The sequence below is a fragment of the Pelophylax lessonae genome, assembly GCF_965119305.1.
Source record: "Pelophylax lessonae genome assembly, chromosome: 9".
Lineage (NCBI taxonomy): Eukaryota > Metazoa > Chordata > Amphibia > Anura > Ranidae > Pelophylax > Pelophylax lessonae.
In genome coordinates, this window is record NC_138776.1 from 206,597,350 (window position 1) to 206,669,438 (window position 72,089).

General features: G+C 45.0%; 2 protein-coding genes across 2 annotated transcripts; both read right to left on the minus strand.

Annotated features, from left to right (window-relative positions):
• Positions 1–13,739: 13,739 nt before the first annotated feature.
• LOC309564309 (uncharacterized protein) lies at positions 13,740–14,504 on the minus strand (the record flags this gene model as incomplete). Its single annotated transcript, XM_082268935.1, has 1 exon — positions 13,740–14,504. One exon carries the CDS (start codon positions 14,502–14,504, stop codon positions 13,740–13,742), a length of 765 nt encoding a protein of 254 aa, XP_082125061.1.
• A 6,102-nt stretch (positions 14,505–20,606) lies between these two features.
• LOC309564310 (uncharacterized protein) lies at positions 20,607–21,371 on the minus strand (the record flags this gene model as incomplete). The annotated part of the gene is made up of 1 exon (XM_082268936.1): positions 20,607–21,371. One exon carries the CDS (start codon positions 21,369–21,371, stop codon positions 20,607–20,609), a length of 765 nt encoding a protein of 254 aa, XP_082125062.1.
• Between the last annotated feature and the right edge of the window lie 50,718 nt (positions 21,372–72,089).

The window sequence follows — 72,089 nt, forward strand, 5'->3', positions numbered from 1 at the left end:
AGACTGCATTCAGAACTAGATACGGATTGTTCGAATATCTTGTGATGCCATTTGGCCTATGCAATGCCCCTGCAGTTTTCCAACGATTTATAAACGATATTTTTAAAGACTTACTAGATGTCTGTGTTGTGGTATATCTGGACGATATACTTATATATTCACGGACCCTGTCTGAACACATAAGACATGTAAGACTTGTATTATCGAGATTGCTTGCACATAATCTTTATGTGAAGCTGAAGAAATGCTTGTTCCATAAAGATGAGGTACTCTTTCTAGGCTACATCATATCCAAAACAGGAATCGAGATGGACATGAGTAAAATATCCTGCATTCAGGATTGGCCTACACCAACTACACGCAAGGCGCTACAGCGATTCCTGGGATTTTCAAATTTCTACAGGAAGTTCATAAAAAACTTTTCTGCTATTGTGAGACCCCTCACACAGCTCACTAGCATAAAAATACCATTTAAATGGTCAGAAGAAGCAAATAAGGCTTTCCACTTGTTAAAGACAAGGTTTACTTCCGCTCCCATATTACGCCATCCAGACCCATCCCTCCAATACATTCTGGAGGTAGATGCGTCAAACATGGCAGTAGGAGCAATACTCTCCCAACGACCTACCCACACTTCACCACTTCATCCAGTCGCTTTTTTTTCTAAATCCCTGAGCAGTCCCGAGATAAATTACCCCGTGGGTGAAAGGGAACTGCTTGCTATAAAATTGGCTCTGGAGAATTGGCGACATTTACTCGAAGGCACCCAACTACCAATAATTATATACACGGACCATAAAAACCTCCAATATCTTCAGACTAGCAAAACTCTCTCGCATCGACAGGTACGATGGTCACTATTCTTTCTAAGGTTTAACTTCCTAGTGACCTACACACCTGCAGATAAGAACAAAAAGGCGGATGCACTATCACGACTAACTGAAGAAAACTACTTTGAAATCCCTTCCGTTCCTATAATACCTCACAAACGCATTATTGGAGTTGTCCGTTCCTTAAAGGAAGAGGTTCTGCATAAGTTTGGATTCACCCCCACCACAACTAAATACTGATGCAGAAGGCTTCCTCTACTACAACGACAAAGTTTACATACCACCTACCCTACGCACCAAGATCTTGGAATTATCGCATGATGTGCCTATGGCAGGACATATGGGTATGACAAAGACTTTCAATTTGATTTCTCGACAATTCTGGTGGCCTGACATGAAAACATCTATACAAAAATTCGTCTCTTCATGCAATGTCTGTGCCAGGTCCAAAATTGACACTACGAGACCATCCGGTCTACTATGCAGTCTACCAATACCCCAAACTCCATGGGAGGTTTTGTCATTGGACTTCATCGTAGAATTGCCTCCTTCCAAAGGATTTAATACCATCTTGGTGTCAGTGGACCATCTGACAAAGATGGCACATTTCATTGCTATTCGCAGACTACCTTCGTCCAAACGGCAGAACTCCTGATGAAACATGTCTTCAGATTACATGGTATCCCAAAAACTCTTCTGTCTGACCGTGGATCCCAATTTATTTCTAAATTCTGGCAAGAACTATGTCACATACTACGGATTGAGCGGAAGCTCACTTCTCCTTACCATCCGCAGACCAACGGACAGACTGAAAGAGTCAACCAATGCATCGAGCAGTATTTACGTTGTTACACTTCTTACCAACAGGATGATTGGTTGGATCTTCTCCCCCTGGCAGAATTTGCCTACAACAACGCAACTCACAGTACAACCAAGCAGAGTCCGTTCTACTTGAACTATGGGTTCCATCCCTCTATTCTCCCTCCACGCATCCTTCCTTCAAATAACCCAGTAGCCTCAGACTATCTTACCCAAATAAAGGATTCTCTGGGTTTACTAAATACTACCATTGCACACGCTCACAGTCAACAAAAGAAGTACTATGATCTTCGTAGAAGACCTTCTCCACAGTATACTATCGGGGACCTCGTTTGGCTCTCAACAAAAAACTTGAGACTGAAGATCCCTAGCAAAAAGCTTGGACCTCTGTTCTTGGGACCTTTCCCAATCAAGAAACTTATTGGAAAAGCTGCAGTGCAGCTTACATTGCCAATGGACCTAAAAATCCATCCCATTTTCCATGTGTCGCTACTAAAACCCCATGTTCCGGACCAAGGAATAAGGCCTAATATTCCACCTCCCCCTCCTGTACAAGTTGAAGGTGGAGAAGAATACGAGATAAAAGAGATTCTGGATTCTCGTATCTACAGAAGAAGACTTCAGTACTTGGTTAGATGGAAGAACTATGGGCCCCAAGACGACACCTGGCTAAACACCTCTGACATACATGCCCCTAGATTAATCCGCAATTTTCATGCGAGATACCCAGACAAACCAGCTCCAGAGGCCTTCAGGAGCAGGCCTTAAGGGGGGGGGGTATTGTAATGTTCCGGTACCTTTGGTACCCTAAATTACACTTTCCACAAGTGTATGCGCCCCACCATTTACTTTTGGAAAGGTGCGCATACACCTTTAAGACTGGAGCTGTCATCACCCAGCGCCAGACTAGATGGCTATTTAAAGCGCCGGTTCTCACTCACATGTGTTCGTTCAAACACCCTTACCTGGATGCTAACCTTGCTTGAAGCTTCCATGCTTGCAAGCTTACCTCGCTGACGGAACCTCACCGCGCTGATCCCTGTATCCCGCTACTGGATCATCCGCCTCTCCTGAACCACCCTTCGGCTGTATCGCTAATAGTGTTAAGTACCCCGCAGGGGAATTCTCTATAAACTTATACTAAGCTTACACTATCTAGCTCTGCATAGTAAAGACTGTTTATTACATCTGCATAACTAGATTGCTAGCTCTTGAGACTACTGCTACTTTTCTGCACTGGGTTGATCTCTTTTGTATGTCCACCTGCTATTCTGTCATCTGCTACCATACAACATTGCTAAACCTTCCTGCATCCATCTGCTACTGTCTCACCTTCAAGTGTCTATCACCTACCACCTCCACTCAACCTATCCCTCAACCTTCATCATTGTGTTACCACATACATAAAGTAATTCTAGGAACTAGCTTGCTAATTGTGTGTATTTACTGGCTGAAATAAGACCTTCCACACATGATGAGTCATTGAGGTTGGGAATGGTATCTCAGCATATCTCTTACATGACTACTGACGTGGAACTATTTCTGCAGCTGAAAATCCACACCATATAAGAAACGCAGGAGCGTTACAGATTGTTGATAACAGTAATGGTAACTGTTATAAGCAATATTTTTTGAATATCATCCATTCATAGCCCTTATGTACTATTGGAATGGCTGTGATTGACCACAGCTATAACATGGTACAGTGAACTGTTATTGGCCCTGTCTGTACCATGCAATCACTGTGACTAATCACATAGTTCACAATACTACACAATGAGTGGCTATGAATGAAAGCTATTCATTGTGTACAACTGTTATGTGATTGCTGTGATTGGTCATAGTGATCACATACTGTAGATCTGGGGGCTGGCATGGAACACTGAACTGTCATCTGCTGTGTCTGGTGGACACAGTGGGTGACAGATAGAGCTGCAGTGTGGCTGCCAGAGTGAGCAGAAGGCGCACAACTAGGAGGACATTTTATGATACCCTCCCGAAACCAAGAAGCTCCCGCCCAGCCATCATATTACTATAGGCTGGATAGTAAGTGGTAATACACAAAAAAAAAAAATGAATTTATAAGCATTGTTTTACCTGCTAAAGGATTTTTATTTCTGCTTATCCAGTGAAAGGATCTCACTGATGAGCCCATCTCTTGGTCATTTGGCTCTCTCCATTACTATGTAACTGATTGGCTCCTCGAACTATATCTGCAGGGAGTTCAACTTTAAACTCAATCATTGTAAAGCAGAAACATATTTTGACATATTATTACTCATATTTAATATTGTATATTCATTGTTCCATTGTCTTTGCTGCTTCTGCTTGTTTTGCATCACTGCCCAGGAAATACATGTATGTTCCTTTCATTTTTGAACAGGTATATTGTTAGTCTATTGAGGCGAGTTGACTTCTGTTGCATAATTAAATGAGAATATGGAATGTTTTTCCATTTTCTAATAATTATTCTGCTTCATTATTACCAGAAATTGTGTCAGAGGTGGCAGCAGCATCTTACTGCATATAGATTTTCACAGTCGGGCTGGATATGTGCTTGAAATACTGTATAAATCAACTTAGGGATGCCATTTTAAAAGGAGAAAAAAGATTACTTTCCAGTTTTGTCTCCCAACTACAGTCCCTGCCATTTAACTCAATCATATGAAAAGGAACCAGAGATTACTGCTTTAAAATGGTAACTAGATGGATTAACTTCTTCAAGGGAATCCTGTTTCGATAAAGAATTAATTCCCGTAATGCCCTTGTGTATTCTTGTTATAATCTTCATTACAAGAATGAGGCGGAAGTGAAGTCTATTATTCCTCTCTCTGTTTTCATTATCATTTGGCATTAAAATAAAGATAGAATGCATAATTCAGCAAAGAAGCTGATGCATTGCACCAGTCAGTAATCTTATCAGGTTTATTAACCAGTTGTAATCTTGAAATGTTATTCTTACACCCATGATGGATTTTATTAGAGCTTTAACCAGAACATACAATGGTTTACATTGTAATTAAAAAGATTTTGAATGAACATAGAACAAAAACTGCATTAATCAATTAGCCAACTGCAGTAAGAAATACACGCATGTATTTAAATTCAGCTCACCTTTAAATTAAAACACAGTTTAGTTCTTGCTCTTTACATCAAACCATAAACCACAATTATGATATATTGCAGCTTTCCAGTCTGTAGATGTGGTGGCTGCATTTTTTTTAGGCTTTTTCCTTTTATTTTCACCTGGCAATCCTGTGTATACCATCATTTTTTAACCACTTCCCACCCAGGCCAATTTTGGCATTTCTCTCCAACATGTGAAGATCATAATTGTTTTGCTATAAAATTACTCAGAACCTCTAAACATATATATTTTTTAGCAGAGACCCCGGAGAAAAAAATGGCAATTTGTTATGTCACGCAGTATTTTCGTAAATATTTTTCAAATGCAATTTGTTGGAAAAACATACATTTTAAAGAATTTGAATGCAAAAAAACACAATACATAACCAAATTTTTAGGTAAAATATAAAAGAAGATGTTACACCGAGTAAATAAATTCCTAACATGTCATGCTTTAAAATTGCGCACACTTGTGGAATGGCGCCAAACTTCGGTACGTAAAAAGGCAAAGCTTTAAGGCGTGACGGGTTACCAGCTTAGAGTTACAGAGGAGGTCTAGTGCTAGAATTGTGGGGGACATCCCCGGGGGAGTGGGAACATCCCCTCCTGCTGCCTTTATAAGCAATCCAGCAGCTAAACAGCTGCTGGGATGGCTTTTAGAAGTGAGGGAATCTCTGGCTGAAAACAAAGATATCTGGATTATGCCTTTAGCTGCAGGCATCATCCAGATATCACCACTTCAACCTAAAGATGTCATGTGACATCCTATGGGTGAGAAGTGGTCAAAGCACCAACATTTATTGAGGAAAATGGTTTTAAACTGCCAGAAAATTCAATTTCTGCTTTTATTAAAAATCAAGGACAATAATGAAATAAACGGGCAATACCTGTAGATATCACATTTATGAAGAATCCACTTTACATTAAGGCACCTCTGCTGACACCACTTTCCTATCTTTTGGGGCTTAAAGATTTCTTGCTTCGGGTACTCCTGTGTCTTTGGCCTCCTAAATGTATTGTATGATCATCTAAGACAGACGTTCTCTTCCTGATCAAAGAGCCAGTTCACTGTGCTTCAGATTTTAAGGAGCCAGACTAAGGCCAGCAAGGGAGAAAAAAGACTTTTTGTGGTTAATGGGAGGAGAAATAATGTTTCACCATTGGTGTCATGGAAAGATCTATGCCCCATTGTTGGGTTCAATCAGAGCAATAATGCTCCATAATTTGTATCAGTGGAAATATGGTGCCCCAAAGTTAGTGTTTGTGGGAGCAATTATGTCCCATCTTTTATTTCAGTGGAAAAAATGTGCTCCATTGTTTGTATCAGTGGAATCATTGGTGTCAGTGGGTAGAATAGAACAATAATGGCAAGCAAAACACCAAATCTAACCCATTAGTAGCAGCTTGGGGACCTCTGTACTAAGGCCCTACTGCCTCTGTCTACTAGTTTTATGATATTTGGAATGAGATCTTGTGATGTCACTGTCCCCCTTACTGGAGAAGAAGTTGTACCTGAGGACCTGCAGTGGAATACTTTCTCTGAACCTGCTTCATTAATTCTGTGGGTCTGTGATTTCTGTGCCTGTCCTCCTGCTTCTATATTTCCCAACCAAACAGCATATCAACATTGATCAGGGGGGGAAACTCAGACATGTGGAGGCAAAGCCCTGACTCTACCAAGATCACCACCCCTACAAGAGACATGGAGCAGAACAAAACATTGTAAGACGGTACAAATTAACTGCAGGAAACCAACAAGCAATGCTGGTGATTAGCCCTTTGCCCTCTGCTAACTTTTTTTGGACACATGTTCCACAATTCAGGTCCTCTTTAAGCTTCTGTTAGAACACAAATAGTTATCTGCACTATACTAAATGGAATGTATTTACAATTAGTGTATTGAACTCTGGTTGTCCCTGAAGAAGGGTGTTACACCCGAAACGCGAAGGGTCCGGTCCAGTTCTCTCCACCAAGGGTCCTTAGGAGTCTTCTGTACAGCAACTGGTCTGTTATTGCATGCATATTTTAATCATCTGTATATCCAGTGTCTTGCTGGGCATATACAAAGTGTCAATGTTAATGTCTTTTGATTTTTCTTATGTAATAAAATTGATATTTTTATACTTTTTTGTCTAATTGTTTCAGTGCATTAGTGGCATATAAAGTCCCAAACCATTGGGGGTATCTTTTTTTGTATCCAATTATCGGGATGATGGCCACTTGCACTGGGTACTGAGCGATAGGATGCAATCACTTTTATCAAGTCATAAATGACAGCTGAGTCTCGTGACCTGTTACTGTGAGCTATACAGAGTTAAAAAAATGAAATAACTATTCCCAATATCTGTATGATAAAAATAGAGCGTGATGTCTATTATTAATGAACACAGATGCATATTGTAATAAGGGCAGATTGGGGCCATCGCAGACTCCAGGGGGACTTTAGAGATTCTATAAATAAGATCTGCACTACAATGTTTTTTTTATAGTAACGTAAGCCTAGTACACACTATTCATTTTTTTTGTTTTTAAACTGGCAGCTCCGGTTGAAGACGCTGTACTAACGATCCAAGTTTAGTATAGTGATCTCCCCCGCTGAGCTGTTGTGTTCTGACAGGGGCAATGCACCCCTACTATTTGATATTATTTGATAAGAAATTATTGGATGATTGGTATCGTTTTTCAATGGCTGTGAATTAGAATTGATGAAAGTCCTTATAAAGAGGAGACAACATAATCTAAAGAAAATAGAGAATTAAAGAAACATTTATTGCCATTTGTGAAGACTGCAGAGTATAAAGATAGAGTAGCAGCTCTACAAGAATCCATCAGTAAGTATAATTCAGATCTAATATAGAAAAAACAAAAAAATTCTAGAGAGATGTGGGTGACTACAAGAACCAACAGATTTACAAATGGCAAGATGCAATGGAGAATAACAATAATGGCATGGATGAAATATTATAATTAGTAGACTTAAGAGAAACCTCGGTAGATGTAGAGGAGGAAGATAGGAGAAGAGGGGAGTGGACCTCAGTTACAAAATACAGAATCATAGTGGGAAAAGGAATAACACACAGCACAGAAATTATGGAAAAGGGGGGCATACTGCACCCAACAGATCTTATACATCTACAGTAGGAACAACAATAGGGAATATCATAGACCTTATCAGGCACAGTACACACCTAGGAGACCTCAATATCCCCCTAAGCAGGAAAGAGAATATTACAATAGATATGCCCCGCTAAGAGACTACTGATCTCTAGATAGGACCCCAAGAAACAATGGATGGGGAATTTTTTCCCCCAGAAATTATGGAGAAAGACCACCACTGCCACAATGGGGAGAACCAGCCCCTTATAGACCTCAGGGACCACCCAGGCCACAGGGAAGGTTTGGTCAACACAGACCCAGGGCATAAGAAATGCAGTACCGGTAAGAAGAACAGAGGGCTATGCATCAAGAAATCCCACATAGGACAGGGTGTACAGGGAAATGACACTTTGCTACAATGTAAAGTAGTGAGTGTACAGCTTGTATAACGGTGTAAATTTGTTGCCCCCTCAAAATAACTCAACACACAGCCATTAATGTCTAAACCACTGGCAACAAAAGTGAGTACACCCCTATTTGGAAATGTCCAATTTGGGCCCAAAGAATCAATATTTTGTATGGACACCATTATTTTCCAGCACTGCCTTATCTGTCCTTGGCATGGAGTTCACGGAAGCTTCACAGGTTGCCACTGGAGTCCTCTTCCACTCCTCCATGATGACATCACGGAGCTGGTGGATGTTAGAGACCTTGTGTTCCTCCACCTTTTGTTTGAGGATGCTCCGCAGATGCTTAATAAGGTTTAGGTCTAGAGACATGCTTGGCCAGTCCATCACCTTTACCAACAGCTTCTTTAGCAAGGCAGTGGCCATCTTGGAGGTGTGTTTGGGGTTGTTATCATGTTGGAATACTGCCCTGTGGCCAAGTCTCTAAAGGGAGGGGATCATGCTCTACTTCAGTATGTCACAGTACATGTTGGCATTCATGGTTCCCTCAATGAACTGTAGCTCCCCAGTGGTGGCAGCACTCATGCAGTCCCAGACTATGACACTCCCACCACCATGTTTGACTGTAAGCAAGACACACTTGTCTTTGTACTCCTTACCTGGTTGTTGCCACACACACTTGACATTATCTGAACCAAATACGTTTATCTTGGACTCATCAGACCACAGGATATGGTTCCAGTAATTCATGTCCTTAGTCTTCTTGTTTTCTGCAAACTATTTGCGGGCTTTCTTGTGCATCATCTTTAGAAGAGGCTTTATTCTGGGACAATAGCAATGCAGACCAATTTGATGTAGTGTGCTGCACATGGTTGGAGCACTGACAGGCTGACCCCACACCCCTTCAACCTCTGCAGCAATGCTGGCAGTACTCATATGTCTATTTCTCAAAGACAACCCCTGGATATGATGCTGAGCATGTGCACTCATCTTCTTTGGTCGACCATGGTGAGGCCTGTTCTGAGTGGAACCTGTCCTGTTAAACCACGGTATGGTCTTGGCCACTGTGCTGCAGCTCAGTTTCAGGGTCTTGGCAATCTTCTTATAGCCTAGGCCAGTGATGGCGAACCTTGGCACCCCAGATGTTTTGGAACTACATTTCCCATGATGCTCAACTACATTGCAGAGTGCATAAGCATCCTGGGAAATGTAGTTCCAAAACATCTGGGGTGCCAAGGTTCGCCATCACTGGCCTAAGCCATCTGTATGTAGAGCAACAATTCTTTTTTCAGAGAGTTTTTTGCCATGAGGTGCCATGTTGAACTTCCAGTGACCAGTATGAGAGAGTGAGAGTGATAACACCAAATTTAACACACCTGCTCTCCATTCACACCTGAGACCTTGTAACACTAATGCGTCACATGACACCGGGGAGGGAAAATGGCTAATTGGGCCCAATTTGAACATTTTCACTTTTGTACTCACTTTTGTTGCCAGCAGTTTAGACATTAATGGAGTTATTTTGAGGGGAAAGCAAATTTACACTGTTATACAAGCTGTACACTCACTACTTACATTGTAGCAAAGTGTCATTTCTTCAGTGTTTTCACATGAAAATATATAATAAAATATTTACCAAAATGTGGGGGGTGTACTAACTTTTGTGAGATACACTATATATATATATATATATATATACACACACCAGGTAGACCGCGCTCATAAACAATCAGTGAGAAAAGAAAATGGATAAACCACTATGTGGCAATGATAAAGTGCTCATAAAGTCCCATATATTGTGCTATCTTCTCCAATACACTTCATTCCAAAAAACATCGTGATTTTTGGGAAAGTCCACTTCTCCACCGGCATTCACATGCACAATCCACTCTCCAGATAGATATGACCTCCACTACAGGTAGTCAACACCAGCTTAGAGATAGTTGTCGGATTCTTCAGATGATGTATATGTTCTCAGGATAGGGATGTATAAAAAGAGAAAGACCTCTCATTGCGCAGTATTCAAAAACACGATTGTTTAAAGTAAAGGTTCACTTACAGTATAAAAACTTGCTCTCAATCTTGTTATGAGCAGGGGACGCCATTCCGCATTGCACCTGCGTTCCACACAGTGGAAATGATGTGTTGCATATTCATATCCCAACGCATTTTATCAGCAAACGTCTGACGTCAGACATTTGGGTCATGTCAGCCCCGATGACGTCAGACGTTTGCTGACAAAATGCATTGAGATATGATCGCTCCCTGTGGAGAGAGAATGGTAGTCTGCTGATCTAAACATAGCAGACTGTTGTTCTCTCAGTATTCAACACAGGGCTCCTGTGTTTCTCCTATTTAGAAACACAGTTCCCTGTGTTTATTCCACAAGCCCATCCCCCTCACAGTTAGAAAACATCCCCTAGGCTCACATTTAACCCTTTGATCACCCCTTGTGTTAACCCCTTCCCTGCTGGTGTCATTATTACAGTAACAGTGCATATCAAAAATGTGTAGCAGAATACAAATTGGCCTAAAATGATGAAAAAAAATAGATTTTTATTATTGGGAATGTTATATAGCAGAAAGTGAAAAAAAAAAAAAAAATATATATATATATATATATATATATTTTTTTTTTTTTTTTCAAAATTGTCACTCTTTTTTTATCGCGCAAAAAATAAAAATCGCAGAGGTAATCAAATCCCACCAAAAGAAAGCTCTATTTGTGAGAAAAAAAGGACATCAATTTTATTAGGGTACATCATCGCACGACCACGCAATTGTCAGTTAAAGTAACGCAGTGCCGAATTGCAAAAAATGGCCTGGTCATTAGGGGGAAAATATTCCAGTCCAGAAGTGGTTAAAAAAGGAAAGCAATCAAGTATACTGGATAAAAAGGAGGCAATGTATTTGGTACCAGAAGCCTCAAAAACTCTGTGATATACTACGTATCGAAAATTCACAAAAACGCATAGAAGCCTCCTGGGAGGCCAATCATTAGTGAGGTGGAATCTTTGTTCACTGGGCTAGGAGAATACATTGATGGTTACTTACAACTCTTGGTAACACAAAGCAAATCATACCTTACAGATAGTAAACATTTGATTCCCATGCTGAGGGAGCCTGTAAAATGTAGACAATTGTATTCTGACCATCATCAAAGTGAACTCTCTCTATACAAAGATTGCTCAAGAAGACGGTTTAAAAGCAGAGGAGTAGGCATTACATCAGCAATCACATTTGAAACACAAACAGATAAACCTGCCTAAGCATGGCTATAAAGGCAACTATTTCTGGTACAATAAAAAGTACTATGCTCAAACACGAGTGGTATCCATAAGAGCAAAGTATGCTCCCAGTGTTGCAAACGTGTTCATGAGGAAATGGGAGGAGGAAATAATCTATGGTAAGAAATGGCCACAATTAAATCTGTACAAATAGTTCATAGACAATATAATTATAGTATGGGAGGGCACTGAGGAATCCCTAAAATATTTTTTTGATGTTATCAATAATAATCGATACATTATAACATTCACAAGGGAGTGAAATAGAGTGTGCACTTCCTTGATCTGGAGATATACAAAAAGAGTGGAACATTATGTACCAGAACCTACTTTAAATCAACAGACAGAAATTTTTATATACCCATTTCAAGCTGTCACCATCTGAAATGGATAAAGAATATCCCAAAAGGTCAGCTGTTGAGAATTCAACGCAACTGCAATAAACACGGGAAGATTACCAAACACAAGCAGATATTTTGGTGAGCAGGTTTAAAGAAAAAGGTTATGACAAATGGGCAGGTGGAGCCTACAGTTGTGGGAGGGGAGGGGACGGCCTATTTAACGTCAGGCCGTCCTCCTTACTGGGCTATATTATAGTTCATATTCCTATTGCACACCTTCCTGGTTTGTAGGCTCGTGTGTACTGGGTGCTGGACGAACATGCCCGACGAAGGGGTCCTGTGCGGCTCTGAAACGTTGGACTATATTTTTCTGATGTGATCTGTTATGTCCCTTGGACATGAGTGTGTTGCTCGAGAAGACAGAATGAGTTCTTTGGAAAGCCGAAAGGCTTCTTCACATTTTTCTGTCCAAATCCATTTAGCTTTTGCATCCAGTAAGCAATGTAACGGGTAGAGCTAGTGTGCTAGGTTTGGCAAGAAACGGTGGTAGTAATTTAGGAGGCCAAGGTAAGATCTGAGCTGTGTGACATTCTGTGGAGTAGGGGCATGGGTAAGGGCTTTAACCTTTTCTTCAGTAGTGTGTAACCCATGTCGGTCCACCGTGTGGGCACAAAATTCCAGCCGAGACTTTAGAAATTCGCATTTTGAAAGATTGACACGTAAACCATACCTTTGGAGTCTCTCTAGCACAGCTTCCACATTCTTTCTATGTTCTTCATCAGTGGGACCGGTGATGAGCATGTCATCTAGTAGACATTGAGTGAAGGGTGTGCCTGCCAGGACCTCATCCATGATCCGCTGCCAGATGGCTGGCGCTGGGGCAATGCCGAAAACCATGCGGTTATATTGGAATAAACCTTTATGTGTGTTAATGGTCAACAGATGGCGTGAATCTGGGTGTACTTGCAGTTCAGGTAAGCTTGCGTTAAGTCTATTTTTGTAAACTTTTGCCCCCAGCCAGTGAGCTAAATAGATCTTCAAGTCGAGGCAATGGGTATTGATCCACAAGAAGTTGGTTGTTCAGAGCAACCCTGAAATCCCCACAAATCCTAATGTCTCCGTTCTTTTTCTTGACAGGCACAATTGGTGATGCCCATTCACTTCTATCAACTTTTGTTATGATGTTTTCAGCCAATAGGTGGTCCAGCTCTGCTTCCACTTTCTTCCGCAAGGCAAAAGGTACTGATCTTGCCTTACAAAAACGAGGTGTAGCACCAGGCTTCAAGAGGAGGTGGGCCATCTTCCCTTTTACAGTACCCAAAGAGTCCTCAAAAACCTCCTTAAAGCGAGACTTCAGGGATTCCACCCAATGGTCTGTGTCAGAAAGCAATGTACATTGGGCAATGGTAAAAGGAGGCATTCCCAGGGCCTTGATCCAGTCTCTACCATACAACGGAGGACCTCCTTCACGTACAACATAAAGGCGCAGAGTTTGACTGCGGTTGCCCAATGTAACAAGGGGTTTCACATAACCCAAGGGTTGTAGTAGTTCCTTGCTGTAAGTTTGTAGTTTGAGATTTGTAGGTTGGAGCGGTAGGGACAGACCCAATGCCTTTAAATCAGACCATGAAATGACAGACACAGCCACCCCTGTATCAACATCCATGGAGACAGGACAGCCATTGAGTGTGACATCCACTTTTATCGCAGGAGTACTCCCAGCTACTCAAAACAGTCCAACATGCTGGACACAGGTCTCCTCATCAGAGCTGAAGCCGTTATTATCCGCATCCACACGAAACGTCTGTGTACTTCTACCTCTTTTGGTACCGTTCAGGGAGTGGGAGCTGCGGCAAATACGCCCAATATCTTTCCACAGAGAAAACAAACGACATCCTTGAACTTGCAAGCAGGTGCACTGTGAGTAGTGTTGCCACAACGGTAGCAAGTTGGCGTCCTAGAGACAGAAGAAGTAGGGTGGCGAGACTTAGGTTGATTTGGGGACGATTGTCTTGGGTGTCGGGTGATAGCAGTGTGGAATATTTCCTCACCCTGGTTCGCAGGAGTGTCAGGTGGTGCCTTCAGTAGGATGGCATCTCGTGTAGCCAACTCCATGACCGTAGCAAGGTCAGTGGCTTTCATCAGAGTCAAGTCGGGTTCTGTGAGTAAACTTTTCTGTATGGCTGGGTCGCAGAGTCCCATGACAAACATGTCGCGGAGAGCTGTCTGCAGGTAGTCTCCAAACTGACAAGTGGCAGCTAGTTTACGTAAAGCAATGATAAATGTCTTTATGTCCTCCCCTGCCTGCTGCCTCCTACTGTAGAATTTAAACCGCTCTATGATATCTAACGGCTTTGGGTTGTAGTGTGCATGTAGCTTCTGAATTAACTCCGGCAGGGGCTGAGAGGCCAGCTTGTCTGGAGAAATGAGGTCTCTGAGAGTACCATATGCAGCTTGAGCCATTGCTGTGAGGAAAACTGCAACTTTCTTTTCTGCAGCCACACTATTTGCTTCCATATACTGCTCCAGCCTCTCCACCCAGAAGCTCCATAACTCAGCAGCAGGATCAAATGGTTGAATAAACCCTATGAAGGCCATGTGTGCTAAAATCCACAATCCTCGTCGCCACTGTTATGTCCCTTGGACACGAGGGTGTTGCTAGCAATGCTGCCAGTATCTGCTCAGCAAGTTACACACAGGCTGGATGTACTTCTTAACCAGGGAGAGCTTTATTACTCACTCAGAGACATGCTGACATGAAGGAGACATAATATAACAGCTTCTGTTCCTAACAGATGTAATCTCTTCTCTGTACCATACTGCTGCTTCCAGGCTCCACACACTGTGTCTGACTTTCTGGTACAGCCCCTTCCCCATCATGCATCAGGAGAAAAGGGGAAAGGTCAAAGTTATCCTGCACAAACATCACATGATCTTATCTGGAATAAAGTTTTTTGGACTGCTTTTGCAAGATCCTTGGTGTGCTGGCGAATATGTATCTAGTCCTTACTGGGCTGACGTTTTTGGGTACTGACGTCGTTCGGTCACGCCCACTCCCACGATCAGCTGTTGCCTTGGACGCCCGGGAAACTTCAGGATGCAGGTCCCGGACTCCTGGGTATCGTTGAGTAGGGAAGGAGGGGGGAGCATGCCACCGCCGTGCGGGGGGGAGATCATCAGGGTTCATGCCGCACTACTTCGTTACACAGGCATGTGAAATAACTGACCCTCGATCCGTAGATTCGCTCCGGTGTGACTGCTTAGCGAGGAGCTGTGCAGCTAAGCGTCCATCTCTCTCGCCGGCCGGCTCCGCCCTCACGTCATCCGTCTTAAAGGTGTATGCGTACCACCTAATTAGAAAGGTGGGACGCATATTTGAAAATAAAATGGAAAATAAGGGTACCAGAGGTACCAGAATCTTACAATAAGCATCATGGGAAATGTGGTTCCAAAGCATCTGGGGGTGGCAAGGTTCCCCATCACTGGTTAAGATCTACACTTTATTACCAAAAGTATTGGGACGCCTGACTTTACACACACATAAAATTTTAATGGCATCCCAGTCTTAGTCCGTGGGGTTTAATATTGAGTTGACCCACACTTTGCAGCTATAACAGTTTCAACTCTTCTGGGAAGGCTGTCCACAAGGTTTAGGAGTGTGTCTATGGGAATGTTTGACCATTGTTTCAGAAGCGCATTTGTGAGGTCAGGCACTAATGTTGGACGAGATGGCCTGGCTCTTAGTCTCCATTCTAATTCATCCCAAAGGTGTTCTATCGGGTTTAGGACTTTATACAGGACAGTCAAGTTTCTCCACCACAAACTCTCTCCACACTATATTGCCAAAAGAATTGGGCCACCCCTCCAAATAATTTGGTGGAGGGATGATTATGGTGTGGAGTGATTTTTCAGGAGTTGGGCTTGGCCCCTTAGTTCCAATGAAGGGAATGCTTAAGGCATCAACATACCAAGACATTTTGGGCAATTTCATGCTCCAATCTTAGTGGGAACAGTTTGGGGATGGCCTCTTCCTGTTACAACATGACTGCGCACCATTTCTCAAAGCAAGGTCCATAAAGACATTGATGAGTGAGTTTTTTGTAGAGGAACTTGACCTGCACCGGGTCCTGACCTCTCCTTTGGAATGAATTAGCAGAGATTACGAACCAGGCCTTCTCTTCCAACATCAGTGCCTGACCTCACAAATGCGCTTCTGGAAGAATGGTCAAACATTCCTACAGACACTCCTAGACCTTGTGGACACCCTTCCAAGAAGAGGTGAAGCTGTTATAACTGCAAAGGGTGGTCCAACTCAATATTGAACCCTATATACTAAAACTAAGAATGTACATGTAAAGGCAGGCGTCCAGATACTTTTGCTAATATAGTGTATATCTACATAGTCAAGTTATCCTTCAGGGACCAATGTTTCTAATATATTGATCCAGTGGGTTTCATTCTTGGGCACATTATATACCATCCCTTTGGGGTTTCTGCCACAATGTTTTCTGAAGTGTTTGGATAGATTATGTCCTCTGAATCCTTTTTTGACACCCGCAATCGTTCCCCGGTGAAAGAGAAGAACGGTCACATGTTGTAAACACACCTTACCGTTCTTCTCTCTGGAATGCTCATAGAGCCCATGTGATCCTTCTATATAGGATCACATGTCTCACATGTCTCTATGGTCATTTCAGAAGCCACAACCCCCACAGTTAGAATAACTCCCCTAGGCTCACATTTAACCCCTTGATCACCCACAGGGTTAACTCCTTCCCTGACAGTGGCATTATTACAGTAACAGTGCATATTTTTAGCACTGATTACTGTAGTAATGTCACTGGTACCCCCAAAAGTGTCAAAAATGTCAGTTAGGGGTCTGATCTGTCTGCCGCAATGTCGCAGTCCTGCAAAAAAAAGCAGATTGCCGCCATTACTAGAAAAAATAGAAATTACATAAATCTTTCCTGTGGTTAGTAGACGCAATAACGTTTGCGCAAACCAATCAAAATACGGTTATTGTGATTTTTTTTTTTACCAGAAATATGTAGCAGAAAAGAAAATGGCCTAAGATGTTAAAACATTTTGATTTTTAATTTTTGTTGGGAGTGTTATATAGCAGAATGTGAAAAATATTGTTTTTTTTTTTTTTTTCAAAATTGTCGCTCTTTTTTTGTTTATAGAGCAAAAAAAAAAATTGCACAGGTGATCAAATACAACCAAAAGAAAGCTCTATTTGTGGGAAAAGAAGGACATCATTTTTTTTTAGTTACAGCAGCGCATGACTGCGCAATTTTCCATTAAGTAACGCAGTGCCAAATCGCAAAATATTTCTTGGTCATTAAGGGGGCAAATCCTTCAGGTCTTAAAGTGGTTAATATTGTTTATTTGTTAATTTTTGCCTGGCACCTTTAATCCCTCTAATTTCCCTACCTTCCTGTTTCTCCTGAGAGGGAGAAGGGAGTGGTGGGCCTCCCTTTTTATCCTTATCTGTTTAATTGAGGGATAGTGCCTGGGCATACAATTTACATTTCTTTCTTGTGACAAAGCAGAATCTCTCCCCATCTCCCCCCATCACTACTAATTGTACTTCTCTATGTTTGTTACTCAAATACTCAATAAAAAGGTTATGGTTAAAAAAAAAAAAAAAATCCTCCCAATCCTTTTTACCTACCTGCTGTTTTAATCAATCTAACTTAATGTTGTGGTCAGGGAATCAAGAGTTAATTATACCATTTAATGAAGTACGGTTGAAGCGTGCCGAAACCGTGGTTCGGGCAGGCCTGTAAATAAAGAGGGCCCACCAAGATGGAATTATTGAAAAAAGGGGAGTGGAGGGAGGGGTACCCTAAAACGTCAGCCCAGGAAGGAGACAATTTTTTTCAAAATTGTCACTCTTTTTTTATCGCGCAAAAAATAAAAATCGCAGAGGTAATCAAATCCCACCAAAAGAAAGCTCTATTTGTGAGAAAAAAAGGACATCAATTTTATTAGGGTACATCATCGCACGACCACGCAATTGTCAGTTAAAGTAACGCAGTGCCGAATTGCAAAAAATGGCCTGGTCATTAGGGTGAAAATATTCCAGTCCAGAAGTGGTTAAAAAAGGAAAGCAATCAAGTATACTGGATAAAAAGGAGGCAATGTATTTGGTACCAGAAGCCTCAAAAACTCTGTGATATACTACGTATCGAAAATTCACAAAAACGCATAGAAGCCTCCTGGGAGGCCAATCATTAGTGAGGTGGAATCTTTGTTCACTGGGCTAGGAGAATACATTGATGGTTACTTACAACTCTTGGTAACACAAAGCAAATCATACCTTACAGATAGTAAACATTTGATTCCCATGCTGAGGGAGCCTGTAAAATGTAGACAATTGTATTCTGACCATCATCAAAGTGAACTCTCTCTATACAAAGATTGCTCAAGAAGACGGTTTAAAAGCAGAGGAGTAGGCATTACATCAGCAATCACATTTGAAACACAAACAGATAAACCTGCCTAAGCATGGCTATAAAGGCAACTATTTCTGGTACAATAAAAAGTACTATGCTCAAACACGAGTGGTATCCATAAGAGCAAAGTATGCTCCCAGTGTTGCAAACGTGTTCATGAGGAAATGGGAGGAGGAAATAATCTATGGTAAGAAATGGCCACAATTAAATCTGTACAAATAGTTCATAGACAATATAATTATAGTATGGGAGGGCACTGAGGAATCCCTAAAATATTTTTTTGATGTTATCAATAATAATCGATACATTATAACATTCACAAGGGAGTGAAATAGAGTGTGCACTTCCTTGATCTGGAGATATACAAAAAGAGTGGAACATTATGTACCAGAACCTACTTTAAATCAACAGACAGAAATTTTTATATACCCATTTCAAGCTGTCACCATCTGAAATGGATAAAGAATATCCCAAAAGGCCAGCTGTTGAGAATTCAACGCAACTGCAATAAACACGGGAAGATTACCAAACACAAGCAGATATTTTGGTGAGCAGGTTTAAAGAAAAAGGTTATGACAAATGGGCAGGTGGAGCCTACAGTTGTGGGAGGGGAGGGGACGGCCTATTTAACGTCAGGCCGTCCTCCTTACTGGGCTATATTATAGTTCATATTCCTATTGCACACCTTCCTGGTTTGTAGGCTCGTGTGTACTGGGTGCTGGACGAACATGCCTGACGAAGGGGTCCTGTGCGGCTCTGAAACGTTGGACTATATTTTTCTGATGTGATCTGTTATGTCCCTTGGACATGAGTGTGTTGCTCGAGAAGACAGAATGAGTTCTTTGGAAAGCCGAAAGGCTTCTTCACATTTTTCTGTCCAAATCCATTTAGCTTTTGCATCCAGTAAGCAATGTAACGGGTAGAGCTAGTGTGCTAGGTTTGGCAAGAAACGGTGGTAGTAATTTAGGAGGCCAAGGTAAGATCTGAGCTGTGTGACATTCTGTGGAGTAGGGGCATGGGTAAGGGCTTTAACCTTTTCTTCAGTAGTGTGTAACCCATGTCGGTCCACCGTGTGGGCACAAAATTCCAGCCGAGACTTTAGAAATTCGCATTTTGAAAGATTGACACGTAAACCATACCTTTGGAGTCTCTCTAGCACAGCTTCCACATTCTTTCTATGTTCTTCATCAGTGGGACCGGTGATGAGCATGTCATCTAGTAGACATTGAGTGAAGGGTGTGCCTGCCAGGACCTCATCCATGATCCGCTGCCAGATGGCTGGCGCTGGGGCAATGCCGAAAACCATGCGGTTATATTGGAATAAACCTTTATGTGTGTTAATGGTCAACAGATGGCGTGAATCTGGGTGTACTTGCAGTTCAGGTAAGCTTGCGTTAAGTCTATTTTTGTAAACTTTTGCCCCCAGCCAGTGAGCTAAATAGATCTTCAAGTCGAGGCAATGGGTATTGATCCACAAGAAGTTGGTTGTTCAGAGCAACCCTGAAATCCCCACAAATCCTAATGTCTCCGTTCTTTTTCTTGACAGGCACAATTGGTGATGCCCATTCACTTCTATCAACTTTTGTTATGATGTTTTCAGCCAATAGGTGGTCCAGCTCTGCTTCCACTTTCTTCCGCAAGGCAAAAGGTACTGATCTTGCCTTACAAAAACGAGGTGTAGCACCAGGCTTCAAGAGGAGGTGGGCCATCTTCCCTTTTACAGTACCCAAAGAGTCCTCAAAAACCTCCTTAAAGCGAGACTTCAGGGATTCCACCCAATGGTCTGTGTCAGAAAGCAATGTACATTGGGCAATGGTAAAAGGAGGCATTCCCAGGGCCTTGATCCAGTCTCTACCATACAACGGAGGACCTCCTTCACGTACAACATAAAGGCGCAGAGTTTGACTGCGGTTGCCCAATGTAACAAGGGGTTTCACATAACCCAAGGGTTGTAGTAGTTCCTTGCTGTAAGTTTGTAGTTTGAGATTTGTAGGTTGGAGCGGTAGGGACAGACCCAATGCCTTTAAATCAGACCATGAAATGACAGACACAGCCACCCCTGTATCAACATCCATGGAGACAGGACAGCCATTGAGTGTGACATCCACTTTTATCCCAGGAGTACTCCCAGCTACTCAAAACAGTCCAACATGCTGGACACAGGTCTCCTCATCAGAGCTGAAGCCGTTATTATCCGCATCCACACGAAACGTCTGTGTACTTCTACCTCTTTTGGTACCGTTCAGGGAGTGGGAGCTGCGGCAAATACGCCCAATATCTTTCCACAGAGAAAACAAACGACATCCTTGAACTTGCAAGCAGGTGCACTGTGAGTAGTGTTGCCACAACGGTAGCAAGTTGGCGTCCTAGAGACAGAAGAAGTAGGGTGGCGAGACTTAGGTTGATTTGGGGACGATTGTCTTGGGTGTCGGGTGATAGCAGTGTGGAATATTTCCTCACCCTGGTTCGCAGGAGTGTCAGGTGGTGCCTTCAGTAGGATGGCATCTCGTGTAGCCAACTCCATGACCGTAGCAAGGTCAGTGGCTTTCATCAGAGTCAAGTCGGGTTCTGTGAGTAAACTTTTCTGTATGGCTGGGTCGTAGAGTCCCATGACAAACATGTCGCGGAGAGCTGTCTGCAGGTAGTCTCCAAACTGACAAGTGGCAGCTAGTTTACGTAAAGCAATGATAAATGTCTTTATGTCCTCCCCTGCCTGCTGCCTCCTACTGTAGAATTTAAACCGCTCTATGATATCTAACGGCTTTGGGTTGTAGTGTGCATGTAGCTTCTGAATTAACTCCGGCAGGGGCTGAGAGGCCAGCTTGTCTGGAGAAATGAGGTCTCTGAGAGTACCATATGCAGCTTGAGCCATTGCTGTGAGGAAAACTGCAACTTTCTTTTCTGCAGCCACACTATTTGCTTCCATATACTGCTCCAGCCTCTCCACCCAGAAGCTCCATAACTCAGCAGCAGGATCAAATGGTTGAATAAACCCTATGAAGGCCATGTGTGCTAAAATCCACAATCCTCGTCGCCACTGTTATGTCCCTTGGACACGAGGGTGTTGCTAGCAATGCTGCCAGTATCTGCTCAGCAAGTTACACACAGGCTGGATGTACTTCTTAACCAGGGAGAGCTTTATTACTCACTCAGAGACATGCTGACATGAAGGAGACATAATATAACAGCTTCTGTTCCTAACAGATGTAATCTCTTCTCTGTACCATACTGCTGCTTCCAGGCTCCACACACTGTGTCTGACTTCCTGGTACAGCCCCTTCCCCATCATGCATCAGGAGAAAAGGGGAAAGGTCAAAGTTATCCTGCACAAACATCACATGATCTTATCTGGAATAAAGTTTTTTGGACTGCTTTTGCAAGATCCTTGGTGTGCTGGCGAATATGTATCTAGTCCTTACTGGGCTGACGTTTTTGGGTACTGACGTCGTTCGGTCACGCCCACTCCCACGATCAGCTGTTGCCTTGGACGCCCGGGAAACTTCAGGATGCAGGTCCCGGACTCCTGGGTATCGTTGAGTAGGGAAGGAGGGGGGAGCATGCCACCGCCGTGCGGGGGGGTGATCATCAGGGTTCATGCCGCACTACTTCGTTACACAGGCATCACATCGCCACCCTGCCATCCCACCTCCACCCCGGTGATCTCCACGTAGCCCTGCCTGCTTCCACCTCCAGCCCTTTCCCTGCTCACTGTCCCAAGTTCCAGGCAGCTCGAGCAGTGCTGTGCACAGCCTGCAGAGTTCTCTCACTCTCCCCTTGCTGCTGCCCCCCCCCCCCGCCAGTCCTCTCCGTGGGACTCCCCCCCCTTCTCCTCCTTCGGCCGGAGGCTGCTTTCAGATGGAGAGAGGGGAAAGAGGAAAAAAAAAAAACACACACACACACACACCAAGCCGTCTCCACAGGAAGGGACACAGGTTCAGGGTCACACTGCCACCCAGGCCAGTTGTGGTACTGCGCCCTGACAGCCTCTGCAGCCAGATGAGCTGACATACCAAGCTCGAGTTTCCCTCGCCTGGTTCCATGGGAGGGGTGTTTTTTGGTATCATTCATACACACATCAAACCGGGGGGGGGGGGGGATTGGTATCGTTCATACATCAAACTGGAGGGGTGAGGGGGGGTCTCGCAGGTTATACGCTCCACACCTTCCCCTGGGCTGCCTCTCCACCTTTCACCCGTGCTGTTACTCACACGATCCGCAGCGCACCCCCCCTGCCGTTCGCTTCCTTTCTCCGGTCTCCACGCCACGGGTCTTTGACCATTTGAGACCCACCTTCCATACGTATCGACAGTTCTTGTCCATCAAACCGCACGTACACGCAACTGGCACACGTTGCTGCCAGGTCACACCATCTCCTGGTTCATTCAGTCTGTTTTTCAGCCCCCCCCCTTAGTTATAGATCCAGGGGGGCACCTACGCAGGCCGGCCCCCCTCGCACATTAGAGTTGGCGGTCGTAGGTCTTATTACTTCGTTTGAGTCAGTTTCTCATATCATCTCACATCCATAGTGTCAACCACAGTTTTGCTCACCCACAGGTAGTTCGCTTGAACATTACCAGACGTTCATCCAAGCTTAAGACCCCTCAAGAGTCATCAAGGTATGCTGTTCCATTACCAAGAGTACCCCCTCTTCGTTAACTGGCGCGGTGGGCAGGGGCGGGGGGTCAGGAGCTTAGGCATGTCACTTCTTAGTTATCGCGAGACCAACACCCATCCTCACACGGGGTTATTTTCGTCCATCGGCCAAAATCATAGCTAGTGTTTCGCTGTTTTGGTCAGGGTAGTCAGGGCTTCACCTTCCCAGAGGCCTACACCCCGCCATCATTCATGGCACAGCTTAGGTCCAAATCATAGATAGCGCCTCTACCAGCCGCCGGGATTTAGCAGGGCCTCACGTCCCGTTTCTCCAAATTGTCTCTCAGGTAAAAAAAAAAGCGCAAGTTAACGCCCTGTCGTATGAGTTTTTCATCCCCCATTTCCTTCTATGTCATCTCAGCATGTCTCACGCATCAGACCAAGGAGACAACTTCTCCCTGCCTAGCACGCCAGCCAGGCCACCCACTCCAGTTTCCATTCCTGCCGCAGAAGGTAGCCGGATTCCGTCAAGTCCCGGTTCTTTGAGGACATGGACCATTCCCAAGATTGCCGCCGAGTTGAGACGGAGGGTGATACCATTTCCGGCCACAGCCATGAAGGCGAAGTTGTACAGGATCTTGGTATCCAACGCTGTCTACATGCAAACAGGGACTGACTCACAGGTGTCAAGGACGCTTTAGCCAAAATTCAGGCCACTATGGCGTCTGTTCTGGCATCCGTTAGTAGCCTAAATCAGAGGTTGAAAAAATTAGAATCCCCAGTACCGGCCTCCGCAGCTTCCCCAGGTTCCCTGCCCTCTCAGGTCTTTGGCTTGCCAGCCCCTCAGGGCACCTTCACAGGTATGCCAACTCCTTCAGGCTCCATCTCTCACATTATTACACCAACGCACATGGTTCCGCACAACATCAGGAAAGACATTCTGGAGGGGAAGGACGTGAATCTTATGTCTCTGTTTATTGCATCCCAAGACATAGTCGAGAGCAAGACCTAAAACTATGGGGACCTGTCGGTGGTTCTGAAGGCCAGGGACCCCAGACTGAACAGGAAGCTGTCCATTCCCGAGTTCGTCTTGGCCTTCGGTCTGTTCAGGGATGTGGTCTGCTTTAACTCCCCTCATCGCAGAGAAGAACTGGACTTGTATCTGCACAAGTATGGCGGAACCACCTTTTACGATTATCACCGCTCGTTCTCGGCCAAGGAGGCGGCCACCTTTGCCCAGTTCAACATCAGGGTAGATTGGGGTCAGCTGGACACTGAGTTGTTTTGTTACCACTTTGCCGGGCTTGTGCCACCGGCATGCGCTATTTGCGTGTCAAACTCCCACTCCACCAACTTGTGTGCCGTCGAGCTCAGTTCTCCTGCCGCCGGCGAGGTCACCCCGGGCCCCAGCAGATCTGATCAGAGGTCCGCCAAAGACAAATTAGGGAGACCAATAGTGTTCCTGGGCAAGGCGCAGGTATGCAACAATGTCAACGTGGGGGGCTGCAGTTTCAGTGCCTGCAGGTTGTTGCATATCTGCTCCACCTGCTTCCAGGCACATGCCAAGTCCATGTGCCTCAGTCGTCTTTTCCCCAAAAGCTGACTGACCGAGGTACAGGTCGATTCCCTGGCCTTCTTCCTGAAATCCCATCCCTCTCTGGACTTATTTGAGTTTTTAATCTCTGTCTTCACGAGAGGGTTCCACACGGGTCTGGTGGCACTGCTGTCAGGTACAATCGAGTGTAAAATCCTACAATCAGCCTCGGCTGACCCAGCTGTAGTCGACACTCTGTTGCAAGCAGAAGTAGACAAGGGTTTCATGTTAGGACTTTTCTGTACCCCTCCTTTTTCCTGCTGGTGAACCAACCCATTGGGGGTAGCCACCGGAAAATATAACAATAAAAAACGATTGATCATAGACCTCTCGGCTCCTCATTCCATCTCCAAGCCCAGCCTCAATTCACTAATTCCCTCCGTAGAGTTTTCGCTGCAGTACACCACAGGGGATCACGCCATTCAGGCTATCCTGAAAGCTGGGAAAGCGGCTTGGCTCGGGAAAACTGACATTTCCAATGCTTTCAAGTTGCTGCCCATACATCCATCACTATGGCATCTGCATGGTGCGAAATGGAAGGGGTTTTACTATTTCGCCATTCGCCTGACCTTCGGGGCCAAAAGCAGCCCCAAGATTTTTGATTTATTCGCAGAGGCTCTGTGCTGGCTCCTAATTAATATCAGTTGCTGTCCAGTCATCATCCATTACCTAGATGATTTCCTGACAGTGGAAAGTCCCACATCCGCTCAGCTTGGTAAAAACGGTGGCACTCTTTTCGGCTCTAGGGGTTCCGGTAGCCAAGGACAAAAAAATAGGTCCCTCCACCAAACTGACCTTCCTAGGCATTTGCCTAGACTCGGTCGCCATGTAGGCAAGCCTGCCCCCGGACAAAGTTCAGAGGATCAAGGCAGAGATTGAGGGGTTCCTCGTTAGAGGTTCCGCATCTCGGAAAGACCTCCTGTCTCTTCTGGGTTCCCTGAACTACGCCATGAGAATCATTCCTCAAGACCGTGCTTTTGTCTCCAGGCTCCACTGTCTGCTCCCTGGCCTCCCGCATGACGGGAGCACTATCTCGTTGGACGGGCAGGCCAAGGCAGACTTGTCCATGTGGAGGCAGTTCCTGGCACATTGGAACGGGGTGAACATGTTCATCCCGCCTTTTTCTGACAGCTCTCCAGTCTTATGGACCGATGCGGCAGCTCATTGAGGGTTTGCAGCCATTTGCGGGGTCAACTGGTTCTGAGATTTTTGACCACCCGAGACTGCCAATCTACCATCTTTTAACCGCACTTCCACCCTTTTAGAAATTCATCCCATAGTGGCAGCAGGCCCGGGTGTGGGGACACCGGTGGGGAGGTCAGACAGTAAAATGTTTGACGGATAACATGGCGGCCTGCGACATAATCAACAAGGGCCATTCCTCATCTCTCACCATCATGAGCCTAGTTAGGAGACTCACTTGGCTCGCAGCCACTCTAAATTTTCACCTTATTTGCGAGCACGTGCCAGGTTCCCACAACTCAGCAGCTGATGCCCTTTCTCGTTGCAAATTGCATGTCTTCTTCCAGTTGCACCCCACAGCCGTGAGTATTCCTGACACGCCACCTCGGTTTCAAGATCTCATCCTGGACTAGCCGAACTCATGGCCCATGGGAGCATGCTAGCTCAATCAGCACTCTCGGTAAACACTAGGCGCTCATACGATCGGGCTCTGACCATCTTCTCCAGATTCATTACGGAGTTCAGCATCTGAGATCCTTTTTCCTTAGACACCATGGTGGCGTTCACCTCTTTTTGCCACTTAAATCTGAAGCTCGCCCACAGCACGGTCAAGCTTTATCTCTCAGGGGTGCAATTTCATGTGATCAACACACACCCCAGTCACAGTGCTTTCATGTCTTCCAGGCCAATAAAAAAACATCTTAAAAGGCATCCTTCGCTTGGAGGGCTGCAAGCCCGCGAGACATCAACCGATCAACAGCTTCAGGTTTAGGGCCTTGTCTGACATGTTGGACACACGGCAGTTTGAAGCAGGAACAAATAGTGTCATCAAGTTCGCCATATACCTGGCCTTCTACGGATTCTTGCGTCCCAGCGAGTTCACCGCGGGGAGGTTAAATGGGGCCTCCAACTTGCTGGGTGGGGTGGCAGATTTGATCAAAGTGGGGGATCACTTCCTCCTGACACTACGACACTCCAAAACCAACAAGGAGGGGCCGCCGGTTGACGTTCCCCTGTACCCTACAGGCAATCAGTGGTGCCCAGTCCGGTTACTGGACCATCTTCTCCCATCCTTGACAGGTCGTGGCCCATATGCCCCCTTCTGAGTCTACATGGCTTGCCACTCACCACCTCAAAATTTAAGCAGTACGTGAGAGCCTTGCTGTCTAAAATAGGTTGCGACCCCGCAGCATTCTCAGGTCATTCCTTTCGCATAGGGGCAGCTTCGGCCGCGTCTAGTCACAACATACCAGTGCATATAATTAAAAGGATGGGCCAATGGAAGTCCTCTGCTTACAGCTGGTACATTCCCCAGCCGGAGAATGAACTCAGACTGGCTTTCAGAGAACTGGCCACATAGCACTACAGTTTTCGCTTCTTTCCGTTTTAGGGATGTGTGTATTAAAGGTTGTTTTGGTTAAGCTTATACTTTTGCCCTCTTTATTTACAGGCCTGCCCGAACCACGGTTTCGGCACGCTTCAACCGTACTTCAATAAATGGTATAATTCACTCTTTTGATTCTCTGACCACAAATGGGCAGGTGGAGCCTGCAGTTGTGGGAGGGGAGGGGAGGGGCCGGCCTTTTTAACGTCAGGCCGCCCTCCTTCCTGGGCTGACGTTTTAGGGTACCCCTCCCTCCACTCCCCTTTTTTCAATAATTCCATCTTGGTGGGCCCTCTTTATTTACAGGCCTGCCCGAACCACGGTTTCGGCACGCTTCAACCGTACTTCATTAAATGGTATAATTAACTCTTGATTCCCTGACCACAACATTAAGTTAGATTGATTAAAACAGCAGGTAGGTAAAAAGGATTGGGAGGATTTTTTTTTTTTTTTAACCATAACCTTTTTATTGAGTATTTGAGTAACAAACATAGAGAAGTACAATTAGTAGTGATGGGGGGAGATGGGGAGAGATTCTGCTTTGTCACAAGAAAGAAATGTAAATTGTATGCCCAGGCACTATCCCTCAATTAAACAGATAAGGATAAAAAGGGAGGCCCACCACTCCCTTCTCCCTCTCAGGAGAAACAGGAAGGTAGGGAAATTAGAGGGATTAAAGGTGCCAGGCAAAAATTAACAAATAAACAATATTAACCACTTTAAGACCTGAAGGATTTGCCCCCTTAATGACCAAGAAATATTTTGCGATTTGGCACTGCGTTACTTAATGGAAAATTGCGCAGTCATGCGCTGCTGTAACTAAAAAAAAATGATGTCCTTCTTTTCCCACAAATAGAGCTTTCTTTTGGTTGTATTTGATCACCTGTGCAATTTTTTTTTTTGCTCTATAAACAAAAAAAGAGCGACAATTTTGAAAAAAAAAAAAAAAACAATATTTTTCACATTCTGCTATATAACACTCCCAACAAAAATTAAAAATCAAAATGTTTTAACATCTTAGGCCATTTTCTTTTCTGCTACATATTTCTGGTAAAAAAAAAAAATCACAATAACCGTATTTTGATTGGTTTGCGCAAACGTTATTGCGTCTACTAACCACAGGAAAGATTTATGTAATTTCTATTTTTTCTAGTAATGGCGGCAATCTGCTTTTTTTTGCAGGACTGCGACATTGCGGCAGACAGATCAGACCCCTAACTGACATTTTTGACACTTTTGGGGGTACCAGTGACATTACTACAGTAATCAGTGCTAAAAATATGCACTGTTACTGTAATAATGCCACTGTCAGGGAAGGAGTTAACCCTGTGGGTGATCAAGGGGTTAAATGTGAGCCTAGGGGAGTTATTCTAACTGTGGGGGTTGTGGCTTCTGAAATGACCATAGAGACATGTGAGACATGTGATCCTATATAGAAGGATCACATGGGCTCTATGATCATTCCAGAGAGAAGAACGGTAAGGTGTGTTTACAACATGTGACCGTTCTTCTCTTTCACCGGGGAACGATTGCGGGTGTCAAAAAAGGATTCAGAGGACATAATCTATCCAAACACTTCAGAAAACATTGTGGCAGAAACCCCAAAGGGATGGTATATAATGTGCCCAAGAATGAAACCCACTGGATCAATATATTAGAAACATTGGTCCCTGAAGGATAACTTGACTATGTAGATATACACTATATTAGCAAAAGTATCTGGACGCCTGCCTTTACATGTACATTCTTAGTTTTAGTATATAGGGTTCAATATTGAGTTGGACCACCCTTTGCAGTTATAACAGCTTCACCTCTTCTTGGAAGGGTGTCCACAAGGTCTAGGAGTGTCTGTAGGAATGTTTGACCATTCTTCCAGAAGCGCATTTGTGAGGTCAGGCACTGATGTTGGAAGAGAAGGCCTGGTTCGTAATCTCTGCTAATTCATTCCAAAGGAGAGGTCAGGACCCGGTGCAGGTCAAGTTCCTCTACAAAAAACTCGCTCATCAATGTCTTTATGGACCTTGCTTTGAGAAATGGTGCGCAGTCATGTTGTAACAGGAAGAGGCCATCCCCAAACTGTTCCCACTAAGATTGGAGCATGAAATTGCCCAAAATGTCTTGGTATGTTGATGCCTTAAGCATTCCCTTCATTGGAACTAAGGGGCCAAGCCCAACTCCTGAAAAATCACTCCACACCATAATCATCCCTCCACCAAATTATTTGGAAGGGTGGCCCAATTCTTTTGGCAATATAGTGTGGAGAGAGTTTGTGGTGGAGAAACTTGACTGTCCTGTATAAAGTCCTAAACCCGATAGAACACCTTTGGGATGAATTAGAATGGAGACTAAGAGCCAGGCCATCTCGTCCAACATTAGTGCCTGACCTCACAAATGCGCTTCTGAAACAATGGTCAAACATTCCCATAGACACACTCCTAAACCTTGTGGACAGCCTTCCCAGAAGAGTTGAAACTGTTATAGCTGCAAAGTGTGGGTCAACTCAATATTAAACCCCACGGACTAAGACTGGGATGCCATTAAAATTTTATGTGTGTGTAAAGTCAGGCGTCCCAATACTTTTGGTAATAAAGTGTAGATCTTAACCAGTGATGGGGAACCTTGCCACCCCCAGATGCTTTGGAACCACATTTCCCATGATGCTTATTGTAAGATTCTGGTACCTCTGGTACCCTTATTTTCCATTTTATTTTCAAATATGCGTCCCACCTTTCTAATTAGGTGGTACGCATACACCTTTAAGACGGATGACGTGGGGGCGGAGCCGGCCGGCGAGAGAGATGGACGCTTAGCTGCACAGCTCCTCGCTAAGCAGTCACACCGGAGCGAATCTACGGATCGAGGGTCAGTTATTTCACATCCCACTTACACTCCACGATGGCCGGACGTCAGCAGCACATACCGGGGAAGAGGAGGGGGAAGAATAAACCCGGTAAGCTACTAAACTTCTTCCATCCCACGGGCGGGCCGCGCAGCCAAGATGGCGCCGGCTCTTCTAGTAGCGGTGCCTCGCTGCCTGCTCTGGCGGCCCCTGCTCGCTCTGTACAGTCTGAGGGAGGTGCTGCAGCGGCTGCGGACTCACAGGGGGAGACACATATCACCTCTACCCCTCGCTCTCCCTGTGCCAGCCCCGCTAAATCTAAGATGAAACTGCAGCTTACAGATGAAGACAGGGCCTCAGGTGAAGCAGTGGACGATACTTTAGAGTTTCATGACACCATCTCATCTTTCCCCACTAAAGGCCTACCTGTTATGGACTCCCTGCTGAAAGACATGATGATGTCCCTCAGGAGCTCCATCCATGCAGACATGCTACAGCTTATGTCCCAGTGCAACAGGGATGTTAAGGCAGTAGATACAAGGGTGGAAAAAATCGAAAATAAGATGGGAGAATTTGCGGACACCTTTAATACTATGGTAGATGCCCACAACGAACACGACGATGATATCACATGGCTTAAATAGAAAGTCGCAGATCTTGAAGATCGATCACGACGCAACAACATAAAGATCAGGGGGATCCCTGAGTCGGTTAAGCCTCAAGAACTAACAGACTATCTTACTTCACTGATGCAGGAAGTCCTCCCAGACGTCCCACTCTGTGACATGGCTATTGACCGCATACATAGGTTGCCCAAACCGAAACACATTGCCGCATCACTGCCCCGGGACACCATTGCCCGGATTCATTTTTTTACAGTGAAAGTAAAATTTATGTCCTTGGTTCGGAGGGGTACAAATCTTCCACCTGCTTTAAACAACTTATCCTTTTATGCAGACCTCTCGGCTCATACAATGAATAGACGCCGCAACCTCTCAACTATCACTAAGCCTCTTAGAAATCATCAGGTCACATACCGTTGGAATGATCCCGCTACCTTAGTGGTTACTAGGGGGGACAGAGACTACCGGATTAATTCGCTGGATGATGGCATAGCACTACTACAACGGTGGGGCATCTTGAACCCAGAGGACCACCAGGCCCCAGCTGTGGAATGACTTTTCTTTTTATGTGTGCGGCCTTATCAAGTTGATTCCTCTAATGTGACCCTCCTAGTTATACGTGTTTACAACTACGAAGCTCCGAGTGACATGCTCGGCTAATGTTTGTTCTATTTACACCCCCACCTAACGGTAAAGTGTACCGTGCAGACTCTCCAGTAGAGTCGTCCTTTTTTATTTTTCCTGATCTCTGCTGTTGCAGAGTGCCTATTCCCACGCACTTTTGCCTTGTCTTTTATTTTTTCTGTTTTATTTTTAATTTTTCTATCCAGCTCTACAATAACCTCCTGAACTGCCAAGCACTAACGACTCAAGACCTCCGCCTTGATCTGTCTCGCACCTACTTCCATAACTCCCGGGATCCTTCGGAGAGGGACTGCGACTTGGCAACTGGCGTGAACTCAGTGAGTGTACTTCAATACACCTTCACATAACACTGCTCCTGATCTTCCCCACAAGATGTCTTTCCAATTGCTCTCTCTTAATGTAAATGGTCTTAATAGCCCCCACAAGAGACATATGCTTTGGAGGGAACTTAAAGCCCAGAATTGTGATGTGGTTGCCCTGCAAGAAACGCACTTCATGGCCCAAGCTCACCCACAACTCACATCAAAGCAATACCCACACGCCTTTTACGCCAACAACCCCAAAAAGAGATGTGGAGTGGCATTGCTCTTCAGGGATACTTAGGTATTTTCGCTGCTCTCGCAGTTTGCGGACCCAGAGGGCAGGTTCCTGGTAATATCCTGCTCCATTAACAATTCTACATACACGATAGTGACAATCTATGCCCCCAATTCCAGACAAATTACGTTTCTCAAACGCCTGTGGCAGCAACTACAACCTATGCTCAAGGGCCATGTGCTGCTATGTGGTGATTTTAACGCTGTTCCCAACTACCAATTGGATGTGTCCATGAACTATCCGAGGCGCCATCATCGTGCGGACTTGTCGGCATTTCTGACATCTGCGGACTTGCACGATGTGTGGAGATGTTACAACTCCTCGGAAAGAGACTATTCTTACTATTCCAGGATCCATCATTCATACTCCAGAATTGACCTCTGCCTCACGGATAAATTTCTGTTACAAAGGGTCACACGCGCATCGGTGGGCTCCATAACGTGGTCGGACCACGCCCCTGTTATTTTAACATTCGGGGACGTGCCCTACACCACCAGAGCAAACAGGTGGCGGTTTGATGCTACCCTCCTGACCAACCAGGAGGCTTATACGGAGACCCTCTCTAAATTGACTGAATTTTTTGTTATTAACGATACCCCTGAGATTTGTCCATACACCGTATGGAATGCACATAAAGCTTTTGTACGTGGTGTGTTGATGGCTAGAGGGGCGAGGGTTCGGAGACAGAGGAGACAGAAATTGGATGACATTCTCACCTCTATCAAACATCTAGAAGCTGAAAACAAATTGCTTCCATCCGCGGCTTGCGCGGAGAAGCTTTTCAAATGTCAATCTGAACTCCGGGTCCTTTTGATTGGTCAGCACACTAGAGCCATTGGGCGGCTCAAGGCCTCGCAGTACTCTCATGGCAATAAGGCCGGAAAGTTACTAGCTAACCAACTGAAAGCTAAGCTGAACAAACAGAAAATACCGTACATGCTTCACCATGCTACGGGAGAACGTCTGACCAACCCAAAGGATATAGCGGACGCCTTTAGCCAATACTATAGCTCCCTATACAACCTACGCGAGGACGCATCAACTCCTCAACCCACTATATCAGACATCCAACAATTTCTGTCTTCCATCTCTCTTCCGAGTCTGTTGCCTGGGGATCTGGAAACCCTGAATGCCCCTTTTACTGATGCAGAGATTTTGAAAGCGGTTAAATCTCTCCCCAAGGGGAAATCCCCGGGTCTTGACGGATTCACTCCCGAGTACTACAGCCTGTTCGCAGATACTTTAGTTCCCTATGCTACACGGGTGTTCCAGAAGGCACTCGGTGGGGTCCCTTTTCCAGCTGAGATGCTAGAGGCCACAGTGATTACGCTACCGAAGCCGGGCAAGGAACCTAATAGACCACAAAATTTTAGGCCCATATCACTGTTAAACGTGGACTTAAAGGTCTACGCTAGAATTTTGGCTGACCGTATCTCTAGGTTCCTTCCTGACCTAATTAAACCTGACCAGGTGGGCTTTGTTCTGGGGCGTCAAGCCACAGATGCGACTAGGAGATTAATTGGCCTAATCCATCGAGTCTCCACTCACAAGGTTCCCACGGTACTTCTGTCTTTGGATGCCGAAAAAGCCTTTGACAGGATTCACTGGGGCTACCTGAGGCAGGTTCTGGACAAATTTGGCTTTCGGGGAGCGATATCCCAGGCTATCATGGCCTTATACTCCTCCCCCTCGGCGAGGGTTTTCACTGAGGGCCTTTTTTCTGACAGTTTTGACATAACCAATGGCACACGTCAAGGGTGCCCACTGCCACCAATTATTTTTGCAATGCTCATGGAACCCCTCGCTGAGAGGGTTAGGTCCCACCCTGGGGTTACGGGTATATGTGTTGGAGGAACTCCTCATGTTATTTCATTGTTTGCAGACGACGTCATATTGACCTGCACAGACCCAGAGACATCATTGACACATGTTAGACGCATACTAGAGGAATTTCAGTCGGTTTCCTACTACAAGGTGAATGAGCTTAAATCTAATCTCCTTGGAGTAGCAATGGACCCCAGGCTCCGAGCACGGCTCCGGAGCTTGGTACATTATCAATGGCAGGAAGAATCCATGGACTATTTGGGCATCAAACTGACTAACTCCACGACATCCCTGTTCAAGGCTAATTTTCTTCCCCTTCTGACCTCCACAACTCAGGACACTCTCAGACTCCAGAAGTTTTATCTTTCATGGTCGGGTAAAAATGCGGCCTTCAAGATGTTGATACTACCAAAAATATTGTACATTTTCCGGGCGCTACCTATTCAGATCCCAAACCATTTTTACAAAGCGCTGCAGACACTGATCAGTAAATTTCTCTGGTCCGGTAAACCGCCTAGAACACCTCACAAGACTCTCACCAGGCACGTTCTGGTGGGGGGCATGGGAGTTCCAGATGTGAAAGACTATCACATGGCGGCTATATTGGCACAGTCCAAGCACTGGTTCTCTACAGGGAAGGCGCCTCTGTGGTGCTCTTTGGAGCATTCATATGCGCCACAACCCTCACTGAGGGACCTAATTTTGGCACTCCCCTTTACAGAGAAACCAAAGACGATTGACCACCCCACCATCTCGGCCACGATTCAAGCATGGAAATTCTTTTATGCACACAGGTCTAGGGCTGGGGATCAGATTCAGACACCTATTGCATTATCCACGTTGAGAGCACTGTCCCTAGACTTATGCACTGCACATTGGGGAAAATACGGACTACATCAGGTCCCAGATCTGTACACTCACTCCACCTTGACACCGTTCGCTGACCTATGCCTGAGATTCCCAGACTTTAAGACAGAATTTCTGACATACCACAGAGTTTCACATATTTTACACACTCTACCGGAGCTGCATATCACTTTCCCTCGCCTAGTTCACAAGTTTTGCTTTACTGACATCGTAGGCAAGAGGGGGATCAGCATTTTCTACAACTCTCTGCATGACAGATCCTCATTTTTAAAACTTCCCCATTTACTGAAATGGGAAAAAGACCTACAACAGACGTTTACTGATGCCCAATGGCTGAAAGCCTTTAAGCTGAACTACTCACTTACTAAATGCTCCACCTTCAGGGAAGGGGCACAAAAGATCCACCTGTGGTGGTATAGGACTCCCTATGTTTTAGCTAAATACGGTGGCTCCTGCTCTAACCTGTGCTGGAGGGGATGCGGGCAAGTCGGTACATTAGTGCACATGTTGTGGTCATGCTTATCCTTACAAAGTTTCTGGACTTCAATACACAGACTGATAGCTGATATCACGGGTATTCTCAACAAACTAAGAGTGGAACAAGCCTTACTGGGTATTGGGCTAGACTGGTACCCGCCTTCCTGCAGAGTAATAGTCCAACATGTCCTCTATGCAGCTAGATTGGCGATAGCTCGCAACTGGAAAAGCCAGGTATTGCCCTCCAAAAGAGAAGTTTTGCAGATCGTAGGAGAGTCATATGAATACGAAAAAATTATTTCCCGCTCTGCTCAAAACTTCAAACAATTCAACAGCAGGTGGCAATTATGGGAGGTTTTCCGAGCATCTAGAATGTAACCCTGTTCTTTTTCCTTTTCCTTAAAAATATAATTCTTGGGCGGGTGCGACCCTGGGGGGCGGAAATGTTCCCATTTGGGTGCTTCCTGGGGTCTGCGCGTGTCCCGTGATAACTACAACAGATGGCGGGCAACGTGGAGTGGTGTGGTTACTACCTCGTCTTGCTAGTCACCATTTTTTAATTGTTTTTCCCCTCCCCTTCTTTTTCTGTTTTTTTTGTGTATGGTCTACTATGCAAATTTCTGAAATGCATGGCAATCAAAGCCAAATCACTGACAGTTGTGGTTAAAAATGTTTTCTACACTCGTTCTATCAATATGTTCACAAGTCAAATATGTATGTTGTTTTGTATACCATGGTACTACATGTTTTGTACTTTCTTGAAAATCCAATAAAAATCATTTAAAAAAAAAAAAACGGATGACGTCATCGCCGAGCACCGCAGAGTGGCTATTTCAACCGCCGGCGTTCTCTCTCACATTGTTCGTTCAACCTGCCGTGTGTCCACATGCTTACAAGCTTGCCTTGCTACCGGAACCTCCAGATATTCTCTTTTACTTGGAAACAGACCGGAACCTCGCTACTGATCCCTGTATCTCGCTACTGGATCACTCCCTCACTACTGGACCCTTCTACTACTAACCTTACTAGTGATAAGTACCCCACAGGGGAATCCTCCATAACCTTACTTACACTATCTACCTCTGCACATTAAGGACTGTTACTATCTATGCATACTAATTCTATCATCTGCACTGTTACATAGATTGCTAGCTCTTGAGTCTACTACCATCTATCCTTGCACTGGGTTAGTCTATCCTGTATTTGTCATCTGCTGTCCTTACCACCTGTTACCATACTCGATTACTAACCTATCTGCATTCCACCTAATACCATCTAATACTCTCCTGAACATTTCTATCAAGTGCTTGCCATCTCTGTCACTGTTCACACCTGTCCCTTCAGCACATCATCTTCATACTATTATATACATCCTATCACTCCAGGAACATCTTATTGAGTGTGTATATCTGTATGCTGAAGCTGACAGGCCCACAGTGATGAGTCTGGAGAGTTGGATCTGGTTATTCAACACATCTCTACATGACTACTGAGTGGAGATTCTGCAGCTGCAAATCCAGCCTACTACAAAAAACGCAGGAGCGTTACACTTATGCACTCTGCAGTGTAGTTAATCATCATGAAAAATGTAGTTACAAACATCTGGGGTGCCAAGGTTCGCTATCACTGATCTAAACTGTTTTATATCAGATTTTTAGATAGTCCAGGAGTCCTCATTTTATTACTAAGGCACAGGAGGCTATAGGGTAGGGTTCCCTTTTAGGTTAATTGCAAAGAGTAAGTAACTTTCCAACTGGAGTTTCCCTTTAATAATGCAGTCCCCCCACCTATCATACCTTGATACCGAGATCCAATACTCTCCAAGCTAAAAAAAAATCCCAGTTTCCCGTTGACTGGAAATAAAATAACAAAATATTTCTCTTTGGAAATACAACAACAGCTACAAGAATAATACAGGATAAAATCCCCTCTAATTCATTTACCCATCCTCCAGATCAATGGAGCTCTCCTATCTTCATCTGTAGTATTGGCGTAAATTATTTTTCCTATTTTAGTAAGTTTTCCATTGTATATATATTTTTTATTTTTTTATTGAAACAAGAAGAATGTTGAAGTTCCTCTTTAACCACTTGCCGACCGCCGCACGACTATTTACGTCGGCGGTCAGCCCCTCACAGGCAGAGCGACGTAGGGCTACGTCGCTAGCCTGTGAGAGTCTAGGGAGTGAGCACGCGCCGCCGGAGGCTCGCACCTGCTCCCGCATGGTCACGGACCCCCCCACGCATGTGACCGGCGGACCCGATGTCCGCCGGTCACTCGGCAATCGCCAGTGCAGAGGGAGAAAGGCAGGCGGCTGATGTAAACACGACTGTCATTCTCCCCTGTGTAGGAATGGTGATCATACGGTTCTACTATGTGGGACCGTTGATCACTGTTCCTACACCTCAAGCCACAGCCAATCACAGTTAGAATCACACCCCTAGGGACACACATAACCCCTCCCTCTCAAAAAAGTTAACCCCTTCACTGCCAGCGTAATTTTACAGTAACAGTGCATATGTATAGCACTGATTACTGTAGAAATGTCACTGGTAACCCCAAAAGTGTCAAAAATGTCAGTCAAGGGTCCGATCTGTCCGCCGCAATGTCGCAGTCCCGCAAAAAAATCGCAGATCGCCGCCATTACTCGTTAAAAAAAAAACAACAAAAATGACAAAAATCTTTCCCTTAGTTAGTAAACGCAATAACTTTTGTGCAAAAATTAAAAATCGCACAGGTGATCAAATACCACCAAAAGAAAGCTCTGTTTGTGGGAAAAAAAGGACGTCAAATTTGTTTAGGTACAGCGTCGCACGACCGCACAATTGTCCATTAAAGTCACGCAGTGCCGAATCGCAAAATAGGCCCTGGTCAGGAAGGGGGTAAAATCTTCAAGGGGGGCTTAAGTGGTTAAATGATAAATAGGAACCCTCCCATCTAAATATAGTTGAATTGGTATGATATGGTAATAAAATGTCTTTTTATTTTTTATATTTTATTTTTTACACTTCATTTGAATCTATTGAGACAAGAAAGAGTTTGGCATACCTCTTTAAATGAAAATGTGAATCTCTCTTGACATAGAAATACTTTGCATAGAGGATCCAGCCTAAAATATTAATGTTGAATGTGGACGTTCTTTCTGGTCACAGCACGGAGCACTTTGTTGTATTGTTGCACAGTATGAATTTGAATATTATGTGAACAGCATTATTTTTTTTTTTTCAAATGTACCACGGAGCACTTTGTATTTCATTTACAGTATTTGGAATGTTGATATAGTAATTCAGGCAGCGCCACAAACCTTTTTCATTTTGGATTTCAATAACTAGGTATGAATGTTTGTTTTTTTTCGATTCATGCACTTCTCTTTTAATCCATGGTCTCAAAGATTTCAATGGATAATTGTGATTTGCTTCACTTGTGCTAATTGAAATTTCTGCTTTCTAATGTACTTCTCTAACTCCCAAGGCAGTTATAGATAACAAAAACCTCAGTCTCCTATGAGCACTATTGTTACTTGGGTAGTGTGCATTCAAATTTACTAAAATCAGCAAAGAACCTGCAAATGGACACAGCAAGAGAGAAAAGGAACACATCTCTAATATAAACAACTCTCCTCCAACTTTGTTTTAGATTTTATATCCAGATAAATATGTCATTTTTGTATTTATGCATTGCAGAAGTGACCACACACATTGTAATTTTTTTTGGAAATTCATGAGACTGTGCTCACCATCATAGCAAGCTTATTTATCTGAAAGCCTATGTTTTTTTTTTTTTTCTACTGACAAATGGACATGCCTGTTATACTATGCTGGGCTTATGACATAGCAGAAACATATACAGCACCAGGCTCCCCTTTATCATGCTTACCAAAGCTTACCAAAGCTGAGTGCAAACTCCAGGGCACATTCAATCCCTTGCAACATTACACTTGCATATATAGAAGTGTATCTTAACCCAAAAAATGAAAATATAACTCATGTGGGTGCTACATTAATTTCCGTTTTTAAGCTATTTTTACCAGGTAGTCATACCAATAGCATGCTTCCTTTCTGTCAATAAACTGTATCTATGAAGGAAAAGTGTTGTCACCGTAGGCTGCTCTCCTGACTACATTATTATTATTATATTATTATTATACAGGATTTATATAGAACCAACAGTTTGCACAGTGCTATATAAAGGGAGACAATAAAGCAACAACACAATTTACTACAAGAGGGTTAGCATGGCCCTGCTCTTGTGAGCTCACAGTCTAATAGGGAAGGGCTGGTGAAACAAAAGGGTAGTAGAAGATTTGGATGTTAGCTAAAGGCAGGATAGGCCTCCCTGAAGAAATGAGTTTTCAGGGATCGCCTAAAATTCGACAGAGTAGAAAATAACCAGACAAATTGGGGTAGTGAGTTCCAGAAGATGGGAGAGGCTCTGGAGAAGTCCTGGAGATGAGCATGGGAGGAGGAGACAAGGGAAAAGCTAAAGAGCAGGAGGTTTTGAGAGAAACGGAGAGGACAGTTTGGGTGATATTTGGAGGTAAGTTTGTAGCTCGGGTCAGAGTGGTAAATGTTATTGTTAGTGTTTTGAATTTTATCTGTTGGACAATGGGAAGCCAGTGAAGGGATTGGCAGAGGGGGTGAGAGGGGTGGCAAATACTGAACAGTTGGTAAGGTGGATAAGTCTGGCAGCGGCATTCATGATAGACTGAAGTGAGGATAGCTTGCAGAGAAGTAGGCCAATGAGGAGGGAGTTACAATAGTCAAGGCGAGAGATAACAAGGAAGTGAATAAGTTGCTTAGTGGTTTCAACGGTTAAAAAGGGGCATATTTTGGAGATGTTACAGAGGTGAAGTCTGAAAGATTTGGACAGCGATTTAATTTGGGGCTTATAGGACAGGTCAGAGTCCAGGATTACACCTAGCACCCTGGCACGAGAAGAGGGACTGATGGTTGTATTATTGATTGTGATGGAGAAGTCAGGGGAGGAGGGGGCACAGGCCGGAGGAAAAACTATGAGCTCAGTTTTAGAAAGATTGAGTTTGAGGAACTGGTGTGACATCCATGCTGATATGTTGGTTACTCAGGTAATAATGTGAGAGGAGACGGAGGGAGTGAGGTAAGGAGTAGAGAGATAGATTTGTGTGTCGTCAGCATAGAGATGGTACTGAAAGCCATGGGAGTTTATTAATTGACCAAGGGAGGAGTTGTAAATGGAGAAGAGGAGGGATCCCAAGACAGAACCTTGGGGTACACCTACAGAAAAAGGAAGTGGAGAGGAGGAACCAGAGTTAAAGTTAACACTGAAGGAGCTCTGTGATAGGCAGTGTTAATTTTGGCAGCAAATTTCAATTTAGTTTTAGTCTTAGTATTAGGACTAAAATTGCATTTTAGTTTTACTCCCATTTTAGTCCTCTGCAAGTGTTTTAGTTTTAGTCGTATTTAGTCGACTAAAACTCCAGTATATTTTAGTCGACTAAAACGTCCAACATTTTAGTCAAATAAAACGTCCTACATTTTAGTCGATTAAAACGTCCTACATTTTAGTCGACTAAAACTCATTTTAGTCATCTATAATCGAATGGGTGTAGTTCAATTGTAATTTGTAATGCATTATTTAGGCATTTCTCTACAATTTCCAAACTCATTATATTCTACTGCTGGAGTGAAAAATCAAATATGTTATCATTTATGGTATTAAGCCTTGAGCATGCACTAGCACAGCACTACACAGACACAGATTTAGTCATTAAGTGTTTATTAAGGCAAAACTGTTTTGCCAAGAATATTGCTTTTTTGACCAAAGGTGGTAACATAAAAATGTAAAAATTTAATAAAAATACAAAAAAATAAAAAATTTTGCAGGCTCGTCGACTCGTGATGATGCCAGTCATGCAGTGCACATTTACATGAACTTTAACAGTTCAAGAAACTGAACAGAACACAATAAAACCTCCTTCCTACCTCAACTATCCAAGAACAGTAAAGCATCTTGAGACCTGAGACCACTGTGGAGGGGGGGTTGCTAAGTTCTTAGCCAACAAGGGAGTGTGCTCACTCACAATTTTGCCTAAGAACACAGCCATGAATAAAGAATGGTACAAAAATATCCTCAGAGAAGAGAACAACTTCCTTCCCACCTCAACCATCCAAGAACAGCTGCAGAGACTCCAAGGAAGAAAAAATAAACATCAGCTCACTTCATCAGCCCTGTGTCATGCTCATGGCAACAGTACAGCATCTTGAGACCTGAGACCACTGTGGAGGGGGGGGGGGGGGGTTGCTAAGTTCTCAGCCAACAAGGGAGCGTGCTCACTACTCACTCACAATTTTGCCTAAGAACACAGCCATGAATAAAGAATGGTACAAAAACACCCTCAGGGAGAACAACTTCCCGCCTCAACCACCCAAGAACAGCTGCACACTTGCACAGGCACTGTCACTGCCAGTCTGGCACTGGCACTGCATAATAAACCAATACGGTAACTTGAGGAGGGCAATGCTTATTTCTACAATAAGAACCCATTTACAGTGTCAGCTTATTATTTTAATAGTTCTAATTCTCAGGTGTATTCAATAAAAATGTGCACAGTCCACAATAATGCCATTAGGGTCTGAATTATAACAGACTTACCACTTTTTATCAACTCATCTCTCCTCTTTCTCAGTCTCAGCATTTGCAATGACAATAGAGGTAAATATTACACTAAAAAGAACTGCAGCAGGACCCCGATGTAAGGCTGCCCTTTTTGACCGTTACTGACCTATTTTTCTTTTTCATTAGTGTGATATTTGTCTCTATTGTAACATTTGTCAATGCTAAGAGAGAGAGGAGTTATAAGTGGTGGTTATTGTTATTGTTCCACATACAAATGGCATTTGTAGCCTGTGTGCAGTTTTCCAATAAATTAAATTGGCAATTACAACTGTTTTTGAAGCACAAGTATTAGTTATGCTTCTTATAGAAATAACAATAATAAAACACTTCTATTTGTTTCGATTCATTTTAAAGAAAGCACTTTGTGCCAAAATGACCCTTGCTCTATTCTGCCGGCCTTTAGAGAGGTCACCTGTGACACTGAATACCCTCTCTGCAAAGGCTTGAGAAGCTGGCATAGCCAGCAGGTCTAAAGCAAAAGGTTTTAGCTGGTGATAAATAGTGTCAATCTTTGACAGCCAAAAATATGTTGCAGTGTTGTCCTCAACTTGATGCAAAAGCTCTTCCTTATGTTTTCTAATCTGCTGTTTTATGCTGTTTGGGGAGATCCTCTGCCTGGGTCTTCTGCTGCATTTAAAAAGAAACTGAAAGATTGGCAGCTTAGATGTGGATGCCGGTGCTTCTTCAACTTCCTCCGATTTTTCAATATTCTCCTGTTCCACTAGTTCCACATCATCTTCAGACAATTCATGATGTTGCATGTGGGGCGAAGTGGATTTTCTTATCGCATACTCCTCTGCCTTTTTAGGCAATTCCTGAATATTCTCATGATCTGCCACATCAACAAGGGTTTCACAGACAGTAGGGTTGACAAAACAAGCAGCTGCTGCAAGTGGCGAAAACATTTCATCCGTTGGATCTAAAAATGAAGCAAGACGCTGGTTCACACTCCCTTTCATTTTCTGTGCAATTGTGGCAAGGTCTTGGTAGCTAGTGTTCTGTTTAAAGTCCTCAAGGTGGCTGAGTAGATCAAAGAGAGCAGGGCAGCCAGGGAGATGGACATGGTGTCACTCTGGAGGGTGTTAGTATGTTCTGAAAAAGGCAGCAGTAGGTCATGATGTGAGCTTTTGCCATTCACTAGGGAGCAAGCTGTCCCATCCCATGTTGTTCGCGATTTGGCAGGCTGACTTTTAGTTTGAGGAGTCTTGCGATCATGTTGAATGTGCTTGACCAGCGTGTGGGGCAGTCATTAAAAAGGGTCAGGCCACAATGCCCCAATATCTTCTGTGTTGCGATGGAAGACTTGCGGAAGAGGTTCACTATTGATCTTGCTTTATCCAGAGTTGTATAAAGTACTCGAAATTTCTACTTGAGTAAAAGTACAAGTGCTCGATCAAAAAGTGACTTGAGTAGAAGTGGAAGTGCTCACAGAAAAAGTTACTTAAGTAGAAGTACTAAAGTATTCAACATTTTTTTTACTTAAGTATTGCAAGTAGTTTTTTTCAAAAAATTTGCTACTTAAGTACTAAAAGTAAAAAGTACCAGTAGTTTTGAAAAAAAATTTCTACTCAAGTACTGAAAGTAGAAGTACAAGTACTGTGTTATGTAGTTATTAAAGAAATAAGTCAAAAGTTTGAACATCATATTGTTTTTTATTATTTCAAATGATTTATTCAAATGATTAACCTGTGTTTGTTAGTAGTTTCTTGATGCACTTTAAGCGCTGTAGCACCATTTATTTGTTTGTTTCATATTTTCTTTTTATTGGAAAGATTTGGTATAGCAGCTTTTATTATACACAGCCTTTATTTTCGTATGCGCTGATTTACAAATGACATTATACACATTTTTTTGAGCTTTATGCAACCTGCCATCTACTGTTCTGGCAGTGGTAATTTTTTTAAAAGTAACGAGTAACTATGCAGCACAAAAAAAAATACTTGAGTAGAAGTATTGAAATCATCGAAAAAATGTAGTGAAGTAAAAGTAGAAGTAGGAGAAAAAAATTCTACTCTAGGAAAGTACAGATACCGCATTTCGGTACTTAAGTACAGTACTTAAGTAGTTCTACTTCGTTACTATACATCTCTGGCTTTATCCAGTATTCTCTTCACACTTGCCTCCTTCTGCAACATGTGGACCACTAGTTGTAAGGTATGCACAACACATGGTGTCCGGTCCATGTCGATCTGTTGGTACTTAACAGTGGAACACAGCCAAATAAGCATAAAGTATAGAAAAGCTTTCTGTTCCATTCTATTCCATTCTATTATTTTAACATTTAACATCTTATGGGAATACTTTTCCATAAGACCACTGGAAAAATAACAAAGATGCACCCATAGAGTAGACTAGAGCAGATACTAGTGCCCCCATATCAATCATCTCATATGCATGTGATAATTAACTGGTGTCAACCGAACCGTGTCATGTAAAATAATATTAAAATTGGCTCACCGCAGATCATCAATTTCAGACTCCGCCTCAGAGTCACTTTCCGTCATGGGGGAGTCTTCCTCACTAGAGCTGGGTGGTTCTTCTTCTGCTGCTGCAGTTTGTTTAAATGCTGCCACCATATTGCTCCCATTGTCTGTTATCACTGTGAGGATCTTCCTCTTTCGTATGTCCCACTCTTGCAAGCATTTGTCCACACATGTTTTAATTGACTGTGCAGTGTGTGGGTGGGCTACTTATTCAAGGGCCAACAATATGTGTTCAGGTTTATGTTGTTCAACATGAAAGTAGCATGCACTTATAGCCAGGAATGAAGCAGAGAGTCCTTTTTTGGTCCACAAATCAGTGAAAATAGATACTCTCCGAGCAGCAGTCAGTCTCTTTTTGAATTTTTGTTTTTCATCTTCATATTGTTTGTCAATCAGATTGCTTATTTTAGTATTCTTTGGAACAGTCAGCTTTCTATCTACTGTCTCCATTATGCTAACAAAGTCCTCATCATTCTGACTGGTAATCCAGAGCGCTCGAACCATCTTGCTCCTCCCTGGCCTGTTACTCCTTAGAGTCAATTTTGTATTTTGAAGCAACTAAAAGAGCAGTGTAAATAGTTTGCTGTGGTGCACTGGCTTGACTTGGTCCATCATTTGAGGTTTTCTGTATCTGTGGGGTTAAATTAGGGGGACAAATTCTAGTTATTCTGATTTTACATTCTCTCTCACTCAGCTCCAAGTTGTCTCTTTATACAAAAGTGGAGTTAAGTGCTATCATGAACTGCTTACCTTTGTATGAATTTCGGGATGAGTTATCCGCAAATGACGCTTCAAGTTTGTTGTATTTTTACCAGTTAGTGTCACTCCACATGGTTTGCAAAGGGTCTTGTTGTCCTTAACATCAAATGTAAAGTACACCCATAGATCTTCTCTTCTCTTTCTACCAGTCACAGAGACAGAAGCGGTCACGGACATTTCTCTGGATGATAGTGTTGTGTGGATGATAGTGGTCAGAGGAGGCCTGTAATGCTGCTGGACAGTGCTGGATGGTGGTCTCGGGTCAAAGGGATGGCCTGTAAATAATGCACAGTGCCCTGGATGCCTGCAGTGGTCAGACTCAAAGGAGGGCTAATGCTGCTGGACAGTGCTGGATGGTGGTCTCAGGTCTAAGGGATGGCCTGTAATCTAATGCACAGTGCTGGATGGTGGTCTCAGGTCAAAGGGATGGCCTGTAATGCCCTGGATGCCTGTGGTGGTCAGGTCAGACAGAGGAGACCTGTAATGCTGCTGGACAGTGCTGGAGCCTGGATGGTGGTCTCAGGTCTAAGGGATGGCCTGTAATGCCCTGGATTCCTGTGGTGGTCAGGTCAGACAGAGGAGGCCTGTAATGCTGCTGGACAGTGCTGAAGCCTGGATGGTGGTCTCAGGTATAAGGGATGGCCTGTAATGCCCTGTATGCCTGTGGTGGTCAAGTCAGACAGAGGAGGCCTGTAATGATGCCGGACAGTGCTGGAGCCTGGATGGTGGTCTAAGGGATGGCCTGTAATTGAATGCACAGTGCTGGATGGTGGTCTCAGGTCTAAGGGATGGTCTGTAACGCTGCTGGACAGTGCTGGAGCCTGGATGGTGGTCTCAGGTCTAAGGGATGGCCTGTAATGCCTATGGTGGTCAGGTCAGTGGAAGCCTGTAATGCTGCTGCACAGTGCTGGATGGTGGTCTCAGGTCTAAGGGATGGCCTGTAATGCCCACAGTGCTGGATGGTGGTCTCAGGTCTAAGGGATGGCCTGTAATGCACAGTGCCCTGGATGCCTGCGGTGGTCAGAGGAGGCCTGTAATGCTGCTGGACATGGACTGTGCTGGATGGATGGTGGTCTCAGGTGGTCTAAGGGATGGCATGTATGCATTGCACAGTGCCGGATGCCTTCGGTGGTCAGGTCAGAGAAGAGGCCTGTAATGCTGCTGCCTGCAGTGCACACAGCACAGTGCTGCTCAGAGTGCTGGATGAGGGTCTCAGGTTTTAGGGTGGTCTGACTCTGAAGTTAAACAGGATGGGCCGGCCTCAGAGGCCTATGCACGCATGCACGCACGCACACACACACACACACACACACAGTGCTGGATGGTGGATGCCAGTGGTCTGAGGGGACTCAGGGGAGGCAGTAATGGCTGGCCTGGCTGTTGTAACTCACTCAGTGGGTGCTCTGATCTGGATGTGGTGGTGGGTGCCACTGCCTGGGTGGTCGTCTGCCGTGTGATGATGATGTGATGGAGTCGGGTCTGGAGTCCGGAGGCCTGGCTCTGGCTGTAGTGCTCTTGTGAGGTGACTGGTCTTGACTTTCTTGTAGTCATCACGTCAGACGTCATGGGGCACACCACGCCAGACACCACACAGTCGCTTACTGGGAGTGGAAGCAGGCGGAGCTCCGTGAAAACCGGAAGTTGGGTAAATGTCCCTGCCTCACAATCTCGTTTAGTTTTCATTCATTTCATCTATCCTAAACACCTGCAGCAAAGATCTGATGAAAACTCTAATTACATATTACACCATGGACATGGTTGCCCTGGACGCCGAGATTGATAATCTGGGAGTCCAATTCAAACATGTCTTTGAATTACCGTCCTTTGCCAACCAATGGCAGGAAATCAAAAACAAATTAGAAATTCTAAATAAAGAGCTAGTATCCAAAAAACTAGCCAAATTTAATCGAGACAAGCAGGCCTTCAGTGAAGGCCATGTTTATCGTTGGACAGATAGAGGGCGCTCCACACGTACACGTAAACCTGACCAACGTCAGACACGTGGAACTGTGGAAGACACTATGGAATCGGACTCATCCTTATCGAGCACCATGTCACAAAGCACTAGACCCAAAAAATTAGGAACACAAAATTCATGCCAAAAATCACAAAAAAGAGGACGCCCTACCAATGGCCCTTCACCTACTGACACTGTTCATCTTTACAAACGTTCTAATTTACGTACTCCACAAGATAAAACATCACCACACACGAACCTTACTCCGATATTACAAAAAGTCCTTAGTAAAACTAACACGGGAGCACCTAACACACAAACCATAGTCGATGGGGTTTTTTTAGGCCAAGCCACAACTCCCCTCCCCAGGAACTCACGACAGGGGAGTTTAGACACTTATGTACAACAAACCAACACTCCAGGACCAGCACCGACATTAACAAATTAAATATTATAAATCTATCTAATGTTACACTTACCCAGACTCAGATAGAAGTACTGCAATTGGGTTTGGGCTTCTGTCCTTCTAATTCCATCGACCCTAGGGAGACCATAAAAGATCTCCACCTTTTTGCCCCCAATCTTACTTACAAATTCCTTTTTGACGAGGAACGTAAACAAAGTAAACTAGAGAGAGAGTTAGCTGAACAAACTAAGAATTATACCATGGCAGAATGTAGAGCCCTCCGGGACCTCATCCTCCTCTACGAGGAGGGTAACCCGGAAGCTATCTCCATCATTGATGGTGATGGCACTGTTATTGCCCCGGACCCACCAGTTGACTTAGCTGCATCGGTGGACAAATTTAAGAGCAAGTCCCAGCGCTTTCCCGATCTGACGCAGAACCCCCATATTTGGACATTTGTGCAGTGTGTTGCTAGGGACATTAAGGACATGCAGTGGCCCCCTTTTGAAAGAAATATGACTGATGAACAGCTTTCAGCTTTAAAACAACTTCAAACTAACCAATCTATAATCATTAAACCCTCCGATAAGGGGGGCAATATTGTTATTATGACTCTTAATCAATATGCCAACATGTGCCTTGATGTCCTTAGCAACTCTACTTGGTACACTGCAATAGAAGAGGTGACCATACAAGATTTCAAGTGTGAACTATCTGGAATGGTCGCGGAAGCATTTTCCCATGGCTTAATCAACAAGGACACAATGCAGTTCCTTATACCCAAACACCCTAGGACCCCTACCTTTTACACTATTCCAAAGGTCCATAAGAACCTTACCCAGCCACCGGGCAGGCCCATAGTGTCCGGTATCGGTTCTCTTACAGAGAAAGCACGCAGATACGTGGACTCCTATCTTATGCCACATGTTCTCAGTCTGCCGTCCTATATATGTGACACTACGGACCTGCTCAAACATCTTGAGGGGATTCAGGTCCCTCCGGATGCCCTGCTCGTAGCGGTAGATATCGAGGCACTCTACTCGAGCATCCGGCACGAGCAGAGTATCCGGATGGCCGAATCCTTTCTAAAGAAAACTAACCATAGAGAATGGCCTTTGATAGACTTTGTTCTCAGGCTTTTACGTTTTGTTCTGACTAAAAATTACTTCACTTTTGGAGATCAATTGTACTTACAGACCCAGGGGGTGGCTATGGGCACTTGCTGCGCAACATCCTACGCTAACCTTTATTTGGGAGGCTGGGAGAGAGAGATCTCCCTCCCAGCCTTTATTTGGGAGGCTGGGAGGAGAACACATGGATATTTGGCTACCCTATATCCTATGTTGGCATAGGTATATAGATGATTTATTTATTATATGGACAGGAACATCTGCAGACTTAAATACTTTTCTTGAAAGCCTTAACATTAATCATCTCAATTTAAAATTTACCTATGCCATAAGCCCTGAGAAGATCTCTTTCCTCGACCTGACCATCAACATTTTGCCGAGTGGTGAACTGGCAACCGACCTTTACAGGAAACCGAGTGCGGGCAACACCGTACTATGCGCAGCAAGTGCCCACCCCACCCCCCTGGTCAAGAGTATCCCTTATGCTCAATTCATTCGCTTGAGAAGAAATTGCTCAAGCGAAACTAATTTTCAGATCCAATCTGACAAGCTTAGGGATCGCCTTTTGGAAAGGGGCTACTCCAAGTCCTTGTTGAGAAAATCCTTCAATCGAGCTAAAAAACGTCCCAGAGAGGAGCTAATATACAGCACCCGCCCTAAAGTACAGGGCAATTCGGTGCGTTTTATTACCAAATTCTCTGCACATGAAAAGGAGTTGCGTGCAATCATGGAGAGACATTGGCATGTCTTAACAAACGATTACACGCTCAACAAATATCTGAAACCTTACCCTGAATTGGTCTTTAGACGTGCCCCCTCAATACGGGATAGTCCGACCTCTAGCCATTTTCAAACGGATGTATCACACCAGGTGGCACGTAAGGGCACTTATCGCTGTGGGGAATGTTCACGATGCTGCTGGGTCACGGAGGGTAGGAGAATACGTCTACCCAATGGGAGTTGGCACAGAGCCAGGCAACATGCTAATTGCACAACCAAAGGCATTATTTACTTAATGCAATGCATTTGTAAAGCTTACTATGTCGGTAAGACCATCCGACAATTTAATCAACGCATAGGCGACCACCTCTATTACTCAGAGGGAGGGAAAATTCTCCCAACGGTAACACGCCATATCGGCCTGCATCACAAATACGATAATTCCGTTATTTCCTTCTATGTCTTAGAGGTGGTATCCCCTGACCCTCGAGGTGGGGATTGGGATAGGAAAATCTTGCAACGAGAAACGTATTGGATAGAGTACCTTGCTGCCACCATATCTCCCGGTATCAATGAGGTGCTCACATACAAACCCTTTCTATAAATAATAGTGCAATCTTATTTTTCTTTCCTCTCACCATTTTCTAAATTGCAATTCAAGCTCTCAGTGCTTTGACTGGATGGTCCTAGCTGGCCTCGCTTATCACTTATGCTTCTTTTCCCCTCCCTTTTGCTTTCTCTTTTTTCTTTTCTTTGATTGCTTGTCTGTGGCGTTGTTCATTTGTCCTTTCCTCCTTCTTTTCTACTTTTCCCTATCCTATGTTCTCATTTGTCCCTTTTTGTCCTGTATGTGTCCTATATGTTGTCAATTCCAATTGGGCTAAAGACCATGCCACCATGGCCCCCTGGATATCCTATTGTGATTCCATGGGCTTAGTTATGGCGTGCTCTCTCGCTCATGTATCTATGTTCGGTGAAACACAGAGCTGATTGGAACCATCTATAGTTCTGATTAGGGTTGAGCGGACACCTAGATGTCCGTGTTCGACGGGTTCGGCCGAACTTTAAAAAAAAGTCCGGGTCCGTGTCCCGGACTTTTACCGAACTTTTCCCGGACACCGAACCCCATTGAAGTCAATGGGGACCCGAACTTTAAGGCACTAAAATGGCTCTAAAACACCAATGGAAAGGGCTAGAGTGCTGCAAATGGCAGCAAAACGTAGTTAAGAGCATGGCAAGTGCTCTGCAAACAAATGTGGATAGGGAAATAACTTAAAACAACAAAAAAAACCCAGAAAAATAAAACAATGTTCTTCATCTCTGAAGGACGAGGCCCATATGGAGTAGGAGGGAGGTTGAGGTGGTGGTGGATGTGGCGGTGTCATAGGCGTGCGCACAGGGTGTGCCTGGTGTACCTGGGCACACCCTAATCACCTAGGGCACATAGCATTATCGCTCTGTTTGCCAGTGAGGAGATGGGAAAGATCTCCCTCGCACCTGCTCTGCTCTATTTCTCTTTGCCAGCAGGGAGAGTAATGTATCGGGGCCATGTACATGTAGGCAAACACATGCATGTGTATTTCAACTTTGGGGTGCACACCCTAATGCAATAGGCTGCGCACACCTATGGGCGGTGTAGGTGGAAGCGGCGGTGGAGGAGGACCAGGGCCGGATTAAGAGCATCATGGTCTTGGTGCTGAGGATTTTGAAGGGCCTTAAGGGCCGTGCCTTGGCATGCACCCAGAGGAGGAAGGGTGCAGCCATGCATGCCTAATTCAACATGGGATGCTGTCTCTGAAGCCCATAAACACATCCATGCATCGGCAACTGTCCCTCCTTGTCCGGCCTTCGCGCTGTGTGGGGAGGTTCTGAGGGTGCTGCCTGGGGAAGCGAGCATAGAAGCCAGACTTCTGTGTTTACAAGTGACAGAAGAGCGGTCACAGTGAATATGGCCAACCCGGGGCCTATATAAAAGGTAGGGGCCTGCATGGAGCTGCAGCTCCAATAGCCCCTACGTTAATCTGGCCCTGAGGAGGAGGACGAGGTAGCCAACACTGCTTCTTTTCACAAATTTTAAATGAGGGTACACCCCAAAAGAGTGAGAAAGAGCAAAAATGGAACAATGGCTGGGTAAGGTCGGTATCCATTGCTATTCTGCACAAGGTACAGAAAAGTCCCGTGGGATCCATGCCTGGTTCATTTTAATGAACGTGAGCTTGTCCACATTGTCTCTGGACAGGCGGCTGCGCTTGTCTGTTATAACACCCCCAGCCGTGCTAAATACCCGTTCAGATAATACACTGGCTGCAGGGCACGCCAGCACCTCCAAGGCGTAAAGGGCAAGCTCAGGCCATGTGCCCAATTTGGAGACCCAGAAGTTGAAGGGGGCAGACCCCTCATTCACTACATGTAGGCGTGTGCACACATACTGCTCCACCATGTTGGTAAAATGCTGCCTCCTGCTAAGACGTTCCATCTGAGCTGCTGGTGCTGCTGTTTGTTGTGGCGTGCTGACAAAGCTTTTCCACATTTCGGCCATGCTAACCCTGCCTTCTGAGGTGCTGGCGGTGCCCTGGTTGAGTTGGCGACCTCCTCCTCCTCCTCCTCTGCCTTGTGCTTCCACTGTGGCCCCGCTGTCAGATGGGAATGCCAGCAGCATCGCGTCTACCAGCGTGCGCTTGTACTCGCGCATCTTGCGATCGCGCTCCAGTGAGTGAATTAAGGACGGTACGTTGTCCTTGTAACGGGGATCCAGCAGCGTGGCCACCCAGTAATCAGCACAAGTTAGAATGTGGGCAACTCGGCGGTCGTTGTGGAGACACTGCAGCATGTAATCGCTCATGTGTGCCAGGCTGCCCAGAGGCGACGAAAGGCTGTCCTCTGTGGCAGGTGTATCGTCCGTGTCCTCTGTATCCCCCCAGCCACGCACCAGTGATGGCCATGAGCTGGCCTGGGTGCCACCCTGCTGTGAACATGGTTCCATCTCCTCCTCCAGCTCCTCCTCATCCTCCAGAACTGTGCCCCTGCTGGACAATTGTGTCCCTGGCGTTTGTGTGTGCAGGAACCCACCCTCGGAGCCCCTTGCGAATGACTGCCCTGAAAGCCTTTGAAATGTTACCTCTTCATCCTCCTCCTCCTCCTCCTCATCCTGTGCCACATCCTCTTCCATCATCGCCCGAATTGTTTTTTCAAGGAGGCATAGAAGTGGGATAGTTAAGCTGAGAACGGCGTCATTGCCACTGGCCATGTTGGTGGAGTACTCAAAACAGCGCAACAAGGCACACAGGTCTCGCATGGAGGCCCAGTTATTGGTGGTGAAGTGGTGCTGTTCCGCAGAGCGACTCACGCGTGCGTGCTGCAGCTGAAACTCCACTATGGCCTGCTGCTGCTCGCACAGTCTTTGCAGCATGTGCAAGGTGGAGTTCCACCTTGTGGGCACGTCACATATGAGGCGGTGAGCGGGAAGGCCGAAGTTACGCTGCAGCCCTGCCAGGCGAGCAGCAGCAGGGTGAGAACGCCGAAAGTGCGCACAGACGGCCCGCACTTTCTGCAGCAGCTCTGACATATCGGGGTAGTTTTTAAGGAACCTCTGCACCACCAAATTCAGCACATGCGCCAGGCAAGGGATGTGCGTCAAACCGGCTAGGCCCAGAGCTGCTATGAGATTTCGCCCGTTATCGCACACCACCAGACCGGGCTTGAGGCTCGCTGGCAGCAACCACTCATTTGTCTGCTGTTCCATGCTCCTCCACAACTCCTGCGCGGTGTGTGGTTTGTCCCCCAAACAGGCAAGTTGTAAAACTGCCTGCTGTCGTTTAGCCCTGGCCGTGCTGAAGTTGGTGGTGAAGGTATTACGCTGTCCGGATGAGGAGGCGGTAGAGGATGAGGTAGCGGAGTAGGATGAGTTAGGAACAGGAGGCAAACTGAAGCGCCCTGCAATCCTCGGTGGTGGAAGGACATGTGCCAAATTGCTATCCGCCTCAGGCCCATCCGCCACTGCATTTACCCAGTGTGCCATTAGGGAGATATAACGCCCCTGACCGTGCTTACTGGTCCACGTATCGGTAGTTAGGTGGACCTTGGCACAGATGGCGTTGCGCAGTGCACACCTGATTTTTTCCCCCACTTGGTTGTGCAGGGAAGGGATGGCTTGCCTGGAAAAGTAGTGGCGGCTGGGCACGACGTACTGTGGGACAGCCACCGACATAAGCTTTTTAAAACTGGGCGTCTTCACCAGACGGAATGACAGCATTTCAAAGACCAATAATTGTGAAATGCTGGCATTCAGGGCCAGGGATCGCGGGTGGGTAGGGGGGTACTTCCTCTTCCTCTCAAGTGTTTGGGAGATGGAAAGCTGAACGCTTCCACGGGACATTGTGGAGATGGTTGTTGGTGACCCAGGTGGTGGTGTTGCTGACAGATCGTCTGTTTGCGGGGTGGCAGGTGCCGGTATGACTACAGAGGTGGCTGGAGCGGCCGAGACTGCAGCAGAAGAGGAAGCAGGATGAGCCAGAGACGTTTCTTGGTTTTGAAGGTGTGTACTCCACTGCAGCTCGTGCTTTGCACTTAGATGCCTGATCATGCAGGTTGTGCTCAGGTTGAGAAGGTTTATGCCTCGCTTCAGGCTCTGATTGCACAGGGTGCAAACCACTCATGTCCTGTCATCAGCACATTTTCTAAAGAACTTCCACGCTAGAGAACTCTTTTGAGCTGACTTTGGTGCGCTCGTTCCCTTGCTGCGTTGGGCAGTAGCAGGCGTAGTGTCTAGGGCACGGCCGCTCCGCTTCTGCACCCTGCTCCCTCTTCTGCTGTGCTGGTGGCTCTGTGCGACCACCGCCTCTTCCTCCAAACTACTCAGGTCACCTGCATGACCTTCATTCCATGTGGGGTCGAGGACCTCATCGTCCTCCACCCAGTCTTCACCCCTGTCCTCCCTGTCAGTCTCCACAATGCTGAACGCCGCAGCAGTTGGCACCTGCGTTTCGTCATCATCGGAGACGTGCTGTGATGGTCCTTCCATGTACTCATCTTGAGAAATAAGTGGTTGGGCATCGCTGTACTCAATCTCTTCCACTTCTGGGGCAGGGCTAGGTGGATGGCCCTGGGAAACCCTGCTGACAGAGTCCTCAAAAAGAATAAGAGACTGCTCTATGGCTTGGGGCTCAGACTGCATGCCTGATTTGCAAGGGGGTGAGGTGAAAGACGGTTGGACATTGGCTGCAGGTGCCAACTCTGACCTTTCTGCAGTAGACTGGGTGGGAGACAATGTGAAGGAACTGGAGGCACTGTCAGCAGCAAACCAATCTACTATCGCCTCTCTGTGTTCTGGCCTCATCACTTCTAGAGGCGTATGATGCCCTACCAAATACTGATGCAGGTTCTGTCGCCTACTCACACTTGAGGAAGGTGTTTCACTTGTGCGTGTAGCTGGCACAGATCAACCACGTCCTCTCCTTGCAACAGGAGCTCTAGCAGCAGCACCACCACGACCCAGGCCACGGCCCCTATTTGACGCTCTCCTCATATTTATGAAATTTAAGATCTTGCCCTAGAAAGGTCTTTATTGAATAGCGGAACAAAAGAACAACAGTATCGCACGGGTGTATCTCACAGTCAAATATGCAAACTATGCCGCAATTTAATGTTTTTTACACCAAAAGGGTGTGTATTGAATAGCGGAATAGGATAAAAAACTGTGTATCTCACACGTACAAACACAGACTAGGCCCGATTAAATTTTTTCCTACCCTAAAGGGAGGATGAGGAAGAGGAGTATGGAACAGGCAGCACCCTCAAATCTTCAGAAGTATGAGATGAACCCCAAAAACTTGGAAAGGTGGATCTCACACGTACCGACACAGACTATTCCGCAATTTAATTGAGCCCCAAAGGTTTTTATTGAATAGCGGAATAGGAAATATGATCAAAAAAAAGTGTATGTTTTTCACACGTACAGAAGCACACTAGGCCCCAATTACTATTGTTTGTACACCTAAAAGGATGGATGAGGAGGAGGAGGAGGAGGAGGAGTATAGAACAGGCAGCACCCTCAAAGCTTCAGAAGTATGAGATGAACCCCAAAAACTTGGAAAGGTGGATCTCACACGTACCGACACAGACTATTCCGCAATTTAATTGAGCCCCAAAGGTTTTTATTGAATAGCGGAATAGGAAATATGATCAAAAAAAAGTGTATGTTTTTCACACGTACAGAAGCACACTAGGCCCCAATTACTATTGTTTGTACACCTAAAAGGATGGATGAGGAAGAGGAGGAGGAGGAGTATAGAACAGGCAGCACCCTCAAAGCTTCAGAAGTATGAGATGAACCCCAAAAACTTGGAAAGGTGGATCTCACACGTACCGACACAGACTATTCCGCAATTTAATTGAGCCCCAAAGGTTTTTATTGAATAGCGGAATAGGAAATATGATAAAAAAAAAGTGTATGTTTTTCACACGTACAGAAGCACACTAGGCCCCAATTACTATTGTTTGTACACCTAAAAGGATGGATGAGGAAGAGGAGGAGGAGGAGTATAGAACAGGCAGCACCCTCAAAGCTTCAGAAGTATGAGATGAACCCCAAAAACTTGGAAAGGTGGATCTCACACGTACCGACACAGACTATTCCGCAATTTAATTGAGCCCCAAAGGTTTTTATTGAATAACGGAATAGGAAATATGATCAAAAAAAGTGTATGTTTTTCACACGTACAGAAGCACACTAGGCCCCAATTACTATTGTTTGTACACCTAAAAGGATGGATGAGGAGGAGGAGGAGGAGGAGTATAGAACAGGCAGCACCCTCAAAGCTTCAGAAGTATGAGATGAACCCCAAAAACTTGGAAAGGTGGATCTCACACGTACCGACACAGACTATTCCGCAATTTAATTGAGCCCCAAAGGTTTTTATTGAATAGCGGAATAGGAAATATGATCAAAAAAAAGTGTATGTTTTTCACACGTACAGAAGCACACTAGGCAGGTGGTGCTGTGGAGCAGAGGAGCAGAGCGCGGGATCAGAGGCTGTCAGGGCGTGCAGGAGAGAGGAGTGTGTTGTGCGTGACCGACTGACCGACCGACCGACCGCGTGTGAGTAACCCCCCCCCCCAGGAGAGCAGCGGCGGGGAGCGGCGCTCGAACCCCCCCCCCCCAGAAGCGAGCGGCAAGCGGGTGGCGAGCGGTACAGTAAACCCCCCCCCCTTTTTTTTTGCGGCGGGCGGCGAGTGGTGCGGACCCCCCCCCCGACAGAGAGGGAGCAGAGGAGACTAGCGGAGCAAAGGCTGACCGGGAAGTGACAGAGGGAGGCGGGTGCAGAGCGGAGACTGACCGTCTGAGGGAAAAAAAAAAAAAGCCAGGAACTGCTAGAGTCAGACATAAAGGGACATACACTAGGTAAGTAAGACTGGTGACTGAGATTGTACACTGACTGAGGGTGTAGTGTAGTACCTGAGTACCTGTGAGTGCCTGTTACTACCTGAGTATCTGCGAGTACCTGAGTATCTGTGAGTATCTGTGAGTACCTGTGAGTACCTGAGTACCTGTGAGTATCTGTGAGTACCTGAGTATCTGGGAGTATCTGTGAGTACCTGAGTATCTGGGAGTATCTGTGAGTACCTGTGAGTACCTGAGTATCTGGGAGTACCTGTGAGTACCTGTGAGTACCTGAGTATCTGGGAGTATCTGTGAGTACCTGAGTATCTGTGAGTACCTGAGTATCTGGGAGTATCTGTGAGTACCTGAGTATCTGTGAGTACCTGAGTATCTGTGAGTACCTGTGAGTACCTGAGTATCTGTGAGTATCTGTGAGTACCTGAGTACCTGTGAGTACCTGAGTATCTGTGAGTACCTGTGAGTACCTGAGTACCTGTGAGTACCTGTGAGTACCTGAGTATCTGTGAGTACCTGAGTATCTGGGAGTACCTGTTACTACCTGAGCGTTGTGCGTCTGACCGGGCTGTGCGACTCGGGGTTGTGCGTCTGACCGGGCTGTGCGACTCGGGGTTGTGCGTCTGACCGGGCTGTGCGACTCAGCGTTGTGCGTCTGACCGGGCTGTGCGACTCAGCGTTGTGCGTCTGACCGGGCTGTGCGACTCAGCGTTGTGCGTCTGACCGGGCTGTGAGACTCAGCGTTGTGCGTCTGACCGGGCTGTGCGACTCGGTGTTGTGCGTCTGACCGGGCTGTGCGACTTAGTGTTGTGCGTCTGACCGGGCTGTGCGACTCAGCATTGTGCATCTGACTGGGCTGTGCGACTCAGCGTGGTGCGTCTGACCGGGCTGTGCGACTCAGTGTTGTGCGTCTGACAGGGCTGTGCGACTTGGTGTTGTGCGTCTGACCAGGCTGTGCGACTCAGCGTTGTGCGTCTGAACGGGCTGTGCGACTCAGCGTTGTGCATCTGACTGGGCTGTGCGACTCGGTGTTGTGCATCTGACTGGGCTGTGCGACTCGGTGTTGTGCATCTGACCGGGCTGTGCGACTCGGTGTTGTGCGTCTGACCGGGCTGTGCGACTTAGTGTTGTGCGTCTGACTGGGCTGTGCGACTTAGTGTTGTGCGTCTGACTGGGCTGTGCGACTTAGTGTTGTGCGTCTGACCTGGCTGTGCGACTGAGGGTTGTGCGTCTGACCGGGCGGTGCGACTCAGTGTTGTGCGTCTGACCTGGCTGTGAGATTGTGAGTGTTGTGCAACTGAGTGTCAAGTGAGTGGAGCGGAATACCAGAGGGTGAGAAGGTAGCGTTAGGAAGCCAGGAAATAGCCACATAGGATAGGCTTAAATCGCTGAATCCCCATTAGATTAGATAGTAGGTACAATGCCCGGCGGGTGTGGAGGTGCGACTCGGTGTACATCTTGTGATATGTATGCGTTCCTCGGTCATGTGATCGAGGGCGAATACAAATGTGCAAAATGTGAGCACGTTGCTTCCCTGGAAGCTCAGGTCCTGAATCTAGGGAAGCAACTGGCAACACTGAGACGAATGTCCATACCGGAGGAGAGCCAGGATTGTACCAATCAGGTGCAGGCAGGGGTCTGCACAGAGGTGGGCGGAGTATCGGAGGTGCAGGCATCAGAGCAGAGTAGAGGGGTGACAGTTAGGAGGAGTAGAAGGGAACAAGGCAAGGAGGCTGATCCTGGGCTGGAGCACCCCAATAGATACGCCCCGTTGTGTGATGTTGGGGAAACCAGTCAGGGACCAGCATTGCTGGAGCAGAGCGACGCCCCTAGCAGCCAGGGGAAGAACTCCTCCAGTGAGGCTGGGAGAAAGGGAAAGGAAAGACAGGTGCTGGTGGTAGGGGACTCAATTATTAGAAGGGCAGACAGTGTAATCTGTGACATAGACCGTGTGCGCCGAACAGTCTGTTGTTTGCCGGGCGCTCGGGTTCGGCACATAGCGGATCGGGTGGACAGATTATTGGGTGGGGCTGGGGAAGACCCAGCTGTCATGGTACACGTGGGTACCAATGACATAGGCAGAGGAAGACGGAGAGTCCTAAACGATTTCAGGGACTTAGGCGCTAAGTTGAGGACTAGGACCTCCAAGGTAATATTTTCCGAAATACTACCTGTACCTCGAGCCACACCAGAGAGGCAGCGGGAGATTAGGGAAGTTAACGAGTGGCTGAGGAGCTGGTGTAGTAAGGAGGGTTTCGGGTTCCTGGAGAACTGGGCCGACTTCTCAGTCGGTCACCGGCTCTTTGGTAGGGACGGATTGCACCTAAATGGGGTGGGTGCAGCCGTACTGGGTGCGAGGATGGCCAAAGAGTTAGAGGGGCTTTTAAACTAGGGAATGGGGGGGAGGGTACAGATGTAGAATTACCCAGTGGAAAGCAAGTTTCAGAGGGCAGAAATGGGGGCATTAGCGATAGGGTGTGCGGAGCTCCTATACCCAGGGTGGGTACGGGGAAAAATCAAGAGAGCAGCCTAAAAACATCAAAAGAGGATAAATATAACCGATCAAAATTACGAGGTTTGTATACCAATGCCAGAAGCCTGGCCAACAAGATGGGAGAGCTGGAGCTGCTGATGTTTGAGGAGGACTTAGATTTTGTGGGGATAACTGAGACTTGGTTTGACAGCTCTCATGACTGGATGGCGTCCATTCAGGGGTATTCCCTTTATCGCAGAGATAGAGAAAGTAAAAAAGGGGGAGGGGTATGTTTGTATATTAAGAACAGTATACAGGTAAATATGAGGGATGATATTAATAATGGAGCTATGGACGAGGCAGAATCCCTATGGGTAGAGCTTCAAAGGGAAGGCACGGCGGGGAAGGTAATATTGGGCGTATGCTATAGGCCCCCCAACCAGAGGGAGGAGGGTGAGGCGGACCTCATGTTACAGATAGGATTGGCAGCAAGGATGGGAAATGTCATTATAATGGGGGACTTTAATTATCCAGATATAGACTGGGCAGAAGGAACCGCACACTCAGCCAAGGCTCGGCAGTTCCTAAATGTTTTGCAGGACAATTTCATGGGTCAGATGGTGAATGCACCGACAAGAAGCAATGCGGTACTTGACCTACTGATTACCAACAATACAGACCTGATCACGGATATAGAAATACGGGACAACTTAGGGAACAGTGACCATAGGTCAATTGGTTTCAGTATTAATTACAGTAATAGGAAACACAAGGGTAATAATAAAAACGCTGAATTTCACAAGAGCCAATTTCCCTAAACTGCGCTCGCTGCTAGAAAATATCAAATGGGATAGAACCCTGGGAACAAAGAACACGGAGGAAAAATGGGAGTGCTTCAAGAGCATACTTAACAAGGGAGTGGGCCAGTGCATTCCACAGGGAAATAAATTTAAAAGAGCAAAACTAAACCCTGGGTGGCTAAACTCCAACATTAAAATGTATATTAGAGCTAAAGAAAAGGCCTTCAAAAAATACAAGACTGAGGGGTCATTGGCAGCATTTAAGCACTACAAAGAGTGTAATAAGAAATGTAAAGACGAAATCAGGGCGGCTAAAATAGAACACGAGAGACATATAGCGGAGGAGAGTAAAAAGAACCCCAAGAAGTTCTTTAAGTATATAAACAGTAAGAAAGCCAGGCCAGAGCACATTGGCCCCATAAAAAGATGATAAAGGAAAAATGGCCACAGAGGACAGAGAAAAGGCGGAAGTGTTAAATAATTTCTTTTCTTCAGTCTTCACAAAGGAATCGGGGGGCTACACGAAACCCGCTTGTAAGGCCGAACTAAATAATACACCTCAGGAAGTGCCGCCATGGCTAACAGAGGATAGACTTAGAGCTAAACTAGAGAAACTTAACATAAATAAATCCCCGGGACCGGATGGCTTGCACCCGAGGGTTCCTTATGAGCTCAGCCAGGTGATTGCCAGACCATTATTCTTGATCTTTAAGGATAGTTTACAGACGGGTATGGTGCCAGCTGATTGGAAAAAAGCCAACGTGGTACCAATATTTAAAAAGGGGCCGAGATATATCCCGGGTAACTATAGGCCGGTCAGCCTAACATCTGTAGTCTGCAAAATTTTGGAGGGGATGATAAGGGACCACATACAAGACTTTAGTAATGAAAATGGTATTATAAGTAGAAATCAGCATGGATTCATGAAAAATCGTTCGTGCCAAACCAATCTGTTAACCTTCTACGATGAAGTGAGCTGCCACCTAGATAAAGGTAAGCCTGTGGATGTGGTGTATCTGGACTTTGCAAAGGCCTTTGACACCGTTCCTCACAAACGCTTACTGTACAAACTAAGGAAGGTAGGTATGGACCATAAGGTGAGTACCTGGATAGAGACCTGGCTCCAGGGGAGAGTACAGAGGGTGGTGAATAATGGGGAGTACTCGGATTGGGCGGGTGTGGAAAGTGGGGTCCCCCAGGGTTCTGTCCTGGGACCAATCCTGTTTAATTTATTCATAAATGATCTAGAGGAGGGGATATCTAGTACAATCTCAGTATTTGCAGATGATACTAAATTAGGCATGCCAATATCTTCTATGCAGGATGTGGAAATCTTGCAAGCAGACCTGAACAAAATAACGGGGTGGGCAACCACTTGGCAGATGAGGTTTAATGTAGAAAAATGTAAAGTAATGCACTTGGGTGCCAGAAACCAGAAAGCAAGCTATTCACTAGGGGGTGAACCTCTGGGTGAGTCTAGGATGGAAAAGGACTTGGGGGTACTGGTAGACAACAGGCTTGGCAGTGGCATGCAATGCCAAGCCGCCGCCAGCAAAGCCAACAGAATACTGGGATGTATAAAAAAGGGGATTCACTCCAGAAATAAAGAGATTATTCTCCCGCTCTACAAGACTCTGGTCCGGCCACATCTGGAGTATGCTGTCCAGTTCTGGGCACCGGTCCACAGGAAGGATGTGCTGGAACTGGAGAAAGTCCAGAGGAGGGCAACAAAAATAATTAGGGGAATGGAGGACATCGGCTATGAGGAAAGACTACAAGCACTGAACCTATTCTCTCTGGAGAAGAGACGATTGAGGGGGGATATGATATCAATGTACAAATACTGTACTGGCGACCCTAGCATAAGGAACAAACTATTCAGAGAAAGGGAATACAATAAGACACGTGGCCACTCACTAAAACTTGAGGAAAGGCGGTTTAACCTTAAAGTGCGTAAGGGGTTCTTCACTGTAAGAGCGGTAAGGATGTGGAATTCTCTTCCACAAGCAGTCGTATCAGCGGGGAGCATAGATAGTTTCAAAAAACTATTAGATGTACACCTTAAAGACCACAACATACAGGGGTACACAATGTACGGTTAAAAGCAAACACACACACGCATCATGGGTTGAACTGGATGGACTTGTGTCTTTTTTCAACCTCACTAACTATGTAACTATGTAACTATGTAACTATGTAGGCCCCAATTACTATTGTTTGTACACCTAAAAGGATGGATGAGGAGGAGGAGGAGGAGTATAGAACAGGCAGCACCCTCAAAGCTTCAGAAGTATGAGATTGTGTTCACTGTACCCCAGAAAGATTGTGTTCACTGTACCCCACAAACGTTTTGTTCACTGCACCCCACAAAGATTGTGTTCACTGTACCCCACAAAGGTTTTGTTCACTGCACCCCACAAAGATTGTGTTCACTGTACCCCACAAAGATTGTGTTCACTGCACCCCAAAAGGATTGTCTTCTCTGCACCCCACAAAGATTGTGTTCACTGTACCCCACAAAGGTTTTGTTCACTGTACCCCACAAAGATTGTGTTCACTGCACCCCAAAAGGATTGTCTTCTCTGCACCCCACAAAGATTGTGTTCACTGTACCCCACAAAGGTTTTGTTCACTGCACCCCACAAAGATTGTGTTCACTGTACCCCACAAAGGTTTTGTTCACTGCACCCCACAAAGATTGTGTTCACTGTACCCCCCAAAGATTTTGTTCACTGCAACCCACAAGGATTGTTTGTCTTCACTGCACCCCACAAGGATTGTCTTCACTGCACCCCACAAGGATTGTCTTCACTGCACCCCACAAGGATTGTCTTCACTGCACCCCACAAAGATTGTGTTCACTGCACCCCACAAAGGTTTTGTTCACTGCACCCCACAAAGATTGTGTTCACTGCACCCCACAAAGATTGTGTTCACTGTACCCCACAAAGATTGTGTTCACTGCACCCCAAAAGGATTGTCTTCTCTGCACCCCACAAAGATTGTGTTCACTGTACCCCACAAAGGTTTTGTTCACTGCACCCCACAAAGATTGTGTTCACTGTACCCCACAAAGGTTTTGTTCACTGCACCCCACAAAGATTGTGTTCACTGTACCCCACAAAGATTGTGTTCACTGTACCCCACAAAGGTTTTGTTCACTGCACCCCACAAAGATTGTGTTCACTGTACCCCACAAAGGTTGTGTTCACTGCACCCCACAAAGGTTTTGTTCACTGCACCCCACAAAGATTGTGTTCACTGCACCCCACAAAGATTGTGTTCACTGTACCCCACAAAGGTTTTGTTCACTGCACCCCACAAAGATTGTGTTCACTGTACCCCACAAAGATTGTGTTCACTGCACTCCAAAAGGATTGTCTTCACTGCACCCCACAAAGATTGTGTTCACTGTACCCCACAAAGGTTTTGTTCACTGCACCCCACAAAGATTATGTTCACTGTACCCCACAAAGGTTTTGCTCACTGCACCCCACAAAGATTGTGTTCACTGCAACCCACAAGGATTGTTTGTCTTCACTGCACCCCACAAGGATTGTCTTCACTGCACCCCACAAGGATTGTCTTCACTGCACCCCACAAAGATTGTGTTCACTGCACCCCACAAAGGTTTTGTTCACTGCACCCCACAAAGATTGTGTTCACTGCACCCCACAAAGATTGTGTTCACTGTACCCCACAAAGATTGTGTTCACTGCACCCCAAAAGGATTGTCTTCTCTGCACCCCACAAAGATTGTGTTCACTGTACCCCACAAAGGTTTTGTTCACTGCACCCCACAAAGATTGTGTTCACTGTACCCCACAAAGGTTTTGTTCACTGCACCCCACAAAGATTGTGTTCACTGTACCCCACAAAGATTGTGTTCACTGTACCCCACAAAGGTTTTGTTCACTGCACCCCACAAAGATTGTGTTCACTGTACCCCACAAAGGTTGTGTTCACTGCACCCCACAAAGGTTTTGTTCACTGCACCCCACAAAGATTGTGTTCACTGCACCCCACAAAGATTGTGTTCACTGTACCCCACAAAGGTTTTGTTCACTGCACCCCACAAAGATTGTGTTCACTGTACCCCACAAAGATTGTGTTCACTGCACTCCAAAAGGATTGTCTTCACTGCACCCCACAAAGATTGTGTTCACTGTACCCCACAAAGGTTTTGTTCACTGCACCCCACAAAGATTGTGTTCACTGTACCCCACAAAGGTTTTGCTCACTGCACCCCACAAAGATTGTGTTCACTGTACCCCCCAAAGATTTTGTTCACTGCACCCCACAAGGATTGTCTTCACTGCACCCCACAAGGATTGTCTTCACTGCACCCCACAAGGATTGTCTTCACTGCACCCCACAAAGATTGTGTTCACTGCACCCCACAAAGGTTTTGTTCACTGCACCCCACAAAGATTGTGTTCACTGTACCCCCCAAAGATTTTGTTCACTGCACCCCACAAGGATTGTCTTCACTGCACCCCACAAGGATTGTCTTCACTGCACCCCACAAAGATTGTGTTCACTGTACCCCCACAAAGGTTTTGTTCACTGCACCCCACAAAGATTTTGTTCACTGCACTCCAAAAGGATTGTGTTCACTGCACCCCAAAAAGATTGTGTTCACTGCAGCCCACACACAGAAAAATGGATGTGGATCACTGACACCTGCCTATCTCCTATCCCACACCACACAGCAATATCGATTGTAGTTTGTAGAACACACTTTCCCTAAAATTCAGCAGACTCTGTCCCTAACAGGATTGAGAAGAGATCGTAGATCAGGAGAACTAAGTGCAGACCCCACCCCACACAGCAATATCGATTGTAGTTTGTAGAATACACTGACCCTATAATTCAGCAGACTCTATCCCTAAAATGCCTACAACTCGCCCTGCCTAAACACTCCGACCTGTCCCTCAATTCTATCCGGACACAAATGGTTTTTTCCTGCCTATTTTTCCCTAATCAGCAGCCAGCACGTTGATGTGTGCTCTGTCCCTGATCTAAGCAGCATAATGACGCCGCTGCGGCTGCCTGGAACTTATAAAGACTTGGTCACATGCTTCAGACGGCCAATCACAGGTACTGAGACATTTGCAGGCATGGCTGGGATGGCTTAACCACTTAAGCCCCGGAAGATTTTACCCCCATTCCGACCAGGGGGTATTTTGCGATTCGGCACTGCGTGAATTTAACGCACAATTGCGCGGTCGTGCGACGCTGTACCTAAACGAATTTGACGTCCTTTTTTTCCCACAAACAGAGCTTTCTTTTGGTGGTATTTGATCACCTGTGCGATTTTTTGATCACGCGCTATAAACAAAAAAAGAGCGTCAATTTTGCAAAAATAGCAATATTTTTCACATTTTTTTATATGAAATTCCCCCAAAAAAAAATGTAAAAATCAAAATTTTTAAAAATTTTCGGCCAATTTATTTTATGCTACCTATGTTTGGTAAAAAAAATCGCAAAAAGCGTATTTTGATTGGTTTGCGCAAAAGTTATCGCGTTTACTAACAAAGGGAAAGATTTTTGTCATTTTTTTTTTAACGCGTAATGGCGGCGATCTGCGATTTTTTTTGCGGTACTGCGACATTGCGGCGGACAGATCGGACCCTTGACTGACATTTTTGACACTTTTGGGGTTACCAGTGACATTTCTACAGTAATCAGTGCTATACATATGCACTGTTACTGTAAAAATACACTGGTAGTGAAGGGGTTAACTTTATTTGGAAGGGAGGGGCTGTGTGTGTCCCTAGGGGCGTGGTTTCTACTGTGATTGGCTGTGGCTCTAGCTGTAAGGACACTGATCAACGGATCTACATACCAGATCCGTTTTATCAGTGTCTTTGCAGCGAGGAGAATGACAGGCAGTTTGTTTACACAAGCTGCCTGACATTCTCCCTCTCCCCCGCCGATCGCCGAGTGACCGGCGGACATCGGGTCCGCTGGTCACACGCGCGGGGGGGTCCGTGACCACGCGGGAGCGGGAGCGCGCCCCGGGGGGCGCGCGCTCGCTCCCTAGACCCTCACAAGCAAGCAACGTAGCCCTACGTTAGTTTGCCTGTGAGGGGCTGACCGCCGACGTAGATAGTCGTGCGGCGGTCGGCAAGTGGTTAAGGCACACCAGTTAAACGATTGTTGATTGGCTGTTGAAAGCCCGCCATGAAAAGAGCGCCAAAGCATGCAAAACCCGGAAATAAAACGACTGAACACGGATTTTTACCCGAATATACAGTAAAGTGTCCGTGTTCGGGTAACAAAAATCCAATTATTCGGTACGAACACGAATAATACAGTCCGTGTTCGCTCAACACTAGTTCTGATCTATTGATCTAATGCCCATTTGCATCTATTCCTTTTCTGTAATTGTTCCTCGATTATATTTTGATTCAAACTTTTTTGATATATAAAATATTTGCTTATGTTTATTTACATCATTACATTCCAGATCTAACCATATTGTTCTATTCCTGTTAAGCGCTTTTTCATGCCGATATATATTGATATCATTGCTGTATGTGTAAATTCACACAGTCGATTGTTTGACATATGCTGATACCGTGCTGGTCTCAATTTGAGGCAATTCCCTTCTGGGGGACATCCTTTGGAGGTGTGTACGTTTGGTTTTTGGTTTTGGAGACGCTATCTGGTGGGGGCGGGTGTGCGGTCTCTTCATGGGGTGGCGGTTATGCCCCTTCTGGCATCCCCGGCCGCCCCATGGCTATAGGAACTCGGGCATCCCCTCTTCCCCTTTGTGAGCACTGCGCATGCGCCGCGATCACGGCGCATGCGCCGTTTGAGACCGGACCCGACCGTCGTCACTTCCTGTTAGTGAGCGGTCGGGTTGGAGCGGCTATATAAACTGACACCATGCGTTATGGCGTCAGTTCGTGGGGATTTGAGATGCCCAGCGCACACCGGTAGGCATTACCACTCACTATTCTATCTATGATATCTTTTTTGGAATTATATTTTATGTCTAATGCGGAGCTGTTTGCTTCCATCCTGCCTTTTTATAGCATGCTCTTTTTCCATCCATCGAAGCCATATCTAGCCAATAGCCAGATACTGATGAACCACTTTGGCCTCTACATATTATCTACCATACCACTATCCTAGTTATCGGATTGCAGGTTCTTTTTCAGGTATATACTTTCCTACTTCCATAAGAGACATGCATAGTAGCGTATATAATCTAATAGAGTAAGAATTTCATTCTGGCTCCTTATATTCTATCCACGTATATCACATTGCAGAGTGGCTGCCCACCTTTAATGTCGTCTGTAGCTATCTCCCCACGATCTCTTCTTCCAATTTTATGATGATAATTAGAATGTATCCCATATGAAGATATTCATCCAATAGGTTTTGACCAAGGTATGTTTGCCCCATTCATACAACTATATATGCATGTTGCATGCATTTAAGACATTGCACACTATGGTTTACCACGTGGTCATACTTACCACCTATACTACGCAATATCCGCTCCCGCACCCGTCCCCGTCCCCAGTTTCTCTTCTGCGTTTCCTGCCACCTCCTCACATGCACTCTGCCCTGGCTTGCCCTGCGGTGGTTGGGATCTTTCCAGCAGGTGGGGTTTTTCCTCTTGGGACCCGTATGGTATCACGCATATGTAACCAACTCTATGTTAAAGTTTAAATATTTGTGATATTTATTACTTTTCTTCTTTTATGTTTCATGTAGCATCACGACCATTGTTGTATTTCATTATACGCCCCTGAAGAAGCCTCCGGCGAAACATGTTGGCCGCTGAGTGCTGCCACAGTGGATGAACATTGGAAAATTTACTTTGAGCAGCTATTTGTATACTGTTGCTATTTGGTCATGTACACATGTTTATATCTATCTATATGATCCATTCTATTATCTATGTTTATGTGTGTGTGCTTTTTCTTCTGATGCCTTTTTTGTTTTTTTTGTATGTCACAATACTCATCAAGCTTCCAGCTAGCTGAGTTTTTACTTGTATGAATAAAAGTTTAAACATTTTAAATTCCCCATGTCCATATCTTTATTAAGGATGATCGAACTTTTGAAAAGTTCGGTTCGACCAGAACACCCGAATTTCCCAAAAGTTTGGTTCGGATTTCAGAACCCCATTGAAATCAATGGGACCCGAACTTCGGTAATCAAAAAACACAATTTTTAAGCCCTAAAACCCAATAAATGTCCCTAAAAAGTGCCTAGGGTTCTGGGTCATGCCCCATTAACTATTAATCACACAAAAAAAAGTTCTTAAAAATTGTCATTTTTGATAAAAAAGCCAATTATTGAAAAAATTAATTTTTACTTTGGATTTAGTATCTGGGAGGTCTAAAATTTGTGCATGTGAAGTTTCAGCTCTGTAGCATGTCCAGAACCATGAAAAAAAAAAAAAGATAATTTTTCAGTAGAACAGGGATGTGGGTCGGGACCCTCCTTTAACTTTAACACCTATATGATCTTTTTTTCTGGTTCTGGACATGCTACAGAGCTGAAACTTCACAGGTACACCTTTTAGACCCCCCAGACACAAAATCACACAAAAAAAAGTTCTTAAAAATTTTAATTTTTGATAAAAAAGCCAATTATTGAAAAATTAAAAAAAAAAGAGATTTTTTGATTTTTACTTTGGATTTAGTATCTGGGGGGTCTAAAAAGTGTACATGTGAAGTATCAGCTCTGTAGCATGTCCAGAACCATGAAAAAAAAGACTGTTTGTATTAGAAAACTTTCAGCACAGGAGGTTGGCTCCGCTGCTGTAACACCTTGCCGGTTTAATAGAAGGCATTTTTTTGGGTTCTTTGCAGTCAGGAAAAACATCTGAACTTGTGTATAGTGGTACTGTGCACAAGTTCTGATGTTTTGCCTGCCTCCAAAAACCCCCAAAAAATGCCAGCAAAAACACACCTGGGCATTTTTTTTTTTGACGCTAGCGTTTTTTTTTGGCATTTTTTGGTGTTCTTTTGAGGCAGGCAAAACATCTGAACGTGTGTATAGTGGTGTATATACACACACATCCATATATTTATATACACACCTAGACATATATAGGTGTGATAGTAGCAGAAATATATGCTTGCGCTAATGAAATCATTTACAGTAATATATTTCTGCTACTATCACACCTATATATGTCTAGGTGTGTATATAAATATATGTATGTGTGTATATATACCACTATACACAAGTTCAGAAGTTTTGCCTGCCTCAAAAGAACCCAAAAAAATGCCAAAAAAACGCTAGCGTCAAAAAAAAAATGCCCAGGTGTGTTTTTGCTGGCATTTTTTGGGGATTTTTGGAGGCAGGCAAAACATCAGAACTTGTGCACAGTACCACTATACACAAGTTCAGATGTTTTTCCTGACTGCAAAGAACTCAAAAAAATGCCTTCTATTAAACAGGCAAGGTGTTACAGCAGCGAAGCCAACCCCCTGTCAGAAAGTTTTCTAATACAAACAATCTTTTTTTATATGGTTTTGGACATGCTACAGAGCTGAAACTTCACATGTACACTTTTTAGACCCCCCAGATCTGAAATCCAAAGTAAAAATCAAAAAATCTCTTTTTTTTTAAATTTTTTCAATAATTGGCTTTTTTATCAAAAATGAAAATTTTTAAGAACTTTTTTTTGTGTGATTTTGTGTCTGGGGGGTCTAAAAGGTGTACCTGTGGAGTTTCAGCTCTGTAGCATGTCCAGAACCAGAAAAAAAAAGGATTGTATGTATTAGAAAACTTTCAGCTCAGGGGGTTAGCTTCTCTCCACACCTTGCCGGTTTCAAAGCAGGCATTTTTTGGGGTTCTTTGCAGTCAGGAAAAACATCTGAACTTGTGTATAGTGGTACTGTGCACAAGTTCAGATGTTTTGCCTGCCTCAAAAGAACCCCAAAAAATGCCAAAGAAAACGCTAGCGTCAAAAAAAAAATGCCCAGGTGTGTTTTTGCTGGAATTTTTTGGGGGTTTTTGGAGGCAGGCAAAACATCAGAACTTGTGCACAGTACCACTATACACAAGTTCAGATGTTTTTCCTGACAGCAAAGAACTCAAAAAAATGCCTTCTATTAAACCGGCAAGGTGTTACAGTGTAACGCTCCTGCGTTTCATGTATGGTGTGGATTTTCAGCTGCAGAAATATTCCACTTCAGTAGTCATGTAAGAGAAATGCTGAGATACCATTCCCAACCTCAATGACTCATCATGTGTGGAAGGTCTTAATTCAGCTAGTAAATACACACACTCAACAAGCTGGTTCCTAGAGTGACTTTATGTATGTAGTAACACAGTGATGAAGATTTAAGAGACAGGTTGAGTGGAGGTGGTAGGTGACAGACACTTGAAGGTAAGACAGTAGCAGATGGATGCAGGTAGGTTTAGCAATCATGTATGGTAGCAGATGACAGAGTAGCAGGTGGACATACAAGAGAGATCAACCCAGTGCAGGAATAAGTAGCAGTAGTCTTAAGAGCTAGCAATCTAGATATGCAGATGTGATAAATAGTCTTTACTATGCAGAGCTAGATAGTGTAAGCTTAGTATAAGTTTATAGAGGGTTCCCCTGCGGGGTACTTAGCACTAATAGCAATACAGCCGAAGGTTGGTTCAGGAGGAGCGGATGATCTGGAAGCGGGATGCAGGGATCAGCGCAGCGAGGTTCCGTCAGCGAGGTATGCTTGCAAGCATGAAAGCTTCAAGCCAAGTTAGCATCCAGGTAAGGGTGTTTGAACAAACACATGTGAGTGAGAACCGGCGATTTAAATAGCCATCTAGTCCGGCGCTGAGTGATGACAGCATCAGTCATAAAGGGAAACACACCTATATGTGTTTCTTCTATCTAGGTAGATGGAAATCACCCGGAAATAATGTGATAGGAGGCACTGAGAGTGCCAGAACCTTACATACAGCAGCGAAGCCAACCCCCTGTCAGAAAGTTTTCTAATACAAACAATCTTTTTTTTTTATGGTTCTGGACATGCTACAGAGCTGAAACTTCACATGTACACTTTTTAAACCCCCCAGATCTGAAATCCAAAGTAAAAATCAAAAAATCTCTTTTTTTTTAATTTTTTCAATAATTGGCTTTTTTATCAAAAATGACAATTTTTAAGAACTTTTTTTTGTGTGATTTTGTGTCTGGGGGGTCTAAAAGGTGTACCTGTGGAGTTTCAGCTCTGTAGCATGTCCAGAACCAGAAAAAAAAAGGATTGTATGTATTAGAAAACTTTCAGCTCAGGGGGTTAGCTTCTCTCCACACCTTGCCGGTTTCAAAGCAGGCATTTTTTGGGGTTCTTTGCAGTCAGGAAAAACATCTGAACTTGTGTATAGTGGTACTGTGCACAAGTTCAGATGTTTTGCCTGCCTCCAAAACCCCCCAAAAAATGCCAGCAAAAAACACACCTGGGCATTTTTTTTTGACGCTAGCGTTTTTTTTGGCATTTTTTGGGGTTCTTTTGAGGCAGGCAAAACATCTGAACTTGTGTATAGTGGTATATATACACACATACATATATTTATATACACACCTAGACATATATAGGTGTGATAGTAGACAACACAAATTTAAGCAGCGCTGGGCCTTAGTATTGTTGAAAAAAATATATTAAATAAATACCACTGTGTTTCTCCAGAAAAAAATATAATATGTGACACTCTAATAATATATGTGAGTGTTTAAAATTCCTATTAAAATGTGTGAAACAATTATACAACATTTGTATACCAAATATATTAAATACGGTATTAAGGTGATAAGAATATAGTGCTAAGAGATCGTGCAAAAGTCCATAGAAACATGTGAAATATAAAAGTCCTTAAGTGATCCAAAGTTAAGGTGCTCCAGTGCCGGTAAACAATATAGTGCTCTAAAGTGAAAAGTGCCCCTCTTGGTTCACTACTCACCACAACGCCAATATTTGAGAGCCTCAATTATATTGCACATAAGCCTTGGCACCAGGATAATTTTCTCCGTACGCCTTTCACTATAAATAAGGGTCCGCTTGCGCATCCACCATTCAAAATAGAAAACAAAGGGTGTACATAGTGAAGTATGTAGGTATGGGTTTATTTCTGCTTCATAGCCAAATGCATACTTACAACAAGTAAGAAAAAGTAGGCATGTACAGCGTAGAGCCTCGTGGTTACGCTGCTCGGCGTGCGTTCCACGGGCAGGAAGTGATAGGCCGGAAGTGACGTGCCGCTCCGTGCGTGACAGGAAATACGTCAACGTGTTTCGCCGGAAGTCATCATTTCCTGTTTACACCGGCCTTTTATATGGTAGGCAACCCGATCGTCATATCCGGAT